The 60,948-nt window shown below is 38.5% G+C and overlaps 1 protein-coding gene across 1 annotated transcript; it reads left to right on the plus strand.

Moving 5' to 3' along the window:
• Positions 1 to 13,850: 13,850 nt before the first annotated feature.
• LPAR3 (lysophosphatidic acid receptor 3) lies at positions 13,851 to 42,397 on the plus strand. Its single transcript, XM_007421385.3, has 3 exons — positions 13,851 to 13,932; positions 28,805 to 29,561; positions 40,149 to 42,397. The coding sequence occupies exons 2-3, from the start codon at positions 28,826 to 28,828 to the stop codon at positions 40,478 to 40,480; spliced, it is 1,068 nt and encodes a 355-aa protein (XP_007421447.1). The 5' UTR covers positions 13,851 to 13,932; positions 28,805 to 28,825; the 3' UTR covers positions 40,481 to 42,397.
• The last annotated feature ends 18,551 nt before the right edge of the window (positions 42,398 to 60,948 follow it).

Consider the following 60,948-nt stretch of genomic DNA (forward strand, 5'->3'; position numbering starts at 1 on the left):
ATCATGGATGTTTTCTTTTACTTCCTTCCCTCTTCCTGTGTTTGTCAAAGCTACCCCAAGGGAGGGAAATGTTTGGGACAGGAGGAATTTGGTGGATTGGAGATGAAGAGACCAGAAACTTTCTGATGGGATGCTCTCATTATGTAATATTAGTGTTGAGCTGCTGCTGCTGCTTCTGCTGCTGCTTCTACTACTACTACTACTACTACTACTACTACTATCACCAATTGAGTATGTGCCATCAAGCTGGTGTTGATTATTAACCACATAGACTGATTTTCTCCATAAAGATTTCTCCCTAACCTGGTCCTTAAGGTCTTCCAATGATGTACCCATCGCCTACCACTATTATTACTACTACTATTTTGCCATGGACTTTGAAAAGACAGTTGTCGACATATGCTATCATTGGCCTACATGTAAGCTGCTGCCACTTTCTGTGCAGCTGCAGTTTATATGGATGCTTGGCAGAACAACAGTTTGTAAATCAGGAAAATAGCCAAGATCTTGTACAGAATTTCCACTGACATTTACTGAAGTTAGCTAACTCTTAAGAATGCTTACAATAATAGTTTTCAACCCCAGGAAATGTAGTATACAGGCAATATGAACCTGTAATGGAGGATTCAGTGCATATTTAAATTATGGAATTTGCTGCCCTCTGATGTGATGATGGACATAAATTTTGATGAGCTAGAGAAATTAATGGAAGACCAGATTAGCAATGTCTACTAATCTGATAGCTATAGGCCACTTCCTGAATCACAAGCAGCCTATCAATATGCTACAGAACAACCGTGGAAGGAGACTATTGATTTCTTGTCCATTCTAATGAGCTTCCTGAAGTGTCTAAGTAGATGAGTGTGAAAGCTACTTTATTTTATCCCCTTTTGCTGTACCCATAAACTAAAGCAGGGTGACCAGTGAATCAAGACCGACTTTTTGGTACAATTTAAAATGCATTGGAATAACAGACAAATTGGTGATAAGTCACCCCCCCCAAAAAGATTTTTTTTCATGATAAAAGTGGTCCATGCTTTTAAAGGACAATACATCTCTAATGAAGAATTGACAAAATTCTTCTAAATTCTGACTAAGATTATTAAATCATGTCAAATGGTATATAAGAAGCCAATCTAAGAATGAGTGGCAAAAGGCATAATGTAACTTCATATATATGTATACATATTCATTTTATATATAATTCCAGCCATTGCTAACTGTGTTCTCAGTGTCAACATACCTAACTTTTAAATATTGAACATAAAGGAAAATATTGTGTTTATTATTTTAATGGAATATTTAGCTATTTTCAGGCTCAACATATCAAGAATGCAGAGAAGAGTCTGGGAAGTTCAGAAAGGAAATTCTGGAGGGGAAATGTTTTAATATCAGCTAAGGAAATTCTGGGCTTTGGAGAGAAACTCAAGAGAAGTACCTTGAGTTAGAAGAAATCAGCACATCTCCATAGTTTCCAGAAAAAAGAAGCATCCCTTTTTGTTAGCATTTCTATAGTTAGTGTGTATCTCTTAGTGACTTAGGTGTGACATCTCATGAATTGTTAGATCTCTATGCTTCTGATGACATCTCCAAATTGCTTTAGTTGCTACTAGTTGTTCTGGGGCCTCCCAATTAAAGCTGAAGCAGTATTAAATGAATAAAGCTTTACTAATGTTTTTGAGCCTGTAATACTAAATGGGACTTTTTAATAATCAAATTATAAATTTGCCTATTCCAAATGCTTTGTTCTTGGCACCAAAATCATCTTACTGGGTTACCTAGTTTCTATGCTTTTCACCTGATACCTCTGCAATTCTTTTTTAATATTATAATTTTATAAAACGTTATTTTACAATAAAGCAAAATATTTTACGGTCAGTTCATGCACACTCCTTGTCATCAGTACATATCAAAGCTAATGCCAACTTTCAAAGCAACTGAAGTTACTTGTGTCTACATTCCAACAGAGCTGTTTGATAAAGTTAATAATAACAGAAAAGTTACTTTAAACTTATTTAAGGAGGAGCAGTGTAGATTCTTAACATTTCTGTCAGTTTTTATGTGTTCTAATAATATCTGTTTTCCTCCATGGTCTGATGGGAGTGTGCTATAAACAAAGATAAAATTATCCTTTTAATTGCTCATTTTAATTATGAGGAGTTGCAAGTGTGTTGTTTTTGCTGCTTTAGATTTTATAGTAGAACAGAATATCTGCTTTATCATCCTCCTTTCCATGAACTTGTGTGCCACCTTCTGTTCTTATAGCTCTCATTGCTGACTTGAAGGAAGAAAAGAGAGAAGGAGAAAGAGAACATCTAATACAGATTCTTTAAAGCAATTTTTAGTTAGATCAAAGCTTCTGAAAACAAGACTTTCTGGTCCACTTAAGGCAATCATTGATTCAAGCCATGTCACCAATGTTGTTTTTTTTTAAGTTCAGAGCTACCACAATTCATTTGATTCATGTTCTAACAGGTTCTAATTCCTCCTTCATAGCATTCACAAAGCATGACTTTGAAATCAACCCTGACTTCATTGTCCTCTATTCCTTGTTCATGACTTGACTAACATAGCCTTTGACCTAACACAGTAGAGCTCTTTGTATGATCTTAATTCTTATAACACAGTTTTTCAGGAAAGCCATCACCCATAAACTCCTTCAGTTTATATCGATTTGCATTTATGACTTGTTATATTTTGTTGAAATTCTTCCATCTTCCCATGTGGTAACAAAAACCATTCAATAACTTCAATTTCCTGTATTGACAGATGAAATATTTTGGCATTTTATCATTTCTTTTCCTTATCTTCCAATTTCCAAGTCAATGAGTATGTGGACATGCTGTGTTCATTTAAGATAGGGGGTATGTGTGTGGATAAGTCAACTTAATGACAGAGCAACATACCATTCCTTCAACCCCAGCCATCCCAATTTTTTATGTCAACATTGAGCATTCTCCCTTAGACTCTAATGCACATTTTATGATATAGAAAGAAAATGCTATGAGTTCTGATAACGTGTTGCAATACTACCATGACTATTCTTAAGTATTTGGAGAGAAGAGTCAGTATTAGTTGAAATAGTAGAAGGACAAAGCAGTCCATGGGTGTGTTACATAGTAGGTAGTTAATACTGTTCTGAAATATAAAGGCATAGGATAGCAAACTACACTGAGTTTTTCAGAGGGACATCAGTGACTCTATGACATTGCTATTGCATTTGTATCCTGCTTATGTTTGATTGAAATAAAGCAGTGCCAGTGTCTGTTAGGAATTAGATTTATCCATATACTTTTTGGGGGGAAAAAATCTTGCATTCCTATAAATGTATGTACATCTGGTTGTAATTAGTTGTTAATATAGGAAATACTATATATTTTCACCATCATGCAAGTATAAAATCTGGCGCTGCATGTTTCTTTATGCTTTTAGCAACCCTTGCTCTCAATTTATTTTTAAACTGGATTCTGCAGCTCAATCTGGAATCTCTGAAATGAGTTTGAGAATTAATGCAGTAAGGAGGAAGTTCAATGGATATTCTTTTTTCATACTAGAGCCTCTAAGAAAACACTTGGCAGCAGTGTGTTGGATAGGATCAAATTGGTACATATCACACTTCTAGTATGAACATGCACTTGTTTACCTGGGAAGAAATGATAAATCAGGCAAACTTCCTCATTGGTTAGAATGTATAGAATTGCAGCTTTAAGCAAGCAGTGGTGCTGTTTTATTCCACTTGTGGATATTTTAGGTTTTAAACTAATAGTTCTGGGGAAAAACAAAATGAAGCCTCCATAAAACCTGAAATTTTGCCTAGTTTGTTAAAACAAGTTAGTCCAACATCTGGTAGCACTGTATTTGGGAATTTCTGTGTTTATAGACGATACCATGGGGATAATTGGAGTGGTTGCATAACAAAGATTAACAGCATGCTAAACATTTACAACAGTAGGTTTGGTTAAAAAAAATGAAAGCTGATGATTGTTAAACTGCCAATGTTAATAAATGGCTTTAACATAGTATAAAAACCACTTATACTATTTTAGATACAGCACTAAACCATGATTGTGTTACATGCAGTAAAAAGTATGTGGTTTGGGCATGTAAACACTCTCTTTTCTTGCATGTAGCAGCTGAGAACTTTTGCTACTAGTTTGGTAGCAATTTTTTTCCATTCACAACTCATGCTAGGATAAATGTATAGTCATACCTGGAAAATGTGTAATTTGCCTGAAACAAAAACAAAAGTTTCATTTCCCAATTGTAAATTAAGGAGGAAATATACATGCTTGATTATTGTTGATGTTCATGCTTGTAAACACAACTATAGCTTAGAACTGAACCTGACACGTGATGCTGATTTGACCAAACAAAATGAGTGTATAAATTTGCAAAACAGATTCTGGCCAGATCAAATGTTAGGATTTCAAACTGTAGACTACTGAAGACAAAGATCTTGTCATCTAACACACAAAATCTAAACTATAAAATGTACTCTATTCTGTCCTTAATATTTATATATCAAGGTCATATTTGGCTGACATTTCAACCTGAATTTGTAGCAAATCCTGAAAAGTAATTAGTATTTAAAGGCAAGTGATGTTAAGCTTCAAATCCTGCAATCCCTAATTAGCAGGTCTTGTAGAACTGAATTCCAAAACATCCTCAGGGTATTGGACTGATTGTAACTGTTTAATCATTCTTTCCCAAGTATAAGTAGATAAATTCTTTTGTAGCAAATTTCTCTGGATGAAAGACTTGGATGCCTCTAGACAGCTATAGGAATGAACTCTTAACTCATAACTTGTAAATGCTTGCAAGGAGAATTGTTAAATAAAAATACACAACTGATATCATGAAGATTGTATTTATACAATGGGAGCACAATCTATGAATTCAAACAAATAGGTACTACTTTAGTGGACAAGGGGAATGCTGTGGAAATAATTTTACCCTGATTTCAGCAAAGCTTTTGACCAGGTTCCATATGGCATTCTTACTGGGGTCAGTATCATTTAATCTTTTTACTAACCAATTGGATAATTGGGTTGATGGGCTGCTTGCCAAATTTTGCAGATAACATAAAAATGAGAAGGTTGTTCAATACCCAGGATGACAGATCAAGAGTCCTTCAATTGGGAGAAGTGTAAAGTATTACATTTATAGAGTAAAAATGTAGGGCACATATAAAAGATGGGAGATTCATGACTTAAAAGCATGGTATCAGGGAAGAATTGGTGTGTGTGTGTGTGTGTGTAAAAATCTCCTTGGAGTTAATCAAGGGCTTCAGGTAAAACTTAGCTGGCATTCTCTTAAGCATAGCCCAGGCTTTGGGCTAAGATATGGTGTGGGCTTATTATCTGTTGGTTTTGTTGTTATAACTGTTTGCTGACTCCCTATTTGGCATTTTTTTCTTTTTAATTATTTTGATTGTTTTATGACATGTATGTTTTTAATCTGTCTGTTGCCCACAGTAATTTTGAGTTGGCAGCCTGCAAATTAGATAAAAAGATAGATAGACAGACAGACAGACAGATCTTCCTTCTCTTCCCTAGGAACCTAAAAATCTTCAGTGGTGTTCAGCCCACCTTAGAACTGGAGTTTCTTCAATAGCTAAAGTTCCCTAAATCCAACCTGGTTTGCCAGCCAACTTTTCTCCCATCTCCAATTCCAACAACAACTTCTTTCTTGCCGCCTCCCTAGTCCACTCCAATTTTCTTCTTCCAGTGTGAGAAATTGTGTGTGAGTAAGTGAGTGAGTGTGTGTGAGAGAGAACCTTATCTCTTTCACTCCCCACTATTTTTCAGACTAGGTTTATCGTTCCAGGCATAGCCTATCTGCCTGGAGATCACTTGACAGCGTGGAAGACATGTTTACCTGTTCCATTCTGTTACAGATCCTGACGGTAAGATCTGTAAAATAGGAACAGTACACCTACAGTTGTTGTGGGTTCTCTGTCTCTGTCAGCCTTACTAGGTAGACCAGACAGGAAACATGACCAGATAAACTAATTCTAGTTTTATTGTAAAGCTGCATTAACAGAATCCTGCAAAGTCTGAAAGTACAAATCTCCAGCTGCTTCCTTTACAGCCCGAGAAACTAGGGAGAGTCCCTTCTGAACCTCTTGCTTAGCCCACAATCCAGCTATGGGCTATGCCCTCTCTTATCTGACCATTCCCTAGGCAGCATCTCTTCACTGCATCTCCCAAGGTCTTTCCCAAATACCATTGCAGTCTCCGAAGGTTTTAAAGAAGAGGCTGGAGAGCCATCTCACGAAGATAGTTTAGTTTTCCTGTATCGCAAAGGGTTGGATTAGATAATCCTTTTAGCACTTTCCAACTCCACAATTTTATGATTCTGTAAGCAGGCTGGCAAAACTAAAACTCCCAGAAGCACAGCTAGCAACTTCAACACTAAGGGTGTTGTTCAGTAACACTTCACTGTAGATACCCAGGCCATCCTCTAGGGCAATGTTTTTCAACCTTGGCAACTTTAAGATGTATGAACTTCAAACTGGTTGGGGAATCCTGGGAGTTTGAAGTTCACACATTTTAAAGTTGCCAAGGTTGAAAAACATTGGTCTAGAAAGACATATGACATACAAAAGAACCTACTCCATTTACAAGGAATTTAATAAGCTGATAACTACAGTTTCCCCATATCTGTAGGAGTATACAGTACTTATGCCTGGTAGCATTCATAGAATAAAATCAGGTCTCATACTCTAAATATGGTGGAATGTAAAAAAAATAATTTGGGGGATATAGTTCTGACTTTCTTCTTAGAGTTAGACCTCTGACATAGAAGCATAATCCAAGAATAGATATGTCCAAGTTTTAAAGAGCTTGAAGCTATACATATGCTGTAAAAGAAAACAAGTTACTGTATTATTCTGATGATGTCATTCCCATGGTTTTGGATAATTAAAGCCATGCTACTTCACATTCATGTTATAAATCTAATGAATAATCTATTATATAAAATTTGGGGGTACAGCTGAAGATACTGTAGCAAGCTGTTCTATATCCTATGTTTTCGTATCTGCTTAAATCTCTTCCTCTTTAGTATTTATCCTTTTTTATTAAAAGCATTTTATTAAATTAAATGCAGAAAGCAAATGATGAATGAGCTGGGTTAACCTAATGACAGAGGGGAAAAAAAAAACTACTTTCAGATCTAAGACATTAACCAAAAGAGATTTAGTAGTTAAATCTCCCGAGATAGGAATTTCAATTTCTTTGTTCCAATGATACATTATTGATCATATATGATATAGCTGATCATTTATCTTACATATTCATAAAGACAATGGAAAACTATAGTATTTTACTTGATTGCTTCCATTGTAGTAATTATCCCCAGAAGGTATCAGTCTTTCAGTCTGTTTCAGCTAATATTGCCAAATTGTTGCACCCTGTAGTATTTTCCACTCAGTTCTCCAATCTTTTATCAAACATGATTTTGTTCATTTAAAACTTCAGCATCTTGTATGTATGGGAAGTGGTTCCTGGGTTTCTGTTGAGAATAAAGTGCTCTATTAAATGTCATGTGATACCAACAGTAGGATTAAAAACTCTAGTGTGGAAGCAATGGTGCTCCTTTGTGAGTTGGGAGGGAAGACCAGCAGCAATGAGAGGTGTGTAGGCTGGATGCTTCCAGATAATTTAAAAGCAAACAAATCATGTTATTTATTTATTGCATTTATATTCTGCCATAATAAAATAACTCTTGGCATATTTATAAATATATAAACAATTCTAACAATTTTTGTAATATATACTGCATGGAAATCAATACAACTTTTCCAATTATTATTAAGTCAGTTTCTACCTTTCCCTGTTTCCAGTGCTTTCATATTTCCATCATTAGACTTCTCAAGTGTGATACTGTACAGAAATTATGAGCACCAGAAGAAGCTTAAGTAAATTTAAAAAAAAGAAAAGAAAATCAAATAGTATTAGGTAATGGTTAAGTTCTGAATTAAGACTGGGGAGACATAGAATCACACTTGGCTGTTAGATGCTCTCCAAGTGACTTTGGACCAGATGCTATTTCTCAGTCCAGTCTATCTCGCAGGGTTATTGTATGGATAAAATTGGACACAGAATACTATATTCTGCCTGGGGCTCCTAGGGGAAAGATAGAATACATTTACTTAACATACTGTATATGTTTTAAAAGCTATGATTAAAAAAAAATCAAATTCAGCAGGAAATTTCACGCCCCATAGAAATGTCTCAGTGCAATCTATCATTCTTTGCTTGTTTGAAGAGTCCATTTAGAAAGTTAATTATCTAAGACCCAGTTCTTGCTGAAAGCAAAGTGGTTTCCATTTGCACTCCTTTTAAGCAACATATGTCAGGATATGCAGCTTAATGGGGGAGAAAGGATGAGTTTAAATGATTGAAATGGGACTGCTTGAAAGCAAATATGGTATATTGAGATATTAATAGAGAAAATAACAGTGAAAGATGGCATTATTTACTTACTGCAAATAAGTTTATTTCCTTGTAGTCTTATTTTCAAATAGGAATTTGAATTCTGAATGAATATGAATACCAGTAAATGGTACGTAGCTTTTAAGCTGTGAACCATCCTCTTTCCTTCGTTTTAATACACACATGAAATGAATATAGTTGAATAAGGCTGACTTAAGACTTGGGAGGTCTGCTTGTTCTTTACAATTATCCTGAAAACCACCAATTAGCTGCTGCAGATCACACACACACAGAATAAAAGAACTAGAATGTCAATAATCTCTTGTCAATATTGCATAAATACCGCCATATTCAAATAATATAATGTACTACTTATGTTATATAAATACAATAAAACAAATTATAAGGGGGGAAAAAGGAATTCTGTGTTAAGAATATTTGTCCTGAGCATCTGAATTGATTTGATTTTCCCCCAAACAACAATTAAACTAACTTGTAACTAGCTTGCTGATTCCTTCCAAATCAAGAATCAGTCAGACCTCTGAATTACATCCCAGCCTATCTTCTGCTTTTTGCAGACTTTAAGAAAAGAATACCTAGATTAATGCTTAAAAGTTAAGCCAAATATTTCACTGTGAGGTCTGTGTTCATACATTCAGCTGATCTAGTAACATACATCTGGTATCTTCCTGTTTTTGAAATTTCACTTATGGTCTTGGAGGCAATTTCATTATATCTGGAATGCTGAACAATTCCTGGCCATTGCCAAGATTTTCTCAGCCTCTCCATTGTAGTTACTGGAAAGACATTTCTTGGCATAAAAGGTAGTAGGCAATTTATTTCTACAACTTTCAGGATTTGGTGGAGAAATCATTCGCAGGATCTGAAGTTTAATGCAGATTCTAGATTTTCACAGGTATAATTGGTATCCATATGAATATGCCCATCTGTTATATAGTGGCTCTTTCAGAGGATAGAGAGACAAATACGTGTTTGTGTTTGTATTTCCACATCACAGATAGATTTCCATTTCTGCAGATTTCTGACTATGTATATAGCAGCTAAAATGAAAGCTTAGCTCAGATCAATCTTACCCTGCTCCGAGCTCATTTAGGTGGAATGTTTCTTTTGATACTCCTGAGGAATAGCTATGTTTTTATAAGTAGAATATAAAGGCATCTGAGGCCACTGCAGCTTTGTTCATGACTAAACCTGGCAGCTGTGTCACATTCTAGTATGGTCCCAGGAAGAAAAGCAAAGTGCTGTTTCTTGGAATAGAAGAATCTCCATCTGATTCTAAATGCCTGGCCTCAAAACATTTTACTGTATTTCCAGCTCTGAGATATAAAGCATCTTCCTGCAACCTGGGAGATTTGTATCAGAGCTGCACATGGAGGGTGCTAAGTTAGACAAGGCTGGTTTAAAGAAAGAGCATAGGAAGAAAAGGAAAACAGGAGGCCTTTTTGTTAACCAATGTTAATTGGGAAGGCCTAGGTTTTCAAACAGTGAGTCAGGCAGTCCTTATCCTCAGTTACTGAGCTGAACTCAAGCCTGGCACAACAGTAGAGTTAAAACAACTCAAAACCTTCCTCCTTCAACTTTGCAGTATGTTCATCAACAGAGAATCACCCAAAATATATTTTCTAACTCATTTACTGATTGGATGATTAGCACTGGGTTCCCCTTGTAAAAACTAGCATTGACCAAAAACCAGCTGGCACTCTTTAGGGTCCTGAAGAGTAGACATTTATCAGTCATACAGATAGCGGTTACTTTTTCAGCAAAGATAGCATTTATGTCACCTTACAGTATACATACTGCTATGGAGCAGCCTTCATGTACTTCCCATTTTGGATAAAAAAACAACTAAAACATGAAGTAGAAAAGCAGTATCCTGGTCAGGGTTAAACTGTTGCCTGTCCAACAAGCAGATGTACAGCTTCCATAAGCAAAAGATACAGTAATTTATAGTAGTTTGACATATTATGAACAGTCCTAAATGAGGGGTATCAAGGCTAGGTTGCTGACTATAAGCCAGTAAACTCAGGCCAAGATCTCAGTTAGATATTGAGCACAAAGTTATGTTTCCGGAATGCAATATTTATTTGGATGGTCCCATTGGCCTCTGTTCCTAATCACAATGATGCCAAAATGACAAAATGTGCATTGTGACATCATGATCGCAAGCTCTGCTCTCTAATACTTGCACCACAATATCACAGATGAGTAATGAAGAACAGATTTTGTATCATAATGTTTGCCCCCCCCCCTCCGCAGATGCCTACAGTTGGTTCTGGTTTAGTTCTACAGTTGCTCCACTTTGGGTCAAGCTGGGTGTGAAGGCAGTAACCATGTTTGCTTAATCATATTCCTAGCTTAGCCTCTTTAAACAAGAGATGAGAGCACTTAGAGCATTTGTATCTAATGTTAATGCAAAAAATGAGCATGGAGGAGAGAGGATCTTTCTCCTGTTAAAACCTGCGGTGTGTTTCTCAGTATTTTTCTTCCAGTCTGGCTGGGGAGAAGATCCTGATTTGATTTTCTGAATTATAGTATGCCTAGGTGTAAGACTTGCCAATGAACTAAAATATTTCTTTTAAAACCCAGGATATGAATCTCTCAGGCCAATTGCTGTACAAGCTTTTTTTTTGTCCAATGGTCTCTAAATTAATTTTAGAAAAGTGATGTCAGAGCCTCTGCTCCTATGCGTTGCTTATTGACAAGAGTAATGTTTTAGCCTTATTGTGCAAGAGCCAGAAATTAATCCTTTACTGTAAACCCTAATGCTTTTTTGCTGTTAGTCTTAACAAAGAAAAGAAAACTGAGAGCTGTTCTGTATTTTATGTAACTTCCTGGTTGCTGATCAAAATAAAATTGATTGTGTGCTATACTGCCAAGTGTCTTATTGTCAGCTTTTTTGTTTATAGTGGTAAAAAGAAAAGGGGAGGTGTCAAAAACTCTGTTCATGCCAAGAAGCTGATTAATAGATGCTAAAAGCTGTTCCATAATGCAGAAAATATCAATATGACTACCCACCAATTGTTCTGAGAATGAACAACATTTCCCTTCACTGATTGAATATCTATAGGAATCATGATTTAATTTATTTCTAGACTAAAATTTTCCTGAAAGGTGGGCGAGAAAAAGCCAAAAGTCAGCAAGATAATAAAAATGATTAGGTGTATTTGCTGATCCTGGGCTTTTCATCATTAGTACCTCACCATGATACAAATGTGCCCTGGCCACACCTGTTTTTCTGCCATGTCCCCATGACAATGCCTTCATCTCATCCCCAGTCCAGGAGTGACCCAGCATCCAATGGCCACCACAAGGTACACAGAATCTGTCACACTCTGCCACCCTTTATGTCAGAGGCAATCGGGTGATCAGCGTGGGCAGGATTAGAGATGAGCGGATCCTGCATTCCCCTTGGCTGCCAAAGAGAGAAAGGAAGGGAAGAGAAATCAGTGAAAGTGCTGCTTCTGAGTCTGTTCCCTTCATAATTCCAATAAGGTTTTTTCAAACTTTATTTGGCTCAAATTTCAGCAGAATAAGGTATAAGAAAGGGGCAAAGGAAAGAGTCTAGAAATGACAAAGTCCTGCAGCCAGACCCATCCAGTTCTTTCTGCAGTATTGTGATTTGATGAATGTTGTTGGCTGGTGGACAATATTCAGAAGAGGGAGGCAGGCAAAGACAACCTTTGGTTGGAGGAATCAACCAATTGCTTTGCTTATCACACACTGCATGTGCAGAATCAGGACAGAATCATTTGGCAACGAGTCAGAACAGGTTCAGTAAAGGCAGCCTACGGATCAACCAAGTGGGCAGCAAATTTCATGCAGTATGGTTTTTTGACAATTTCAAGGATGAGTAGAAAGCAATAACTCAGCAATGGGAAAAGGCCCATTGTCAAGGCACATGCAGATGATAATAAAACGTATTGCCTTAAATTTTAAAACAGGTTTTCATATAACCTCTTACTCAAAATAAAACATATAGAAAGTCATAATTTTAAAAAAACCAGAATTGATTTGAGGAATTAGGAACAAGAATATATCTAGTGCAAAGACTTATTTTTATAACCCATTTTTTAAACTCCAGCCTTCCCCAATCTTGAGTTCTCCAGATGTGTTGGGTCTAGAATCTCAAATTTCCCTGGGAATTTTGTAGTTCTAATATTTTGGGGCGGCACCAGGGTGGAAAAGGATCAGTCTATTTGGAACTGAACGTTAAAGTTTTTTTTTTTTTTTTATAATAGAGTTAGTCTTCTGATGCCCTATTCTGAGTCAGACAAAAATCTAGACTGGGGTGGAAAATTTGTAGCCTTTCAGATGGGGCAGAATTATATCTCCTGGCATTCCTCACCACTGGCCATATTACTGGGGGCTGCTGGGAGTGTGTGATTCAGGAATGTAGAAGATTTCCTGATCCTCAGTGCTAACTAGTCTACATTTTAATTTCCAGTGTACAGCTGCTCTAGGACTGAACTGTTTAGACTTTTTTTTAAAAGAAATTACCTGTGTTTGATTTTACTGACTTGTTTATGATAAATGGTTTTAATGATCTTTACAGAAACCTGTTGAGAGGGAGTACCTCTTTGGGAGAAACAGAAGTAAATAACTCCAGCATTACAGTAATTTGGCTCTAACATCCGATCTTCAGAACTGTAGGAATATTCTGCTTAGCTACAGCCCTGGATTTAACGCGGACGTATTACCTATTATGGTTTATATTTGGAATGAGTGCGGTATTTACCAGATCTGATTTGTTATGCCTTACACGGACTGATTATATGATGTTTAGGGTCTGGAGGTGATAACGAATTCTGTACACTTCTATTGCAATTACTACGCCGCCCGGGAGCGCGGTGTACTGTATTGTGTTCCATGTTATGCCAGGCTTTTGCGTTAACGCGAGGAGGTTAGCGAGCGGGGCAAACTGTGGCAATTAGAGGGGTGCCCGGCTTATTAAGAAGGGAGGGGAGAGGACGAGGCCAGGTATCTCCCAGCAGCTGCTGTCCCTGAACTGGGTAACCGAGAGGACAAGCGAGAAGGACCCCCGACGGCGAGTGACTTTGAAATGCCGCCAGCGTCGCCGCCGGGTCCTGCCTCCCCTCCTTGGCCCGCTTCGCCCGAAGCAGGAATAGCGGCGATCCTGAATCCGAGCCACCGCGCTTTCCTAGCAGAGCGCTCACTCTTCAGGGACGGGAGAAAACCAGCCCTCGTCAAGGGGAGACCACCGCAACGAGGCAGAAGAAGCGCCGCTCGAAGGAGCGGGCAGGGGCTACCGAGGGAGGGCGCCTCGGCTCTGCAAAGGTTAACCTCCCTCCTCCTCCCCGACCGCCCCGCCCCCGGCGCCGGAGGAGCCCGTCCCCGCCCCCGCCGCTGATTTAGCTCGTGGCGCTGCCTTGGCCGCCGGCTTCGGGCTGCCTGTGGTTCGGGTTGGGGACGCATCACTGGCGAGCAGCGGGCAGATGCCAGGCGTCTGAGCGCGGTGAGTGAGTGGCTGGTGCCCTCTGGGTCTGCCTGCCACAAAGACAAACCGGGCCGGCGGGGACAGCGTCCCGGCACAGTGACATGCCTGCGCCGACTTTCCCAACTGTGCCTTTGCTAGTGCGGAGGGTGTGTGTTTTAGGGTTTATTCAGACTTTCCTCTACGAGTCTCTCATTCTGCAGCGAGGCGAAGCCGTTCCCTTGCTGAACTGAAGCTTGGATTATCCGTAGGCTGTATTCGCACGACCCTCTAACTTACGGTATATGGTCTTGATTCCACCCAGGCTTGTGTCTGTGGGAGAAGCAGAAACACAGCCTTCTCTAAACTGGAGAGCAAAGGCAAGAGGAATGGCAGGGCCTCCATCCTCAAAGTCCATGAGCTCCGGATCAGAGGGGATCAAGGTGACCCAAAACAGGGATTGGGAGCAGGCGCAGTTCTCTAGGAACGGTCTCAGCCGACTTCAGAGGTGCAGCCTCTACTCTTTCTCTCTCTGGATGGCATGTCTGGGCAAATAGGCACAAGTTCCCCTTGCACCACCCAGTGAGGGAAGAAAGTGAGTAGATGTTGCTGGAATGGGTAACCCCAAAATAAATTGAAGTAGCAACCTTCTGTCACCCCAACTTCCAGAGAAAAGGAAGCTGGGAGTAGCCAGGACCACTTAGGTTTCTTTCTCCTTCTCCTGTTGCTTGTGTTTTTGCAACATGTTTGCTAAAGGTTTGCTCAGAACTCCATTTTTTGGGTATCCATGTTGGCTGGGTTCACAAAGGACATCAGTCTAAAATATTGGCTTTGGCAGTTTGGTGTTCACCTCTGCATCCCTCAAAAGATTTTTCATGGCCAGCAATCTAGATTGCTTTGCCCAGGTGGAAGATGGAATGAGGTGGCTGGCTCAAGTTTCTCTGTTTTGGATCCAATTCATGCTTGCATCCAGGGGAGAGGAACAGTTTTGGTCTTTCCAGCTCCCTGCTCAGTTCTTAGATCCAGCACAATGAAGAGGAGGAAACTCTATCTGTGGGACTTTCTAGAGTCCAGCCAACTTTGGCTGATTTTGCAAAGCTAAGCAGGGTTGGATGTGATTAATACTTGAATGGGACACCAGGAAATCTCAGGGCTGTAAGCTAGGCTGGAAAGTGAAAAAAAAAAAACCCTTGAAGGTAACGGCAAATCATTGTTGTACTCTTACCAACAAAACTACATTGACATGTTCCCCTTATAGCCTTTTTGCGTGAAACAGAAAAAAAAAATGAACTTATGATTTATGGTTTCAATGATTAGAAAAAATAGATCATAGAAAAAAGTTTTTTTTGGTAAGCACGGAGTAAGAAGTAATTTTATATTCGTCCTTATAATTGCTGCAAAGAAAATCGGAAGCTACTTCTTTCTATTTCTTTTCATTTCTTTTTGCATTTCTTTGTTTTCTTTTTTCTTTTTCTTTTCTTTCTTTCTTTTATATTATTTCTTGTTAGTTTTTATCACTTTTTCAAAATTCTTAATAGAAGTTACACGCACACACACACACACTACATTGACATGTTAATGAAGTCACCAGGATTTGAGCTCTACTGGACGGAATCTAACTTACATTGTTGGAGCGTGTTTTTACTTTCAGCTGCTGCTCATCTGTGTTTCCTTTACTGTAAAATAAAAGTGGAAACCTCAAGCATGATTTTTTAAAAATGGGCTTGCTAATCATAGTCTGTAATTTTCATGTAAGGGTCAATCACCAGAATTCTGATGCCAATATCATATTGGTAATCTGTCTGTAGATGTGACTGACTCACATTCTGCCTCACAAAGGCCAATGTTTGGGTTTGTGGCTCTTGCTTGAGCGTCAATCACTTGCAGGAAAGCTTAATCCTAATTCACATTCTGCGCCCCGTTGAATTGCTAGTTTGCTTATTTTCTGGAATGTGCACGAATCAAAACTATGGTGAAATGAGCTCTTAGCTTCATTTTATTTGCTCAACTGTTTGGAGAATAATCTTGAAGTGTTTCTTTTTCTTCTCTTTGTCTGCTGTTTATTAAAAAAACAGTTCTTTAAAAATTAAATCTGGCTGTGCTGCTTTTTTGGGGTGTGTATTTTTTTGGGTGTGTGTGTTGTCCCAATCTCCTTTTGTTCCTTTGGTACTTTGGCCATGCACAGTATTGGGCACTCTTGAAGTTTCATGTGCAAGCATTGAAAAAAGATGACAAAGTCTGATTATTCAAGGGGGAGAACAGTATTTGAAATAATCTTCCAGTCCTGGCACGTAACATTGTATAACCATGTGAATGGTACTGCCTTGTGTTAAAAGTGAGATATGAGTTTGCAACAGTTATTGGATAGCCAGAAAGCTGATTTATTTAAATCAGGATTCAGCCATAATCTTGTGAGATTTATGCAGTCTGCAAATGAGCTGAAGTTTTTAGTGTATTGTCAGAACATAGATAAGATGGAAAGAGTGGATCTCCCTTGCGACAAGTGGAGGGCCGTTCTTTTAAGAATGAGTTTTCATAGGATGTTTCAGTCAGTTATGAAATACAGTTAAGCAATTGTACTAATTAACATCTGTATTCATTTGGGATTAAGACACAAGTACATGACTTTTTAAAAAGGGTGCTAACCAATTCAGTATACTATGTTCTATTTACAGTTCTGTTTATTGGAAGGTCACGGTTAATAGAAGGCATAGCTTATAAGTCAGAGCCACCGAGTCTTGTAGACAAAGAGCTTTTAGAGGGCAAATTATTGACCAATTGATGCATGAAATAGAGTTGCACCACAGAGATAAAATGCTACTGAAGTGGGTAGCAACAATATGTTTCCAGTTGTTAAGTAGTGTAGCTGGGACTTCAACACAGATACACCCAAGTATTTAATGCTAAGATTTGAATGTGTTCCTTGAGTTGTGCCTAATGTACATGCAAGTGTTTGCTGGAGTCTGTTTGAAAAAGGGAGTAGAACGGTAATTGCTTGCTTGCTCTTTCATCTTAGCAGTCCCCCTAAGGGCTGTCTTGGATGCAACCTAACTATCACAGCCCCAGATGGAGCTGAATATGAATTTTGGAAATATTTTCATATTCACAGTTTACTTAAACTCTGACTATGTACTTTGAAACCTGAAATTAGCTCCCCCCCTCCAATTCCCTTAGCCCACTTCAAGTTGTTTGCTGGAACATGGGGCCAAATGAAAATATCTGAAGTTCTTGAAAGGGTGTATATTATAATCTTTTTGGGTGTGTGTGTGTGTAAAAAAGTATTGCATTAAGATGGATTTTGGAATGGTTGAGAAAAAAAAAAAGGACACAAAATTGTCTTCTTGCCAATCGCTTGCTGTCCTGTAGCCTATACAGATGACCTGGGATAAAAGTGCTTGGTGAATGAACTATCGCACTGGGGAACAGCCAGTGAATGAGAATCTATCAGAATGGTGCTTACAGTCTACCTTCCCTTAAGTTTTCAGAGTCAAGAGATACAGGTATTACATTATGTCATGTCCCCATGTACGAGGTTTTACATGACTTCCGACCCTCTCCTTGGAGAAGGGGGACATTTTTCATTTGTTACACAGAGTAGATCCTTGTGTGTCCCTCCTGCTGCCTGATGGATTCACTTTATTTTTCAGTGTAATTAGAGCATGTGTATTTTGACCCTGAGACACGTCGGAGGATCCAGGGTATAGCAAATGGTGTTCCTACAAGCACCAATCATTTAAATCACACTATTCAGAAGGAGGTGATAGACTAAGTGAATAGCATAAGCTTATTTCACTTAAAAGAATGGCACTTTAAATAAGATGCCTCTCTAATTCTTATTATGCAGTAACACTTTACATAGCAACCTGTTACTTTTGCAATGTTACAAGATGAGACTTCTGAAATATGGACTCTTTTTATTGGCAGCTACAATCCGGTAATCAGATGTGTATGCTTGTAAAAATGGTGCACTGGAAGTAAATTACACTGTAGAAAGGGATATGGGTATGCTATAGCCAAATGATTGGCCTGTTATTTTGCTCCAGTGATTAGATTTTTAAAGTTTCCAGTTGTGACTTTTTTTCCTGGGAAAAACAAAAAAAACTCTAGGTTGAACTAGAATCTTGTATATGAGTAAACAAACAAAGAATGTCCTGTCTTTCCATTCTGTGCCAGATGTTATGTTCCCAAGTGCCCAGGGAGGTAAAATGAACAATATTCTGATTGTGCTACCTATCTCATTCTGTGCATTTAATACAAAACATGAAATGAGAAAAACATACTGTTTATGGCTTGCTGGCTATTGATAGCAACTTGGGCATTTTTAACTTTGCTTTGTATGAGTTTTGGAAGTACACCGGAAACGGCAACAAAAATATACCCTGTAGTAGGATGCAAATCCTAGATTTGCCTACTTTGGACTCTTATTTTATTTTCAGTCCACTGTAATCAAGACATTTTAAGAACCTTGAGGGTGCCTCTTTATAGCTTTCTAAAATCAAAATTTGCTTAGATCTTCTCCTGCTCAAGAGTATAAACAATGTACATTGACGTTGTTGATTCAGCTTTGAATACTGTCCCATGTATATATATAACCAGATTGTTGCAATGTAGATATAGTAAAATGCAATTTGTCTCCTGTTTTATTTTTTTTTAAGTGAGTCAAGATTTGTACCCAGTGAAACACTGTATCAGAGAGGCCAATGTCTTTTGTATATATGAAATCCCATGAGATTTCCAATTAATAGTTTTTAAGGGAACACAGTTGGAAAATAAATATATCTTGCAGCTAGTCATCAAGGTTTCAGACATAATATATGGACCAATGGTCTGATCTAAGCCTTCATCTCTTCTCTTCAATATATGAAGAAAAGTGGGACTATTTTTTTCTAATCTTTGTATCTGTTGGCCGTGTAAAAAGCCAAATAAATAAATAAATAAAAAGAACTTTTGTGAATAAGACTATATGAATGGGTCAGGTATGCTGGTAGGTATTTGAGCCAAATTCATTGGATATACCAGTAGTCCTCATTTAGCAACTGCCTCATTTAGTGACCATTTGCAGTTATGGTGATTTAAAAGTAACTTTAAACCCAACCCTCACATTAATGACCTTTGCAGGCCTATTAAGCAAAGGAAAGCTGAAGTAAGGTCGCAAGTACAGTGGAACCTCGGTTTACGAACTTAATTCGTTCCATGACTCTGGTCGCACCCCGAATTGGTCGCAACCCAAAGCAAATTTCCCCATAAGGTTCAATGTAATTACTGTTAATCCGTTCTGGCGTGGAGGACAGGGAGGCGGCTATTGCTTGGAGGGAGAGTCCCCCTCCCTACGACCACGTGTCAGGGCGGAAAAATGGCCGCGGACCACATGTCAGGGGCGGAAAAATGGCCGCGGACCATGTCACGGGAGGGAAAATGGCCGCGTATCCTGTTCGTACCCCGAGGCGGAGTTCGCAAACCAGGTAAATTTTTGCGGCCAGAGCTGGTCGTAACCCGAAAAGTTCGTTAACAGAGGCATTCGTAACCTGAGGTACCACTGTACAGTTGTGGTTTCCCTTAGCGACTGCTTCACTTAATGACTAAGTTGTTGGTCCCAATTGTGATCACTAAGCGAGGACTACCTATATGTTTTTCCAATACATAATGAGGGTTGTCTGAATATTATAGGAAGATGTACTTTAGGACCAACGCAAGTAATCTCAGTTGCTGGGCACATGGCAGTCACTTATTTCTTTGGGAGGATCCAAGTATTAAATGCTACTTCTCGAGTTGGAATTTCCTTCCTGGATCCTGCCACCTGTCTTTTCGTGAGTGCAGGAAAGACATCTATATTTTACTATAACAATGAGAAAAATTAAAAATGAAGCATATTTTGAAACACCAAGAAATAATTGAATTTATCAATGAGCCACATGGATTTGACAGTGATGAAAGGAGATGGGATATTCCTCTTTGGTAAGCAGTGTCTGTAGAAAAATGAAGTATTATGCAAAAGGCTTTGTAATATCCTAAAAGATGAATTATTTCCACATTATAGACTGAATTGCCAAGTCTTCCTTTAGAGCCCTACTCTGGGAAACTCTAAATGAAAGCTTAGCCATGACCTTTTTAGTTTAGACTCCATGTATAGACTTCCTAAACCATAATTTCAGAAGATCTTAAATTATGAGAGACTCTACAGCCTAAATTTGTGGTAACTAGAGATGTACTGGGTGTCTGTCCTTAACAAGTTTCCGAACATTTAAAGTGATAACTTTAACTGGAAGAATATACTGCAGTGTAAAATGGCCTATAATATCATATAGGATTGCCCAACATTTTTTAATGTGGCTTCTCTCTATATTTGTTTTTCATGGTTAGCTCATCATTGAAAGAAAGTGCTGCCAACTGTTTACTGTTTTGTTGTGGATTTTTTTGGCTAAGATTTTTTGTAGCTCGGTTAAACAGTCATTCGGAACTGGAATTCCTACACATTTGAAAGTCAGGTTAAGTATATCTTCCTTAAACTAAATACAAAAACAATGGATATTTAGCATCTATAGCAATATGGTATAAATTGGGTTAGGATTGGCATGGCAGGTAAGGAGCCATCAGATATTGACAACTACTTGTTCTTTGACCATATTTTTCAGTGAACTGATGATGCTTGAAGAATTCTTCTGTTCCTTGATTAAGCCTTTTAAAAACCTCTTTAAAAAAAGTTGTACCATTCTATTCAATTCCATCCCCACCTTTCCTTCCTTTAAATAGATGTTTTAATATGCCCCACTCAACTCAAGGCTGCTGATATTACTATATTAACTACATTTTAAAAAGTCCTTAATTGTTTCTCAGATAAGTTGACTGAGGCTGGAATTATAAGCATACTTCTTAGGGGATACGAAACACAATTCAGTGTTGGTTTAACTTCAAGTTGACATGTATAGATTGCACTGTAATATGTTGCATAATTGTGTTAATTGTGTTAAAAGAGGTAGTTTTCTACGGCAGGGTTCCTCAACCTTGGCAACTTTAAGACGGGTGGGCTGGGGAATTCTGGGAGTTGAAGCCCACTCGTCTTAAAGTTGCCAAGGTTGAGGAACCATGTTATATATACTTACCTTGAAGTGGGTCCAACTGAACTCAGTTGTATTATATAATGTTTTGTTGCCGTGGCTGATTTATACTAACAAAGGACATTTTTAAAAAAATGCTGATACTGGATTCCATATTTTGATGATCAATTTACCTAACTAATTTTAATCAGCCAAACATTTGACTACTCCGCATGTGTTTCAGCATTTAAAATACTTCTAGGCTGCTTGTCAGACAATGTGGTAGCCAGTCACTTGCATTAAATCAGCACAATCAGTCCAAATGTAACTATTGAGAGCAATAAAGCTTAAACCATTGATCTGAGTAAAGCAGTATCGCCAAAAGATAAAATGCTTTTTAGAACTTAGTGTAAAATACGCACCAGACTGGTAGCATTATTCTATGGACAGTGCCAGAACCAGATGAAAGTCAGATTCTTCATGTAATACTAAGATGTAGTGCGTTGTTATTTATTGAGTAAACATTTGTATGCTGACTCATGTAGAATTTTGGCAGTCTATATACATTCACAAAACAGTAAACCATAAAATATCCATTAAAACATACCACAAACTATAACAAAATAATAGCACCCCCTCCCCCCCACCATGCCCAGCAACCTAAGAATCAAACGCTCTTTGGAACATTTCTGCTTTAATTGTCTTTGTGTAAGAAAAGGTAAGTCGCTTCATAGGGAAAGAGCATATAAGAGGAACATTGTTTTATAGCTCCTCCTCTCCAGATCTCCATGGCGGGGGAGGGGGGGGCTCAGCATAATCAGGAAGTGTAGCCTGTGTAGGTGGGCTCTACTTGAAGAGGGTAGTCCTAAAGTGCCAAATCATGTAGAATTTTATTTGTAAGTAACAACCAGCCCTTTGAATTGTGCTCAGAAGCTTACTGGCTTTATTGTTGTTCTGTGTTATTACTTTGTGAACTACCCGGAGTCAGGTGGGGGAATGAATGAATGAATGAATGAATGAATGAATGCAGTGTCCACAGTGCCAGAGTTTCATGATTTGGTAACTCTCATGTGCCAGAATGCACGCTGCTACATCATTGTATCAATTATCTGAGGGCCCACCTCTCCCCAGTTACATCAGCCTGTCCCATTAGATCTGGCAGGGGAGGCATGCTACGGGTTCCACTGGCCAGGGACTTGCAATTCGTGGGTCCCAGGAGGTGGGCCTTCTCTGCTGTGGCTCCCTCCTTGTGGAACATTCTCCCTCCTGAAGTTAGGCTCGCCCCTTCCCTGCTGTCATTTGGGAAGTCCCTCAAGACCTGGTTATGTCATCAGGCCTAGGGGTCTTTGGGAACTGGAGACATTCTTAGATGGCTCCACTATGATTGATATTCTGCTTTCTCAGGAGTTTGTATATTTTAACATTTTTGATAAGATTTTTATTTTAGTAATTGCTTTTTAACTTCTTATAATGATGGTTTTCTATCTAGTTGCTGTTTTATTTAATTGTTGTATGCTGTCCAGAGTCGCTTTGTGGGAGATGGGTGGCTATATACAGTAAATGTGACAAATAAATTGTGCCTTCTAAGTTCTGTAATCTCTAAAGGCAGCCCAACAGAGAGCATATTACAGTAGTCCAGCCATAGGTAACTGTCCTCACAACCTCCTCCTTCAGGTAAGGCCACAACAGGTGCAGTAGCAGAAATTGGACAAAGGCCCTGCCTAGTCACAGCCACCACTTGCTTATTTTGTCTAGGACAAATCCCAAATTTCACCTAGGGTGCTCTGGGGAAGCCTTACCACTGTCTCAACAAACTTCGGAAAAAAAACATTTGAGCCTGAGCAAGAGTTGCTTAAATTGGCTGGATCCCATAAAGGCTTCTTTCAAGGCCTCTGGTATAACCCCTTTCCTCTGTGAGGTGGCTGACTACCTCCTTGGTCCAGCCATTCACCTCCCCCCGGCCTCTTGTAGAAGCCACGTTGGGCATGGATTTAGCCCACAGGTGACCGAGCTCATTCTACAGATCACCCTATCTATTTCCTCAGAATCAGCAAACCCCACAGAATCCTAGGTAATCTCAGAAGACTACTTACCTCCTTAGATATTGTGAAGTGAACTGAGAAATGGTGAACTGAGAAATGTTATCAGCCACACATATCAGATGTACATTGCCCAAACATCTCATAAGATTTACCTGAGGTAAATCTTTTACTATCTCCCCACTAAAAAGGATTGGGTAACTTAAATATAGCCACATGGGCACACTTTGCTGAGAGCAGAGGAGTAAAACCACTTTCCCACCCTTATTCCCACAGTGTAGCATTGGCATAAGCTGCCACCCATGCTGTGGTCCATCTCACTCTTGCCTTCTTCCACTGGCATTCCAGGCATCTCAGAGAGAGGCTTCTTGGGAGTAATCTGGAAGAGTTGGATAAGGTGCTTGGATGAACTGTCTGCCAAATTACAGGGAACTCCCTGAGCACCTTTTAGAATCTGTCCCTGGGTGGGGGGTGGGAATCATTCCAATAAAGTCAGTGGTGGTGGTAAACCTAATTTGGATCAGGGAGTGATATGACTACAGCATCAGACTAACTACAGTGTCCTCCAATTTCAGATCATGTAGCAATTGTTAGGATATGAAGACCAAATCTAGTATATAATTGCCTGCATGGGTCAGCCCTGATATTACTTGGCACAAGCCCATGTTTACCATGGTGATTGTGAACTCCTGAACCTTCCTAGGACCTTCTGCTAGGGCATGGAGGTTGAAGTCCACCAGCACTCTGGGAGATTCCATCATCAGCCCTTACAATCTGCTCCAGGAGCTCAGGGAGAGATCCTACCATACAACAAGATGGGCAGTACACAAGTTGTCCCTACAGCCCGATACAGACAGACACAGCCTGTCACATCAGCAGTATGGTCACACCAAGGTTTCTTGGAGCATCATGATGACCTCCTTCCGCTCCCTCTCCCCCCTCATCCTCTTAGGATGGAGTGAAATAATCAGTGGATTCAGATAAGGCATTATGTGATTTGTTTACTGGTGACTTGGTGTGATATCTGAATGCAGCTATTATGGTTTGAAAATAATAATTTATGCTTAATACAGGCTGTGAACTTAGCTAATTGTGACTTATTGAAAAAGCAGTTGTTAATAAAGTCATGGTTTAGCATGATATGCAGACCCAGGCACAATTTATTAATGCATCAGAAACACTGAAATCCTAAATGTTAAATGCTTTGTATCTGCTAATTCATTTTTTTCATTTGTTTTTTCATTTCTGAACCAATTTCTTATTTAAATGCCTACCATACATTAATGGATAAATTTACGGTCTTATATTACAATAAAATATAGAGAATCCAGAACTGCTTTATGCCTTCAATACTAATCAGAAACACGTACCTCTTGCCAATTCTACTGCATGAAAGATTTTCTTTTTCTTTTGCTCTTGAGATATTCTTAAGTAAGCTTGCATGTTACTCTGCCAAAAAAGTAGGCCATTATTTTTGCAAAACCGCACTTGGTGACGGAAATCTGGTAGCAAGCCTTTTCTCTGAAAATCAAGTTGCACTGCATAATGTTACACAATGTGCAAAGTTAATGATTCATGGTTATGTGTATAAAGCAACCAGATTAATTTAACGAGGATATAATCAAAGCCTAATCACAGTGTTTGCCTTTACACTTCACATTTACAAAGTTGTTTCTCAATATTCTTCTCTCCTATAACCTCAAACTGCTGCTTTTTTTTTAGTTAACCTTTTGATAGGTGCAATTATATCATGCTAGCTTTTCCCAGGGTGTCAACTTCCATAAGTATTAGATTAAACTCCGAGAATTCCCTGCCAGGCTTATAAATAGGGACAATGTCAGGTTAGAAAAGCTAATCCATGTTTTTTTGAAAGTTTGTTGAAAATGTATATTTGCTAATCTTCAAAGTTGCTTCCCACTTCTGTGCTTCCCACTTCATGATTTCAAGGCTTGGGTGTGCTCCTTAATGATCCTGTCTGAAAATGTGCATTGAGTAACTGAGTGATCATGCACAGAAGGGCAATAGCCATTTTTATCCCTACACAGTCTGGCACAAAGCATACTGCAATTGCGATGGTCACCCATAGAGCTAGTTTCATTTGAAAGGCTTTAAACAAGTTGCTTCCTGGATTCTCGTGGCCATTGCTAGTTTAGACAGTGTTTGGAAGTGCTTTATCTTTCTCTAAATGTTAGTTGTTTATGAGGAGTGGCTTGCCAAATAGACTGGATGGTACAGTGCCCTTCTACCACTGCGGATCTTTGAAGGTATCTGAAACAGTAAGGGAAAGAATTGTCTGTCACAAGCCATGAGTCAAGTGTCGTGATTTTAACCAGTTTACAACTTTGTGTAGTGGATGCCCCAGACCTTTTGAACATCTGCACTTGAGAATTTAAAGGAGAAGAGGGAAAAATCCACACTTTTCAGCAGAAATTCTGTTATGTATTTTGCTAGGCTACTGCATGAGCAATGCAAGTACACTGTGTCTATATGGAACAAGCAGTATGTTCTTATTCTTTGGGGATAACAATGCAAGCTAACTTTTTGTTGTAGGAAGGATCTCGTGAACATTTACTTTCAGAATTATGGTAAGGACTGAAAATAAAACGGGGCAATTGCTGATAGTCTCCAGTGTAATAATAAGTTAAGTTTTTACATTTATTTTTGGTTCCTTCAAGTCAGCCTTGAGTTCTGGAGACTGCCTGGAGAAGTCCCTGCGGTGTTCTTGGCAAGCTTTCAGAAGTGGTTTGCCATTGCCTCCTTCCTAAGGCTGAGAGAGAGTGACTGGCCCAAGATCACCCAAGCTTTGTGCCTAAGGCAGGACTAGAACTCACAGACTCCCTGTTTCTAGCCTGATGCCTTAAGCACTACACCAAACTGGCTCTCTGGTTAAGTTTTAGTTGATGTTAATAGCCACACACCATACACTCTTTCTCAGAAATTACAGCATTTACTAATATAGATTAGTTACTGAACAGCTATCAACCTAACCTGACTCCCTTGAAGTAGAAAGAGAGAAAAAATTCACATTTGCCAAATTGGTAACGAACCCAGAATTATGTGGCTTGATTCAAGAGGCAAGCACACAGATGAATAATGCTCTGGTTCAAATGCAGCAGTACCCCATCACCCATAATTTCTAATACCCAAATATGAAGTGGTGCTGGGCAGGGATGAACAGCGTCCTGGTCTACTTGGGTAATGGAAAAGAGTTGAAATTTACAATTAATGATGGGCGGTGGCAGAGAGCTATATGAATTCCATAATCAAATAATTCCATAATCAAATATTTTCTTTTTTTTCAGATTCCTACATTTGTAAGAGGGATATAACATAGCATATGATGAACTGAAACCCCTCTGTCCATTGACATGAAATTGTGGCTTCAGTGTCCAAAGAACAGCTAATTCATGCAGAATCGGTTGCTGAGATTGCATTTTCACAATTTATAATTCTTGGTCCTTGGTCCTCTCTATATTTGGTGCTTTTTATTTTTCCCATTTTACTTTGGTAGGACTTTGTAACAGAGGTTGCTCAGTCTGGGGAAGAGTGCTTTGTCGCTTAACAATTCCATATTCTATTGTTAGGTCAGTGTTTCTCAACCTTGGCAGCTTTCAGATGCGTGGACTTCAATTCCCAGAATTCCCTAGCCAGCAAGGTTGAGAAACACTGGTTTAGGTAATTGGCTGCAACGATATGCTTAGCTTCAATCTTCAAAGCCTGAGATTTGGTAAAAGGGAACCTGAGTCTTCCTGTGCTTGCCAGTATATTATTGATAGGAACAAGTAGAGGACAGGACTGGACTGGTAGAAAGGAAGGAGTAACACTATTTGTGCCACTATAGCAACCAGGGAGGAAAATGGAGAGTTCTGTGGTTTATAGGTGTGGTTTGATATTATAATCAAGAGATCTTCGCACTAACTGTAGCAGATTTGTTACTGTTTCCCAAAGCTGTAATACATCTTACTCAAGGTGTTAGCTTCAGACTCAGCAATGTGGTGCTATTTTTATTAAATGCAGGTTGTTACATGTTATTTGAACCTAAGACTCATGATATTACATTTCGCTTAACTTTCTTTATGGGTGTATGTTTCTCAAGCAAAATATCTCTTTCTGATCATAATATCTTCATTATAAGCTGAGGAGAGTAGAAAAAGACTGTTTTACTCTGATTAGCACACAGTAGGTGCATTTTAAATTACCACTGCCAGGGATGACCATGTGTGTATGCAATGAAGAATTGAAACATAGAATAGAGCTAATTATTCCCCGTGCACGCTGTATAGATTTTTTTTTTTTTTAACGAAGGTGCACATTAAACATGATTCCTTACAATTTGCTTTTGAGGTTTTTGGAAGATTCCGTCCATCAAAGTTTTTTTAACCATTTTTTAAAGTACATTTTGTATTTACAAAGATTTCTTGTAATATTCTGCAAGTGTTTTCCTTAGAAAACAAATATGAACATTTCTTTTTGGCACTATTCCCAGTCCCTCTTCATTATTTTATCAGTGGCTGTGTTCTGAAAAACCATGGATGTGCTTTAGCTGGGCGAAAAAAATTGCTTTTTGTATTTTCAGTTGAACATCAAGAGTCATTTAGCTTCTGTATTTCTTCAGTGATTGGTCAAAGTGATTGGGCTTTGAATAAAAGGAAAAGTTTCCTATCACACTTTAGCTTCTAAAACGTTGTGGAGGCACTATCATTTCCACTTAAATATTCTGTTTTGATTTCCTACTATCCTGGATGTTTCTCTCCCACAAAATATGAGCTATGAATAAAGAAGAGTTTTGTCTTATCAGACCAAAGGTTTACAGTATATCCCTACAGATGGGGGCCTTTTGTCTTTCTCCTGCTGCCTATATAAACTGAAAATTCAGCTTTGCTTCCTAAGTTTGTAATAGCCGCCTTTCAGTTATAGGATTTAATATTTCTTCATGTGCAATAAGAAAGGCCATGCTTTTCTGTACTGTTGTTTTCTGATTTGAAGACTTCCTTCTACTGAGATTCTGGGAAACTAAGAAAATGAGGCTGCAGTCATGGTGGACGTTTGGACAATTACTAGGACAGACTCAGATGCCTTTGGTGGCATCCCTTTGTTTTAAGTCTGCTTCAGTAAAACACACTTTAAAAAAAGCAAGCCAGAATGGTCTGGTTCCTAGAAACACCAAGCCATAAACCATGACTGCAGTTGCACATTGCCCATAACTGAAACCAAGCCGTTATATTATAACTTGGCACAATATGTGAAGCCACTCATCTTCGTCTGCTTCATCTTAGGACCACAACTAATCTGTTTCGTGATCTCTTTGAGATAGATACAAAGGCTTTGCGATAATTGCATTTAAAAGGTTTCAGTTAAGCACCGTGGGTGCTTAAATTCATTGATGGTACATGCTGGTGACCTTACTAAGGAATATTTATGTATATTCTGCATTCTGCAAGTTTATCATAACTATTTCATCGTTATGGCTTATAAATTATGACTTGATTTGAAGTTTGGCACATTATGTTTAACATTTTATGATGTTCTGCATTGAAAGAGAGAGTGTTTAATATTTTAACCAATGGCGTTCACAATCCTGCATTTATTTAAAATGTTTTATTCCTATATGAAAAGTACAGAAAGTGGCTGAAAACATCCCAGTTCTGTAGCTAGCTTGTGTTGCATGTACACAAACAGGGTTAGATTTTGTGCCACATACAGTAGTTGTAAATTTTGATTTAATGGTATTAATGTGAAAATCATTTTTGAGTGAAAATGTACTAGTCAAGGCAGTTGTAAAAGCATTATGAAGCAAAACTTCACTCTAACTACCTTTTTTTTATCTTTTCCCCCCTCTAGAATGCACTTCTCCAGTCCAGGATGAATGAATGCCACTATGATAAACGCATGGACTTCTTTTATAATAGGAGTAACGCCGACACGGCAGATGAGTGGTCGGGGACAACACTTGTAATTGTTTTATGCTTTGGCACTTTTTTTTGTTTCTTTATTTTTCTTTCAAATTCATTGGTCATAGCTGCTGTAGTAAAAAATAAGAAATTTCACTATCCCTTTTATTACTTGCTAGCCAATCTCGCTGCTGCAGATTTTTTTGCAGGCATTGCTTATGTATTTTTGATGTTCAACACTGGCCCGGTATCAAGAACATTAACTGTAAATAGGTGGTTTTTGCGCCAGGGACTTTTGGACACAAGTTTGACAGCTTCTCTGGCCAATTTATTGGTAATCGCTGTTGAGCGGCACATGTCTATTGTGAAGATGCGGGTTCACAGTAATCTCACAAAGAAGAGGGTCACATTTTTTATTTTGTTGATCTGGGCCATAGCGATTTTCATGGGTGCAGTGCCCACATTAGGCTGGAACTGCCTCTGTGACATTTCAACCTGCTCTTCTCTAGCTCCTATTTATAGCAGGAGTTATTTGATATTTTGGACAGTCTCCAATCTGGGAGTTTTCCTCATCATGGTTGTTGTGTACATAAGAATCTACATGTATGTCCAGAGAAAAACAAATGTTTTGTCTCCACACACTAGTGGATCCATCAGCCGCAGGAAAACTCCGATGAAGCTTATGAAGACAGTCATGGCAGTGTTAGGTAAGATATGGTCACCTGTGCTTCTATCATTATTTAGTTTTAAGAAGCGTTTTCTCTGCACCTGGATATCTATTTCTATTTGTTGTTCCATCCTTCAAGTAATTAGGACCCGGCCTGTGTTCTCCTGATGTATGACACAATCCTGGCCCCAGTCTTCAGAAAAATATACTCAGCTTATTTACATGTAATTGATTTGTGATGTTATGGGAGGGCTATGCAGCTATTGACCCAACACTAAGACTTGAGTTCCTCCTCTTTAGGCTGCCTGTGAATGGCAAGTTTTAATGTACAGACTGTTTTATTAGTGAAAAACATTCCAATTGTGGATAGAAAACCTATTCACCTCAGAGTCAACTAAATTCCCAGGTTGGTGTTTTAGTGCAAAAATGGAAGTGCAGCCATATTAACTGTCTCCCCTCAAATGATTATATGAGATGGTAGCTTTGGCATTCATTTTTTGTGAGGACTCTGATACTTACGATAATAGCTTAATTGGGTCTGTTCCTGTCCATCCCAGTACTGAGGAAGCTGCTTAAGGATCAGTGATAGCAATCCATTACTATTGGCATGTGGGAACTGGCAGCAAAACAAGCAAGTACTGTACACACAATGTCTTGTTAAGATGCTGTATTGGAACTATTTTCCTAAAAGATAGAATCCGCCAAAGAACAAGTATCAAAAGGCAACAAATGAATCCTTGTTATAAGTAGTAGGAGCATTGAAATGAAAAATGGGGAACAGTTTGGTTTGAGTTTGATAGTTATCACATATGCTCAGTTGCCTGTCTAAATTAGAGGAGAATTGGTGTATTCTGTCCTTTAGGCCACAAATAAGTCATCTTTAATTAACAACATTTTGTAGAACACCTTTGTTGCTTGAATGGCTAATATGGCTTGGTAAAAATTGGGGTAGCTTTGGTGATCTACAAAACTAGTTCAAATACTGGCATGGTCTGAAGCTCAAATTATAGAGGATTTAGCATATTTGTCCCCTTTAAAACCTGTTGTGTTCTGAGATATTTATTTTTACTTCATCTTTTTGACAATCTGGGGCCCATCAGAAGTGATGGACTACAGTTCTCATCATTCTCAATTATGGGTATGCTGGCTATAATTCAGCGTATTTGGAGGATATCAGATTAGGAAAGGCTAATAAAAAGTGTTACCTTATATTGCTTGTATCATATTTCCTAATTGTTAGCAACTTAATTGGGATTCCTTACGTAAGATACTTTTATAAGGATAACTTCTTTCCCCAAATTCATTGTCATTTGACAGGAAAGTTGTAATGTTACAAAGCAACATCTTGGACTCAAGCTGTTAAGCAGGTGTTCAGAAAAGGAAGATGAAATGGCCTTGACAAGCTTGGGGGTGTCTGCTTGCACATTTCTCTATTTCTGGTCATAAACTGAATGCCTTCTTTCATAATTATGAATATGCCATGTTAATCTGCTTAGAATTGTCTTCTTAACAGAACATAACAAAAGAAAGCCTTGCTCTGTTTTGCTGGGGGCACCTCCCATCCAAATTATAACATTGTGAGATAGCGGTAACTTGCAGAAGGCAAGCTTAACATACTTATCTGTGCTATGCCCAAGGACATAGTCTGATAGATGAATTCAGTCTGGCAGATGACTTGCTTTTCATCTAACAAGAATTTAGAGGGATGGAAAAATCTATCTATATAACCTAAATAGTGGCATAGTTAATAATATACCTCAATAGTAGCCCAATTCAAGATAGAGCTCTGCACCTAGAGTGCAGTCTTCTATTGTAAAAACAAAAGAAAACAAAACAACACTGGTTTCACTTATCCAAACTTTTTGGCACCTCAATCTGGTTTTATTTAGCAGATACAAAACTATAGTCCAGGAGCATGCTTTGCAGGTATACATTTCTGAAATTAGAATATAGCATTGGGTAGGGGGCTTGAAGTCAGTGCTAAGCCAAGTAAATCAATGTTTTCACTGCTACACAGACATTTTGTATGTTTATAAGCCTTACTAGTTGTGGGGAGGTAATGTGATCTGTTACCCTAAGCAATAACTTTGTGTATGCTCTATGATGTGAAACTTCTTCTAGACTTCTTTTCTTCTCTAGGTGGTTTTACATTTCTTCTCCTTATTTTCATTTCCTGTTAGGGTAGGGCATGCTAGGAGACATACTATGGGTTGCCACAATCAAGACAGTCTCTCTAAAAGAGGTGCTAGGTCAGATCAGTCAAATGTAAAGCTTCCACAGGGTGAAGATTAAATTAGGCCATAGTTGACAAAGGCTTGTGTAGAACTTCCTCAGTAGTAACTGGTTGAAATCCAAAGTATCAGTATTACATTTCCCTTGCTATGTGTAAGGCCAAAACAAATACCCATATTGCTGTATTTGTAAAAGAAAAGCTCTTATATAAGGACAGTCTCACTGCAATTTAATGCCCTCCAGAAATTTGACTGCAAATCTCTTCTCACACAGCCACCACATGGTTGGCAGATTACGATTTCTGAACAAAGTTTTTCAGAATAGGTGATATTTAATGGCACATTTAATTTATTCCTATTTAATCCAGCTTTCTACTGAAATGGATACTCATGGTCACTAGCAAAATTTTAAAAAATGAACTCATGCAAAAAGTTAAAACATAACATCAGTTAACAGTAATACGTAAAAGCATGGCATAAGAGATGCATCTTTAGATTTTTGAGATATTAAGAGTGGGGGCCAAATGCAGATCCCCAGTAATTCATTCCATGGCTTGGGAGTGATACAGGGGAAAGCTCTCTTCCATGTGGCAGACAGACAAACCTCTGAAAGTGAGAGTATCTTCTGTAGATAACACCAGGACAGGTTTGTATCGAGAGAGGTGGTCCCTGATAGGGTTAAGACCCAAGCCACTGAGGGCTTTAAATGTCAAATTTTGTCTGCTAAGCAACTGACAACCAGAGCGGATTTTTCAGTACAAGCAGAATGTGATCCCTGTACCCTGCAGCAATTAATAGTTTTGCGTTTATCACTATAGCAATTGCAACTTCCAGGAACTTTTCACAAGTGATCCTGTATAGAATACATTGCATGGCAGTAATCAAGACAGGGTGTAACCAGCGCATAGATTATGGCGTGTACCTCATTATGCTCATGTTACACCTTTGCTCCACGAGCTGCGCTGGCTCCCAATTTGCTTCCGGGTGCAATTCAAGGTGCTGGTTATTACCTTTAAAGCCCTTTTTGGCATGGGGTGGAGTATTTGAGGAATTACCTTGCTCCCATTGTTTTTCCTGACCCATTAGATCATGCAGGAGGGGCATGTTCTACATCCTGTTGATCAGGAACTGCCATCTAGTGGGACCCAGGAAATGTGCCTTTTCCGTAGCTGCGCCTGCTCTCTGAAGCATCATGTCGCCCGAGATGAGGATGGCCTTGACCCTGTTCACCTTTTGGAAAGCCTTGAAGACCTGGCTACTTTCCTTGGCTTGGGGGTCAGGAAAGTAATTCAGCCCACATTGTTGATGCATATTTTTTTCAGCAGCCACTTTGATTTTTTAGTTTGTCATGATATGTATTTTTATATTGTGTTTTTAACCAGTATTAGCCACCCAAAATCATACTAGTGAGATGGGTACCCATATAAATCAATTAAAGTAAAATAATTAAAAATAATTAATTGTTGCCAAATCTAAGGAGCTCAGAAAGAACCTCAGCTGCATAGTAGCCAACGTTATGCAAACACACTGTTTACTAGCAGCACTTCAGTCTTGTTCTCCCTAGTCCAGTCCATTATTAAACTTAGTGTCCAAGGGTACCAGCTGTTCCCTTGAAGTTGGATGGCAAGGAGCAATATATCTTGGTGTCATCTGCATACTCTAAAGCTCCAGATGTCCTCCCCCAGCAGTTTCAGTGGCATTTCATGTGGATTTGAGCTTCTCCTTTTAGTACACAAGTGAAATTAAAGTCTTGACAACTAGATTTGAATAGAGGAGATGGTTCTGTCACTTACCTGGGTGCCTGGGAAAAGTTGTAATTATTGGAAGGGCTCTGTCACACATGTTTGTGTTTATAAAATTGTACTTCATCCCCCAATTCCCTGACCTAAATGTTAGATCCATTTAAACCTGACAAATGTAGTGTTTAGTTGCTTTCCTATGTAGGGGAATGGTGACCATCCACTATGCAGAAGAGAGCAAAGAGATACCTTTCGTAGATACCATTTTGGTGTCAAGACTCACTTTGCCATTAATGACTTCAGTTTCTAGAGTTCTGATTGACTTTTACTGTGACACATAGCATCCCAATGCCTTTCTCATGGAACTCAAGCCTGTCCGCCAGCACCTCTGGGCCAGTTCTTAAAATTATAGTCTGATTTCTAAAGTGTAGCAGATATTTAGGAAAAACCTTCAATAGGGAGGCCTTGAATTCTGAATAGGATTACACCCTATCTCTTGGTCGGAACTTTTGCATTCTTCAAACCTGTATGCCAGCAGAAATTCAGCAGGTAACTTTTTCCTGTCAGGAATATTCATACAGAAGCTCAGTTGATGAGCTTCTGCAGATTGAAGGAATACTTCTAGGAAAAGATTTATAACCCTAATTCTGAAATTTTGATTTCAAATAATTTGATCAAATAAAAATAAAAAATTGATCAAATAAGATCAATTGGCATTCATGATTCAGCTTTTAAAATACATGATCAGAAGTGCAAGTGAAATGAGCATCTGATAAACAACTCTTGTACAGCTAATAAGAATTACAGATACCTCTAGATAAAAGATCTAATGCATATATTTGCACTGTTTCAAGTATGTTTCATTGCCTTTGGGTGGGAAAAAGGGGGGTTTCTAGTATGAACTGCTTGTAAAATAAAGCATCTAGCCAATCTAAGCTGATGGAAACATTTTCAGTAATCAGATAAAGGCTATGTTTGAATTATAACTGATTAATTTGTTCAGGAGAACAGAAGTATTTTCTTTAAGGTCACACGTCATCCCAATTGCTTTTCAGAAGTTTCTAATTCTTTCTCTATTATGTTTAGAGATAACAATCTGCCTAAGTTTCTTAAATGACTGTTTCCACTCCCTGGATCTACGTATTTTAGTGGTTGAAAAATTACAATGCCCCTTCCATTTATTCTAAGTTGTCCAATGTCTTATTTTTATTCCCCAAAACTAGTTTTCCATTTCTTAGGTATTAATTCATGGCAATGTGCCAATGGGAAAATTTCTGTATAGCTGGTTGTTGTGATTCCTGAGTTTGAACTCTTAACTGGAACCTGATGGTAAGGGTCAGAGAGTCCCTACTGAAGATTCTTATGCCATCTTCTCTTTGGACAACCCTTTTAGAAAGGGAATGGGGAAATTGAACAAATACTATCTCAAACTAGCTAGCCTGGCCACCATAATCACTTGAAACAAAAGGCACAGATTCTTTAGAATAAAAGACCTTGGTAGACTAGCAGGATTGTATTGTAACTGCCTTAGCTAAGATTCAATTTGCGTGAACCAATGTTTGAAGTGACAGTAGTTTAAGAGGGCTTATAGTTCTGTCCCTGTTCTCCAAGCTCTTGATGCTTAACTTTGGATTGCTTTCCTGGTTTCTGATCCCTTGCTATTAATTCTCACTTCATCTGCATTATAGACAGTGCCTGCTACCTGACCTTCACATTCACAGACTAAAAGCTGTTATCTGTTATGTGTAAAAATTCACCCCCAGTTTCCATTTAAGTTTTTTAAGAAGATGAACAGTTTTATATTTTGGCCAGTTTATTCACTTCTTTATGTTCCTTTAGAATAGAAGAATAGAAACCAGAAGCATGTAAGTTTGTTCAGTTTTTTGAACACCATATAAGTGCACAAACAGAAATTACTATGCTGTCTTACCTCTTTGCATAATGACAGGAACTTTCTGGAAAGAACATTAACTGTAGTAGTAAGGAGTAGAGAAATATAATCATGGATAGCAATTATTTTCAATGATTTTAGTTCCATGGATATAGCGTATATAATGTCAGTGTCAGCCTTTCAAGTGTTGGACAGATACGCTCTAAATAGTGAGACTTCTGTGAAGCTGAATCTTGAGATATGTTGGACAAATGAAAGTTTTTCTTCATGTAGTACACAGCAGAACTGTTGATTGGCAAGATGTGGTATTTCCACCAACTCAGGTGGCTTTAAAACAGGGTTCCTCAACCTCAGCAACTTTAAGATGGGTGGACTTCAACTCCCAGAATTCCCCAGCCAGCCATGCTATATGGAGAAAAAGACTACCAGTGGCAAGTAGACATGATGGCAGTGGGTCTTTGAATACCACTTTCTGAATAACAGCAGCAGGAAATTCCACATTTTCAACTCACTTCTTTTAGTATTCTTCACCTTTTTTCCCTTCTTGCTCTTTATATTAATTCCCACAAAAAAAGTAATTGTGTAGGGTGCAAAACTCACAAACTATATCTTTTGGATTTTTAAAAAAAATTAAAAAGTGCAAAAAGTTGATATTCTTTAGGAATATCTCAAACTTATTGAGAGTTATCTTCATAGTTTCCCATTTCTTGTTTGTTGTCTTGATGTGCTGAAAATCAGATAACAGCAGATGATCTAGGACAGGGTTCCTCAACCTTGGCAACTTTAAGACAGGTGGACTTCAACTCCCAGAATTCCCCAGCCAGCCTAAGAAGTCCACCCATCTTAAAGTTGCCAAGGTTGAGGAACCCTGATCTAGGACATGAAGCACTTTAATGTATGATCATTGCTGTCATCCAGATTTATGCACTCAATCATTGTTTAGTAACTGCAACAGATTCTGCAGTTAATTTATTTTGATATTTGTTCTCTGCTTTCCTCTGAAAAGAAGCTTTAAGTAGTTAACTGCAACTAGAAAGAGTCATAAGTGGCTAACGAGAATGATTAAGGAGCCTGTATAAAAACACTGGAATTGCGGTCAAAATATGTAACAAGTGTATGTAATATGTATTATATAATATATAATATGTACCAAGATAATATGCAAAAAGTAAAGCAAGTTATTACTGTCCTGAAGTCATGATGCATCAAGCAATAAATGTAAAAACATTTGAAGGATACAATGTAATGTCCTGTTGAATATTATATCTTAGTTTATCCAAAAGGATTTTTTCACATTTTAGATCAGTGTTTCCCAACTTTGGATGACAACTCCTAATAACCTTCAGTCAGTGTGCTTGTGGGTGATGATGGGACTGTAGTTCAAAATATCTAGAAGTTGCTAGGTTGGAGAGGTTGCTCTAGAAGCTTCTCAATTTGCAGACCACTTTTACAAAAACATCTTGGCTAAAAATGCAAAACAACTTTATGAAAAGAAAGAATATGGCATTCCAGGCAAGCCAGCACAAGACTTTTGGTTTGCTAATTTGAAGTGTGCTTGGCGGTTGTTGTGACGTGCCTATATTTGAGAAGAAATGCTATTATTTCCCTTAAGTCTCTCTTCATGTAAACATATATTGCTTACATTGACAGTATATAAATGTTTTGAGTGGTTGTTTAAGAATGTACTTTCCAGAATGTGGAATGCAGGAACTAATAATTGGAGCTAGAGGATTCAACAATGAAGTTTTAAAGAAAGACTTTCAGAGAAATTGGACTTAGGTTGTAAACGCTTTGAATAGACTTGTGAATGCAGCTAATATTGTAGCAATCTTACAAAATACCTTCCAAGTCTCAAACTTGTCCAGGTTCTGAGAAAGTAACAAAAATTCTGATTTGAAGAAAACAAGACCTGCAGACCAAATGTACTTGCACTCTTAAATCAGCATCATATATGGAAGAAATGGGTACCAGTTGGAGAAATCTTATGCCTTGATGGGTTGCATCTGTATGAAAGCTTCATTACACTTTATTTACCTGTGCTGTTCAATGTTGTTCTAAATATACTAATATTTATGTAGCTGCAAAACTTAAAGTCTAGCTATCTGCATACCACAGTTATGGCTGCAACTTCAGAAAAAAATAAAACAATTAAAAATGAGTGTGATTATTTTTAAAAGCCGAATCTTCCCTGACTTGGTAACATTCATAGATATGGTGGGATTACAACTTCTATGATGGTGATATCAATAGGGATTATGGAAGTTGTAGTCCAACACATTGAGAACACCAGATTGGGGGAGTTGCTTAAGGTCATCTATCCTGACAGTACCTTCTGCAATTATTACTTACAGGAACTTCCTTCAACATCTGAAAACGTTCCAAATTAAACCCTCTGTATTGATGTTTTGGATGTTAAATTATTTGGGGCTGTAGGCTAAACTAGGACGTTGCAAAACATTCTGCAAGAAAAAAATGACAAACTATTTCTTACTGTTCCTAAGAAAAATGCAAGCACATAACTCGAGTCACCAGGAGTCAAGCTTGACTTGCAGGCTTTAGCGTTCTTTAGCTAATATTCATGGTCATGCAGTACAAAATGGAAGCATGTAAGATACTCATGCAGTCTTGATCATATCATCAAGCTTTATTACTCACATTTTGCAGTTAGAAAAGTGAAGGGCTTCCTTAAAGCTGCACAGCAAGTTGGGCACAAAAGGAATTGAACTCAACTTTCTTCCCTAGGTGCTAAGAGTTACTGAATTGAATATTAGTTGGATGGTACACTAGTAAATTGAACTCTGGACAAGTAGTTGAATCATTTATATCTGCCTGGACAAAGGATATCCAGACCACCAGAAAAGTGCTTCCTTGTTGCCACAAGAACACTTACTAAAATATTTATCTGTAAACTTTAGGAGAGAGGGGAAAGACTTTTGAAATATAAACTGTGACTTTAAGAAATAGCCTTTCCTCTGTATGACTTCTGTAGCCTGCCTTTTGTGGAGAGCTGTAATTTTTCTATTTTTATAAGCTAGGCTGCAATTATGGCTTCAGCTAAGCGCACACTCTCTCTCTCTCTTGTTTGCACTGAAAGACTGACAAACTTGTAGTGTTGGTACTAGATATGAGAGCATAATACAGTTGAACTGCTTTATAATTATTTAATGTGTTGGGCTTTTTACAGGGTAGTTTTAATTTTAATAGACATTCTGTTAATTGTGAATAATGAGATGTAAATAAAATAAAACGCCATACTGCCTAAGCTGTTCTGACTTGTTCATCTGTGCTTTAGTAATCATTCTCTTGTGAAGCCCCTTCAACCAATCTTTTAATATTTGAATGGGTGATGCAGTTATTACAGGTGAATAAGACTTGCTGCATTCATTTTGACACCCCTGTCATATTTATTTTCTTTACTGTTATAAGACGGTAGTGAGAAGAAGAGAGTCAACGGAAGCTACTTCCTCTGTTTTTAGTTTTGGACAGTAACGGAAGTGGCAGTTCCCAAAACGTCTAAGCAGGAAGTAAGCCATTAACCATGGTTTTCAGTGAGATACGAGAGATCTGGAAGGAAGCTGCCTGAATTAAACAAGCTAGCCAAACTAATTGCAGAGCTGTGCTATATTACTTGAATGGATTTAATGGTGATTTTGTGCTTTGCATGTGCATCTGTTATAGGCTGTTTATTCTTTTTCTACATTGCACCTGAGCAATATGAAATTTCAGGAGTTCCAGCATTCATTTAGATTTAGTATCTTTAGAAGATGATAAAAGCTGGGCATAAGATAGGGACTTTCTTTTTAAACTGGGAGGCTAGACTAACATCCTGTCAGAGGGAAAGTGGTGGAGTAGGAGGGAGGAGATAGAAAGATTATTCATTTCTGTCCATTACTTCTGCTTCCTTGGGCTATCTTAATTCCCATTGAAATACACCACCGGAATGTTACCAGCCATCAACAGCCTTCTTCCAATTCCTAAGGAGTGTTGCCTCAAGGAAAAAACACTGATGAACTTATACAGTACTCTTAAATTTTACTCAAGAATTGGATTGAAAAGGATGCTGTGGAATCATCTGACCAACTCCTAATCTATCATAGCCCCTCTTTTTCATACCAGATGAAATGTGTAGGACTTAAAAATAGGATTTAAAAACCTATTATGTAAGTTGAGGAGAGTTAATTTTTCTAGCTGTTGCAGTCTGAAAATTCCACCTATTCTATCCCAGACTGGATTTTTTTAAAAAATATCCTTCACTGGTGTTCTTATAACTAAAATGTATGATACAGGGTATCAAAGCAATGGAAGTTTAAGCCTTTGTAGTTCATGTGGATGCTCCCACCCAATGCTTTGTGAAAACAAAGGTCAGCCACTTGATTCATAGTCAATCCATAAAACATCTTTTGTAGCATTCCATGCTATCTTGAAGGGTTTAAAAACATTTTAGGCAATAATAACAGAATTTTGGAGGAGGATGTTCAAAAGCAAGTTGGGCCCTCTTCTGATTATCTGACTTAAGGCTTCCAATGAGCATTAGTGGGTATGGTATATTTTATCTCAGAAGCAGATATTATACTGCTTAATTAAACACCTTTAAGTGTAAAATTGGATGGGAAGGTAAAATAGTGGAATCTTGCCCCTAGAATTGTGTGAGTGTAGTACTGTTTTAAGCCTATATGCCTTTTAAGCTGAGTAGTGTTTTTTGTTTAGAAAATATCAATTTGTTCTTGAATAATCCTTTTAAATCTTTCCTCTGTTCTCCCTGGTAGGTGCTTTTGTTGTGTGCTGGACTCCTGGACTTGTCGTCCTACTCCTTGATGGTTTGAATTGCACTCGTTGTGAGGTTCAGAACGTGAAAAGGTGGTTCCTTCTCCTGGCTCTGCTGAACTCTGTCATGAATCCAATAATTTACTCTTATAAAGACGACGAGATGTCAAATACTATGAGGCGCATGATTTGTTGCTCATTTGAGGATAGAGGCCAGGAGCGCCGGTCTTCTAGGATCCCCTCTGCAGTGCTCAACAGGAGCACAGATTCCTCTAGCCAATACTTTGAAAATGGCATTAGTCAAGTAACTATCAGTGGCAAAGAAAATACATGAAATCTTCTTTTTCTCCAAATGTGGACTGCAGCGGGGGGAGGCCGCAATCCGACTGATCTCTGAACCACCTGAGATCATTGAACCCTGAAACCACAGAAGAATATGTTCTCTGTACCAAACCCAGATCCCAGGGTTACCTGACATCTTTGTAAATAATTACTGGATGGGAAAAAATGTACTTGAAGGGATGAAAAAGAATAGAAGGAGTGGTTTTAACTCTGCAGTGTTCCTTTTAAGTCTGGAAACAGTACAAGCAGCATTATGGAGTCTCCTTCCTCAGAGGTCTAGGCAGTGGTAAGATGTCATTGTGCCAGGGCTGTACCTCACAGTCAATTGTGGTGAGGTGGCAGGGTCAGCTTCTCAGGAACAGGGTGAGATCCTCATCCTCAGGTGAAGTTTTATTTTTTCATCTTTTGAGGGCTGCCATTGCTAGCTGTATTTTTGTGCCTGGCACAAGCTACCTCAGTTGCCAGACATTGGACCCAGCTGGCCCAATGCTCAGCACCTCTTTCTGACAAACATCTGTTCAGAACTGGGCATTAAGCAAGTATTCCAAAGCATTGACTGTTTTTCTACCACCACAGCAAAGCAGTTGGTTTGGTTCTCTGGAGCTTTCTTTCCTCCAAGTAAGGTATTTTAGTGGCCCAGCAAGTAGGAGAAGACACTCTACACCCTCAGGTGGCAAGATGAGTTGTGCCACCATTGCAGAGTTGCAGTGGTTCCCATTTAATAAAAATCCACACAGGTAACCAGGATATCAGGAACAATATAAATAAGCTTCACAATGTTCTAGTTCTTTACATGAACGACCTTCCCTTTTGTGATTATTGTTTCTGTAATATAGAACATTTGGTCATATTTGTTGCTCCTCCTCTGCCTGAAGTGGTACAGCCCAGATACAGATTTCTTCCTTTGGAGGGAGCCAGGGCAGAATTAGCATCTGTAATTCAGCATGCCTGGCTTTCAAATTGTTTGCTTTGTAGCAGCCTATATCTGCTCTGAACTCAGTGGGACTTGCTTCTGAGTAAACATAGTTGGCTGTTTAGTTTTCTAAGTGGAACATTGTATGTGTTCCTCAATTAAGCATTTTAATAAAGATCTTTCAGGCTGTAAATGTGAGCTGTAAAACCAATATTTGTCCTTTATCTGCTATTTATCTCTCCCCCTACAAAAAAAATCAGTGTACGATAATAGTTTCTAAGCATGGCACTTTCTGTTCCAGAGGGGAAATATTTAGAAGCATTCTAAAAAATTAGGAGCATGCTATAGACCTCCTAATGACAAGTTATTCCATGCACATGTAGCTCCCCTGTCATGTTAATAGGTCTAGAATGGCTGGGCATCCAAATCATTAGCATCTGTTTTAATTGAATGAGTGGACTGATTATGGTATTTTATTAAAAATGTAAAGGTTTTCGCCTTACAATCATTTATAGCCCCATTCCAGTGTATTGCTAGCAGAAGAACATTAGACATTTTGTTAGCAAGTAATTTCTTGAAAGCATGTGAGTTTAGACAGCAGTATGGTCAAGATTATGTGTTATAATCAGAAGGAAAAAAAAAGAGAAAAAGGTAACAATATTTATGCAGCTGTGATTGATGGATGTAATCTTTTCAGGTTAGTACAAGATCCTGGAAAGATTCCTGCAAAAGGAATTATACACTTTTATTACAATATTTTCATTTTTAAAAATCGTAATATGTAGAGATTACTTTTCATATGTTACTTTTTAAATGGTTTATTGCCTGTGGAATGTGTGCAAGACAGGATTGCAGTTATCCAGGGTTTAAATAAATGCTTTGTATCTGAGTTTGAGCACCTCAAGTACTGGGATTTTTTTTAGAAGGAATACTGAGGGTCTAATATGCACTTTTGTCTCCTTTGTATCAAATCAAATTATTTACAGTCCCAGAGCAATAAAACACAAGTGCAAAACTTAAAATACAGAAAACCAATTAATAATGAGAAGAGGATATCAACTGGCTTCTACAAGCCATAGCTATTGCTCAAAGCTTTATTATTTGGGATCTGTTAAAAGTTACTGAAGATTCATCTACGTGTCCTGTTTGCCCTGCTTGAAGATGTATTACTAACCATGCGAAGACATGACTGCACGTCATCCCTAACTCTCCCCTGACTCACTCACCTTGGGGTGATGTTTTAAGTTGGAAGAAATAACTCTGCTGCCTGTGCTTCCGTGGGAACACACTAAGAAGGACCCCTTCCCTTCCTTCTCTCTGCCATTTTGACTGCCACCCACAGCAAGAGGGGGGTGAAGCAGGGAACTGGACCTCTTCTCTCCCCTCACACTTCTGTTGCCATGGGGAAGCAGGAAAACCTGGGGGAGGATGGGTCCTTTTGTGTCAGTTCTCTAATCCAGCATGTGTAGTTGGAGAACTGACAGCACAGGACCCATGGGGCTGCTGCCTCCTATAACTAGCACCAAAGGATACATTTTCCACCTCTTCTGCCCAGGGCTTTCAATGTGGACAGAACCTGTATTCTGCTTTGTGGGTGAAGCAAAACAAGAGTTCCAAATACTTCTCTGAGTTAGCACACTTTTTGCCAACTCCTGAACAGGATAGCAGCACTTAGGACTGCTGTGGGAAGAGCTCTGAATGTAAAATCTTTTGAATGCTAAGTTGTAGCGCTGCAGACCATGACACAGTCATTTTCTAAAAGACTCTGGTAATTTCTTTCGTAGTAATAAAAGAATTGGAAGAGACTGGCCTTCATCTAGTCCAGACATGAGCACAGGCATTGCTAAACGAACACTTCCAGTAGCTTTAGTCAGTTAACATGACCATTGGTAGAGATACTGGGACTAGCAACACCAAAGATTCCTCATCCTTGATCCACTTCAACTCTTTAATTTATGCAAAAATTGCAATGCGGAACAAAATTGCAACATTTCTGAAAGGTACTACCTCCACCAAAGAAGGGAGCCCCTCAGCTTCCAAGGGAGTCTGTTGCACAGTACTGCCCTCTGGAGAACATAACTTTGCTAATAAATAAAAACTCTCCGGATAGTTGAATAAATAGAGGCACTTGAAATGGGAAGGTAAATATGAGCCGATAGGGATCTACAAGTGGTTCTGCTTCTTCCTGTACAACCTTGAAAAACCTGCTTCCTCTTCCCACAAGTAGAATTGTGATTCAAATAGTAACTTATTGCTTTACCTGTTGTAGTTATCCCTCTGACTTTTTGCTTCATACTTCATTCTCTTCATTTATTCTCAAAACTGCAGCCAAAGATATTCATCTCTCCCATCACTCCAACCTTGTGGCACTCGCCCTCAACCATTCAGCGGCTTCCTATCCTTTTTGGAATCTAGCCCAGATTCCTTGCCTTAATTCTACAACTATTCCCCGCTTGCTTCTCCCTGCTTCCCTTAGCTCCTCTTTCTCACGACATGGTGTTTCATATCTGCCACCCTTACTCAACCACAAATTTCTTACTGCTTTAAATGATGCCTCCAATTGTCTGTGTGGAACTTTCTGTCTGAATGTTTGCATGGTGTTGATTATCTTGTTGTTTAAAACATTCTCCAAATATGCCTTTTCCATGTGATCTTTGCCTTATCTTTGTAAACCTCATTCCAACTGTAATGGAAATTTAAATACGTGTCAGTGTATTCGTTCAAATTCTTCTGTCCCATTTGTTTCTTCTTTCTGTTGTTTCCTAATGATACTGTATGTTTCCGTGTATAAGCTCCACAGGGATACATGTTTTTGTATTTGTTGCCGATATTAATAAAAACCAAAGCTGTATTGTTGAAAAGGGATATAGGGGAAGCACATTCTAGAGACACAGAAGAATAGATCTACACATGTCAATTTGGAATAGCATGCCCGACAGTACTGTAGGGTGTTTTCTGCAATCCATCATATTACCCCTGGGAGACTCATACACAGATCCACCGTTTCTGTTTAAGCACTGTAGTTCTGAAATAAGTACACTTGTTCAGATCGAGGGCTTATTAATCTGATGTAATGCTTCTAAAATGTTGCCTTTATTAATGAATCTACGAGCAGAAGTTTGCATTGAAGTCATACACTTACTGAAATGGTCCATGCATTTTTTATGTTTGTTGGCCTCCTCGTAGTATCTTGATAAAAATCTCTTGATAAAAGCAAGCTCTTATTTCTTAAGGTGAAAGCTCTGTAAGTATAGTAGACCTAAGAACATCACTCCTATGCCCCCAGAGGCTGTAGGTGATTACGATTACTATGCTAGTAGTACTTGCTGTTGGAGAATTTGTAAGGTGAGAGGATGGGAACGGCAACTCAAATTTACTTAACACGCTGCAACTCTTACAACCATTGATCTGAAAGTAGCTGCATACCCCAAGTTAGATTCTTTTACGAATATTCTTGATAAGGTACTGGTAATCTGTTTCACATGTAACCTGCATCTCCATAACCAACCTATCTTCTCCTCCCTTCCCCCTCAACCTTTCCCTATATCAGTCTAGCCATTCTATGCATCTGATGAGGTGAGCTACAGTTCACCAAAGCTTATAACTCTTAATAAAACATGTTAGAAAAATACTACTAGGCATTTTTTGAACACCAAGAGAGACTATTCAGGGCCTCACTTGTGTACTGTAACAATCTATCCACACTAATCAGAAAGCAGTAAAATGGCTTGTACTGGCAAACAGGATTTAATTAAATTTTACTTCAATTAATCTATCTGGAGTTCATGTAGCTGTTGATTATGTTCCAGTTCAGATTTTCTCCACAAATTGTCCACAAAAATACCTATAAAAATAATTGTATGAAGGCTCTTCCGGTTGCTACTGTTAGGCACATCCTTCTCTCCTAAATTTGTACCTGTTGAAAAGCTTGACTTGTTTGTCAGAGGCTCAGGGGTATCTGCAAGGTATGGTTAAAAAAAAGGGCCAGATGGTGGCTGTGTCAGTGCAGTTGAAGCTGCGCCTGCAGAGGCTTAAATTCTAAAATTAAACATTTAGGACTTCAATTACATCTGCACCTGCTAGTTTACTTAAAATTGTCTCTTAGAATTGCTTTGTTTGTGTCTCTTGGGTTCAAACCCATTCTTATCTGGTCTCTACTAGAATTTACTACTTTTGACTGACCCAGTCTGTAGGTTCTGTCTCAACTATTGCCTTCACTTTTTCCATATAAATTCGTTCTTTTTGAACTTCATTCTTTTATTCAACTAGAATCTTCAGAGAAGCATGGACTACGAGTGGTATGCATGGATTTATTTTTATAGAGTATTCTGGCAAATACTCAAGGTCCTGAAAAACAAGTTTTTTCTCTATTTGCAAGGTATTGATTTTGGAGGTTGGTAGCTTCATGAAAAATGGTGATTAAAATTGAATATTGCATGCATTAAAGAAAGTTAAAACAATTAAAACAGCACTCACAAGAAAATCAAGGCTTGATACAGATAGGATTGGGAGAAGTAATTCCCCAATAATTAAACAACACATTTTTGATAGCTTTATGTGAAGATTGCATTCCTACGCATAGACGTAAGTCTCAGCTTAGGGCTGAACATGTATAAGATCTTTTCTTTTTTGTGATTTTCCCTATTCTCAAGTTTATTATAACAAATATGTGGGAGATTTTTCATTAGGATACCTCCTTTTTAAAGTGCTGGTTAGTAGCAGCTGCTTATTTATTTATTTATTTACTTACTTAATTTGTATGCTGCCCATTTCCCCAGAAGGTGGCAAGACAATAAAAATATAAATACCCCGGATTAAATCACAAATCAATAAAAGCAATATACAAATCAAGAAGATGGGGGAAGCAGTATCAATTATCCCACAAGCTAGTTCCAGCAATGTGAACCCCCATCAGGCCCCCAGGCCATTCAGAATAGCCATATTTTTACACCTTTTCAGAAGGCCAGGAGAGTGGGGGCAGCCCACACCTCTGCTAGCAAGCTGTTCCACAGGGTGGGGCCATGGCAGAAAAGGCCCTCTTCCTAGATCCCACCAGTCAAAATTCCTTGACTGGTGGGGTCTGCAACATGCACTTTCTGCTGGACTGAGTGGGACAAGCTGATATAATGGGGGCAAGACGGCTCCTCGGATAACCTGATCCTGTGCCACGAAGGGCTTTAAAGGTGATAACCAGCAACTTGAATTGAACCCGGAAGCAAACCGGCAAACAATGCAGCTCACATAACAGAGGTGTTATATAGCCCCCCCCGGGGGTGTTCAAGATAGTCTGCGCCTCTGCATTTTGTGCCAGCTGTAGCTTCCAAATACTCTTCAAGGGTAGCCCCATGTACAGTATATTGCAGTAATTCAAACGGGAGGTGACCAGGGCATGAGTGACCGTGTGGAGGGCCTCCTGATCCAGAAAGGGGACTTAACAGCTCTGGAGATTAAAAATATGATACCTGGATATAGAATGTTTCAACCCTTTTATCCTATGTTTCTATATTCCCCACTTAGCTGCTGTTAGCTTTATGTATCTTGTTTGTAAAACATAAAAAAAAAGTCAGAAAAAAATACAGATTAACTATAAATTCCCCTGGGTGCACAGGAACTTACTCTGGAGAAGACATAAATGACATTGAATTGGAAAACTCATCATCTAAGCCTGAGACTTTTCCATAGGATGCCATTCCCCACCCTGATGCTGCAAAAGCATTGTGAAGTTTGGTGTATATAAACATTTCACTCTTGCTGTTCTCAGAATGTTGAGAACAGGCAGGGAACACACTGTGGGTCAACCAGAGCTCCCTCCAGCCAACCAACAGGAGAGTCCAAACGTTGTCATTCAGTTGTGTTACATTCCTATGAATAAACACCCATTGAAAGCAGTGACTATGACAAGATCTGGTAATTTGTTTCCCCTGTGCTTTCCTCAACAGCTGCAACCATGAATGCAGGCTGCGGTCTAGAGCCTTTGAGTGAGTTGAGTAATAGCTTCATTACACTCAGAGGCTAGGTGAGGCAAGATTTTTGAGCACGCTGCCTGTACAAGCAGGGAATATCAAGCTAAGCAGCCTCGGCATCCCAGTGGGGGGTGTCAAGAAGGTCAAGATGGCAGCTGTGATTGCAGGAACAAAACCATGCTCTTTTTCATGCACATCATATGCAAGTGAAAAAGGGGCAGAGCTTCGATTGGATGGTTGGAACTGCCATCTTGACTTTTTTTGACTCCCCTCCACTGATGTCTGTCCTAGCCAAGTTTTTTCTACAAGGTTTTGAAACTGATTAAAATAATTACAATTGTTCAGCTGATGGTGTGTTCTAGAGAATATGAGAGGCAGCGATGAGGTAAGAACACCCACAAACCTACGGACTTTTAGCGTGGCAAATCGCAAAATGGAAGTATTATCTGTCCTGAATATACGCAAGTTGGAGGAAAATGAGCTCTGCTATCAAGGAGAACAACATCTGGAAATAGAACAGTGCCAATGCCAGATTGGTGGAAAAACCTGATGAGGAAGGTCCCCATTGCTCCTTTCTTTAAAAGAAATGAATATGCATTTTTAAGGAATGGTAACTAATTTTAAGCAGTATTTTTAAGGTGGTTTATACAGGAAAAAAGTTTGAAAATGTTTCAAGTGGTTGATCAAGAAGTCACGCCTCCCCTTTGGAATTATAATAAAAAATGATGTATTCAGTAAAAACTAGAACCAAATATTTAACACAGGGTGGGTTTTTTGGTTTTCTTTGACAAGGGTCTTCATAGCCTAGTGATAGCCAGGGAGAGACACTAAATTGGATGGGCTAAAAATGTTTGGTTCTTTTTTGACATGCAGGGGTTAGCTGGGTTTAATAGTGAAAAGTGATGCACTAAATTACCATTATCAGGGAGAAAGCTAAATTGTGTAGGTGAATATCTGCGTAATGTTCCATGCCCAGAGGATTGCAGATTGGGGAGTACACATGGACTGCTGACCTCAGGTCATAGATTCCTATTTCCCTCAGTATTTCCAATCAGTGTACAAAGCTTGGGCTCCCTCTGTCTTACTGCTTCCATCTTAAACTGCTGACTATACTCAATCCTTTTGTCTCCTGTCTTAATCAGAACCTGCTCCTCCTGTTCTTAAGTCTCATGAACACTTTCTGTTTTGTTCGCTGTAGCTATGCTAATCTTTAAAAATCCTATTAAGAGTCTTTAGTTTTTAATATACCACACTGATCAATTTAGCACTAAGAAATAGGGTTTCCTGGGAAAGAAAAATGCTGCTCTCGTGAATGTTTGTTTTGTTTTCTGTGGATTGTTAATATTCTGCCTCAAAGAAAAGCTGTACATTTTCCAGAATAATTCATTTCTTATAGTTATGCCATGTGTTCTTATTGTAATGCATTACCTCATATCAGCATATGAGGAGACTGGGGAACAAAAAATGAACATCTTATTGGTCTGATTCTTTAAAATTGTCTTCCTGAAATCAGTCTCCCTCCCTCCCTCCCTCCCTCCCTCCTTCTCTCTCTCTCACTCACATCTATCTATCTACCTACCTACCTACCTACCTACCTACCTACCTACCTACCTACCTACCAACCATCAGATTTGTATGACCACCCATCTAAGAACACAACTCTGGGCAACTCACAACAATAAAACCAAGAAACAATAAAAAGCATAACAACAAAAACTTGGCACCTCAGCCATCCTTCTTGGATGCCTCCAACAAAACCATCCACGGGTTCCCATCTCTTTAGGGAAGAGCCAGCTCTTTATGGCCTTCCAAAAGGCTAAAAGGCTGGGGGCCTGCCAGATCCCTGGGGGAAGATCCCATGGGCTGCTATAGAAAAGGCATGCTTCCTAGGTCTCACTAGATGGCAACATTTAAGGGAAGGGGCCTGGAGCATGCCCACTCTTTCTGACATGGTAGGATAGGAAGATATCCTTAGGGAGAGGTGGTCCTGCAAATAACCTGGCCCCTGCCATGTAGGGCTTTGAAGGTGATGTCCAGCTCCTTGAATTGCATCCAGAAAGAAACTGGGGGCTACTGCAGCTCGCACAACAGTGGTATAACATGGGCAAACTGAGGGGCACCCAACACTGTGTGCCCTCTAGACCTGCTGCATTCTGAACCAGTTGTAACTTCCAGATATCTTCAAGGGTAGATCCATGTAAAGCACATTACAATAGTCCAACAGGGAAGTAACCAAGACCAAATTTAGGTCTTTCCCAAACCTACAGAAAATGTAATCTTTGAAACAGATCCCATAACTTAGTGGTGGAGCACACACTCCTTGCATGCATCACTGATTCAGATGCTTAGTACATCCAGTTTAAAGGATTACTCAGCAGACCAATCTATTCTATATTGATAAGCAGAATTCATAATTATACTGTCACTTATGTCAAGAGTTACTCCGAAGTATAAATGTTTTACCTCTCCTTTGTGGATCTGTGTTGCATTATAGAATGCACACATTGTCTCTAAAAGTAAAATTCTTCATAAGCAATAAATTAGAACCCATCCATTTAAATGTGTTTATTTAATTTTCACTCACCTAGGTTTAATTGCCTAAATTGGTTCAGTTGGCTTGGTGCACCAGTTATCATTCAATGAACATAGTGGTTTCTCATTGCTGATTTATAAAATCAAACTTTGCCAGCCTTAGGTCTTATATTTCAGAAATATTTCAATATCTCTATGATTAGATAGTTTAGTAGTTCCTCTGAATCTCCTTTTGCCACAGTATAGCCAACGATTCTCAACTGTTGAGCAAAAAAGGAATGGTGGAATATTTGAGACAGATCAAAGGAAGCATATTTTCACACAAAACAAAACTCAGCTGTAGAATTCAGTGCTGTCATCAGGGTGATATCATCAGGGAGGGCTTCAGGGCAGAACTCCAGGTTTCTGTACAGCAGAATGAACAAGAGGGATCCTCCAAAAGCAACAAAACTGACCACATTTTAAGTGATACACAAAGATAGTCTTTTGAAGTAGCATTTGAAGTACGTGAAGAAATACACATGGCCTTTAAACAGCCTTCATAAGACCATTACGTCTTGAGTGGGACCGCTGTAAGGCCATTAGGTCCAATGAACAAAGTGTGAACCACTGGTAGAATTTGCTAATTGTAAGATGCAGCAATGCCATGAACTAGAACAAATTTAGAGAGAAATTAGAAAAATTCAAGGAAGTTTACAGTATCAATACTAGTCACGATGGTTCTCTATTGCCTCCAGTATCAGTATCAGAAGCATTGTAATTCAGTGCCAGTTTCTGGAGTCTCTGTGGGCTTCACATTGACAAATATATTAGCCAGTATTCCAGTCCAACAGGGCCTTGGACCTGCATGAACAATGAATGTAGTCTGAATATACACTTGCATGAAAAGGAGGCAATAATAGACCTGAGTTGGAAATAATTGTTTTATTCAGTCTGCAGAGATGGGGTGGGAGATCATCTCTTTACAATAAATCCCTACAAATATAAAACCACTGCAATTCTGTATTTGCTGTTTTAGTTTTCAACATGCCTTCTTTTAATTGGGAAAACATGAAAAATGGTCTGCAGCTGCCCCTTCATCTGAACTACTGTAGTAGAGTCCACTCTCCCACCACATTCAGTTAGAAATGTAGACCAAGTTGCCAATAATTATTGGAAACAAAATTCCCTCAGAAGGCATAAGCCTACTTAAGTAGAAGCCAACATTTTGTGGCTTTAAATTAAACATATGGATTTTTTTTTTCAGCTGTGCAATTATCAAACAAGGGAATTCGTTCTATACTTCTACAGGTATAGATTGTGGTAGAATATACCACCCTTAAGGATACAGGAAGTGGCATACTCATTTTCTGCTAATATCCCAAGTATTCTTCCTTGGATTTCATTCCCATAGAAATATATCACTCATCTTTCTGAAACAATAATAGGATGTGCTTTAGGCAAGCTATTCTATTCTATTCTATTCTATTCTATTCTATTCTATTCTATTCTATTCTATTCTATTCTATTCTATTCTATTCTATTCTATTCTATTCTATTCTATTCTATTCCATTCCATTCCATTCCATTCCATTCCATTCCATTCCATTCCATTCCATTCCATTGTCTTGATTTATTCTCCATCTGTACTGAAGTATATATTTTTCAGTATATATTTATATATTTACAACTCTATCTAGTCTCCTTTTTGTGTGCATCTTTGACCCTCTTTATTTTCTTTTTAGGAGCACATTTGCAATATGCCATTCCAAGAACAAATCCACCCTGAAGGATGCACAGCTTCACAGGGTGTGCACATATCATTGATCTGATATACCCTTCCCATTTCTTGATATACTTCATCTCTGTGCATGGATGATTTCCCTGTCTTCATTAAGTGAAAATAAATGACCAAAAGTAAATATTTACTTATGAGTGATCTAATGTTTTGAAAGCAACAGGCTTGTTCATGCTTGAAAGTATTTGATGGTTAACTAGGTATAATTTTGCAACCTACTCCATTATTTTTGCTAGTATAGTGCTGCACATCCAGAGATACATTCATTGTTATGAATCCAGTGCTACGTACAATGAAGCATTAGAATTTCTGCTGGTTAAGACGTAAGTAACATGAAACAAAGAGAAGATCTCCAAAGAGGCAAACCAATCAACCTGCTGGACAAGTTTTACTCATGTGCCGTTAAATAATTTAATAATCCATATTGCTTCATTGATGATAAAGAACAGTATACGTCATTTTCAAGAAGACTTAATGTTTTCAAGACTTAAATAATTAGAAACAAGGATATTTCCAAATTGGAGGATTTTAATTCATGGAATGAATGTTGGATATAGTGCTTTTTGTGCATGTATGTAACAGGCACACTAGTAAGCAGAATCATTAGGGTGTAATTATTTACCTAAGCATGTGATTTAAAACTGCATGTTGAATTTTTAAAGTACTCAACACTGACTCTCCAATATGTACATATTAATTGGATTTTTAAAAAAATACCAGTGGATGTACAGATTAAGAAATGTAAAGATGAAGAAAAATAAGCACAATGAAGTGCTAATCATAAAGGCAGTACTGAAGATATGCTAAAATTAAGTGGCAGGACAAAACAGTTCATATATACATGTAAGATCCATGTTTCAGTTACAAGTCCTAAAGCAATCTGTTATATCTACTAAAGAGATGCTTCGGTTTGGTTCTTTCCTCCTCTCCCCCAACCCCAAATCAAACTTTTCCCTAAAGAAACAGATGTATAAAGAAAATGGAAATTACAAAAGCAGATTTTGAATATAATGTTATAACGTTTATTAGATTTATATGCTATTTTTTTTGTTTGAAACGAACACCCAGTTTTCTAATAAAAACAACACACGTAGGTGCAAAATTTTAAAAAGTTGTTCTTAAAAAACAGAACAGATAACTTCATTATTGCTCTTTAAAGACCTACTGAAAAAGACAACATTTTGACTACTTTTCTAAAGGGATACAGAGTGGGGCCTAATGGAAACCCCAAGAGAGTATACTGTATAGCTGGGGAACAACACCAAAAGTGGGTGCTTGTTAAAAGTGGGCTTAGTCTGCAGTCATGTTGTCTGACTAAGAGGTTGCAGGCGCAGAGACTCTTTATGCCTGTGATCTCTTACTCAGGCTATTTCTGAACCTTAGCCTAGCATTCGCTCTGAAAGAGTGTTAAGACCATGCCTAAAACATAGCCTGGCTGATAGATCAGAGGTGCAGAGGGAGGCCACAGAGTGAAGTGGGAGGGAAAGATTGAGAACGAGTCATCTCCATCCTAGCCTAATGCTAAAAGGAAATGGCAACGCTGGGAGTGAGTGGCTGTGGCCATCAGCACCCAGACGTTGCTGCAGCTGGCAAAATGCAGCCCTCACCATAGTAATAAAAGCAGTTAAAACGATGGCCATAAGAAAGCCTTGCTGGCAGAAGCAAGGAAAAACATGTGATGTACCCCTGGATATCAAAGCCAGCAATACATGACTGGCAGAATCCAGCTCTCTTTTCTGATTTTAATTGTCTAGTGCACCACAGGGTGAGTCCTGTTTTTTAAAGCCCAATCTAATGCACTTTTACTAAAAGTCTAAACTCATGTATATAATGAGCCCATGTAAGACCAGACAAGAACTTCAGAGAGCACCAGTAAGGCATTATTTAGGCAGTTGCTTCTGCAGAAACTCAGCGTCCCCAGCATCCCAAGTCAAAATGGCCATGGAAGGCAGGGCCAAGTGACTAAGGAGAAAGGAGCATGCCTTCAGCAGCTTAAAGTGACCAAGAAGGGTTGAGCAGACCTTAGCCCTTGACTACATCATCAACTACTGTCCTTAATTGATGAAGCAAGTAGATAGTATCCATAGCATAAATTTTGTTGGGAGAAAAGGGAAAACACTATTTTAAAACTGCTTCTGGGGAGGGCTGGGGATGAAACAAAGGCTATGTCGTGGGGAGATGTCCTACAAAACCAGTTAGTAGGCGTGTTCATCCTGTGATTAGGGAACCATGAGGATTTAGATAGACTAAACCACTTCTTATGCATGTTCTACATACTAGGCCTAATTTCTGTTCTGATATTTTGGCCTATCTAGGAGGCTGTGGGGAGGAAATCTTTTGTTTTGTTTGCAAGATAATTAAAAAACACAGTGCTGAAAATAAAAATGCAGTACAGTGTTGTTTTGAGGGCATGAGGGAATGACAGGGATGTCAAGTGGGAGTGGTGGTCAAGGGACATATCTTTCCTTTCTAATAGGTGGTCACAGAATGTTCCTTTTTTTGTAGAACATTCTTATCTCAATATTTCTATGATTTAACTTCCTTCCTTCCTTCCTTCCTTCCTTCCTTCCTTCCTTCCTTCCTTCCTTCCTTCCTTCCGTCCTTCCTTCCTTCCTTCCTTCCTTCCTTCCTTCCTTCCTTCCTTCCTTCCCTCTTATTTGCCTTGTAGAAAACTCTGGAACAATTTAGATTATTTCTACAGCAGGGTTCCTCAATCTTGGCAACTTTAAGACAGGTGGACTTCAACCCCTGTCTTAAAGTTGCCAAGGTTGAGGAACCCTGCTCTACAGGACCAAAAATCAAGATATCTTTTAGAATGTGTTTTATTTCTTTGCTTAATTGATATGCAACATTTTTAGCAGCAAACAGCAGTGCCAGTGGCACAGTTACTCCTGTGCCTCAGAAGCTCAGGAGGATGGGAGTCCCAGAAGGATATTTTTTTCAATGATATCCCTCTGGAATATGCTCTCTCTGAAATTTGTATGCTTTCATACTCATAATGTTTTGGAGAGCTGTAAAAACCTGGCTCTTTACAGAACCTATGCAACTTAAGATCTTGTTAGGCAGAACCAATTTGAATTTTTTTTTAGTTGATTTGATTTTAGAAGATATTTTCAAGAGGAAATACAGAAAAATCCTAATTCTATTTTTTCAATTGGCTGATTGTTAATTTTATATAAATTATTGGGTTTTTTAAATTACTGTGTTAAATACTGTACTTATTGCTCTTGCTTGTCATCTGCCTGGTGTCTAAGGGAGGAGGGGGAAAAAAAAAAAGGAAACGTGTGCCTTCAAGTCAGTTTTGGCTCCTGAAGAGTGCCTGGAGAAATCCATGCAGTTTTCTTGGCAACATTTTCAGAGGTGACTAGCCAGTTCCTTCTTCCTAGGGGTGAGAGAGAGTGACTGGTCCAAGGCAGGACTAGAATTCAGTCTCCTGCCTGGTGCCTTAACCACTACACCAAACTGGGAGAGGCAGCTTTAATTAAATACACAAATACAGGGTCCCTGCCCTGTGGAATAACTTGCCCCCAAGATCTGGATAACCCTGACTGTATTGGCCTTTCATGAGGCTCCTAAGACCTGGCTGTTCCCTCAGACATTAGGCCAGAGTGTTGAATGACCCCATTCTAGGAAGTGTGGTAGTATACTGGTTAGTGTCTTCAAGTGCCAATTTATTCTGCTGTTTTGATATGTTTTTTTTAATGATTGTTTTTGATTTGTTAGTATTCTGTCCAGAGTTCCCATGAACTGGGTTGACTGACCGTACAAGCTAGCTAAATAAAAAAAATGAATAACAATTAAAGTATTTAAAACAGTAATGAAGTGCACTCCTCTAGCAAAGTAGCATATGTGGTGATAGGTGCCTGACCAAAAATGCCTGCCAGTGAAAGGATAATTGAGGAGCAACAAACCAGACCTTTCTTAGGAGGGAGTTCAAAAGCTTTGATGGTGGGAGGACTAAGAGTAGAGCATCTGCCAGAGATCTTGGAGCTCAAGAGAGCCTTGTAAGTGAGCCTTTGGTCTTTCAGATTGTCCTGTTCCATGTCATAAGAGGGCTTTATAAATCATAACTAGCATTTGAATTAGTGCTAAAATCAGACTGGTTGCTAACTGAACTGTTTTAATAAGTGGATCTAAATTTATGATATTTGGTCCCGGACAATTCTGAAGTATTTGGATTTCTCTTGTTTATTTATTCATTTTATTTATTTCTATTGACCTTGAATATTATTCCAGATCAGTACAGTGGGAATGTTTTAACTTGTATATATATATAAAAAATCCAAGTGAAGTAATTAGACACTAGTTGCAAGTGTTCTCTTATGGAAAGCAGGATCAGTGATGGAAGAGTAAATGTAATTAAATTTCCACTTTTTTTTTAGTTTCTACCTATAGCAAGTTTAAGAAAAGAGAGGTAAATAGCATAAGAGAGTAAACAGAAGACTCAGTTAACCACTATAAATGCTCATACAAATGTTCATTTAAAATCATGGTACAATAATCAACAGCACAAACTCATTACCTCCTTAAAATCATAAATAACTAATGGACATTTCTCTCTGTTTCCTGATGTGGATGATATTTCAAAAGACTCTGGCTGAAGGCTCTTTAAGTTAGCAAAGCTGAGTGTGGTCCACTCAGTTTATAGGAGAACAAACACAAGAACATCTTGGAAACTCTCAGAATCTGAACTGTTTACATGGTGTGCACGTTACCTCTTAGCTACTGCTTGAGATGCCAGAATGGGTTCAGCCATCCAGTATACAAGGTATTAAACTGCCTGGTGATAGTCTTGTTGTTGCTTGTTTTTCAGATGTACAATTTTACTCTGTTATCCTTGTATGATGCAATTCCTGGCATATGGATACTCTGTGAAGATTTGTTACTACCTTTGATCTTGACAAATAAACTTAGGCTGAACATGTTTATCCAAATCTTATGTGTTTGCAATGCATAATCATGAATTTGGGCTGTTGTTACTGTTTTTTTTTTTTTTTTTTAATCTAGGAGACCTCACTGTAAGTAATTGGAGAAATGTAAGAGTACTGACATTCAGAAACTCCCCACATAGACTGTGCTGTGAGACGATGGAGGTAGGGTCTTCCTAGTGAATTCTGCCTAATTCTGAGGCTGAGAGGTACTGAGACTTTCAGCAAATAAAAGGAGGAACTACGAGATTGCACTTAATTGTGCCTATCTTCTGAAATAATAGTAGGCACTAATGAATCGAGGCAGTGAAGAACAGGAAGGCCTGGCGCAATATGGTTCATGGGGTCACGAAGAGTCGGACACGACTTAACGACTAAACAACAACAACTAATGAATCAGATTCTGGAAGCAGGTTAAATTGCTCTCCATAAGGCTTGAAATACAGAATCTTTAAAAAGTTGAATTCCCATTTCAATATATGATATTCCTATGAAAGTTCACTGAACCATATATCCCCTCAAGGTATACTGAATTAGCTCTATATATGATAGCTGCTGCAAGGATATTATATTGTGTAAATACAATACTGCTATCTTGATATCATATCATACCAAATTTTAATTGAATAATATTGTGGCTTTCTTCCAATATCTAGAATGCACTAGGTTGAGGAAAACTGCCCCATATAAATGAAAATGGCAACTATAAAATCAAATTACTACAGTAAAGAACTTCAGTACTTGGTCCTCAGTTCTGTTCCTGTCACAGCCACTAGATGTCTCTGTTGGCTTGAATAAAACAGAAAACCAGCCTCATCTTAGCCATCTTATCTGCCTGGTTTTACAGTACTTATATCTGAATAGCATAAAATTTGAAAAGTGGTAACAAGCTCCTTTTCTTATTCTTAATCTGCCCAATAGCTAGAATTTCCTGGGCAGATCAACTGTGGATTAGTGCCTCTGATCCCTTGCAGTAACTTTCGTCGGTTTCTCAGTTCAAGTGTTGCTCACATTCTTATTTCTCCAGTCTTAAATTTGGTTCATCCAATGTCTTCATTAGACTGAGATTTTTTAAAAACAAAAGGTTGCAAAAAACAGCACACACATCTATTGCGTGCATTTCCTCATAATGTATCAAGGCAGAATCAAATTAAAAGTTTTTTTTTCTATTCCAGCATTTGTGTGTCGCAAAGGTATCAAAACGGGTATCTGGGAAGACATGCAGTAGGGTAATATCCCCATTTCCTTCTATGGTTTCCTTCAACTGCTGTTAAAAAACCCACCACCTCTCATGCTAGAACTATCATACAATATAATACCCACAAATATTAGAAGCTGAAATATATGTTTATTAATCTAAGACTCCTGCAGATTGGAGATAAGCTTTTCCCCTTTTCCTGGTATAAAGGGATGGCCTCCAGTGCTGAAGAAGGGGGAAAAGATAGGGATGGGGTGGGGAAAACTTGACACTCAGTTGAGCAATTACTTGTGGGTTGCATTTGATTTTCTCTTTGCCTGAAATAAAAAATCCCACACCACCAACTCTTATCATTCCCATCTGTCAGTGATTGTTCTGAGCAATGCATGTCACAGCACTTTAGTTATCAATAACCATGTAAATGGAGCCTTTTGGGAGCCTGGGTGCATTAGTCCCCTTAGCTCAAGAAGGGGCTTCTAAGAATGATTGCTAGAAAGGCATTAGCTCTAAGAATTATTTTCTGACAGCTGATCCCTATACCATGGGACACTGGAGATTCTGCATGTTTTCACCAGTTCCATATGACAAAGTTAAAAAAGGTTATTATTCACAATCCTCACTCATATACAATTGTTATTAAAAAAAATCGATGGATGAAAATCACTTTTGTGATTACTTTAATTGTGGAAAAACTAATATGAGAATCAGACTTGAAATGCCTTAATCATGCTTTTGATTGGACTAACTACTGAGAATTGGAAAGAAGACAGAAACTCAGAATAGTGAATCTTTCCTCCAATAGCACCAACATGACTCAGATTCAGGCCACTGTCCTATAAAATTTAGTTGCAGGAATTTTTAAAATTCTTAAAAGTTGTATTACTTGTTTTACTTGTCTCAACTGCAAAGCCCCATTCAAGAAGTGGGGAAGAAGTCAAAGAATCAGTGTACTTCGCAACAACCAATGAGGTGTATCCTTGAATACGTAAGTTATACAAGGATAAATGAGGAAGTCTATAGAGCAGGACACAAGAAATATTTCTTGACTTCAGGCCATTTCCACACAGCCACTGGCTGCACTTGTTACATCTTTGGCACCAGATTTCTGAATTCTGAATTCCCCAATGCTGTGCTCTGTTCAGCCGTGGAAGTAGTCAGTACTCCCTCCTGCTGGGCCAGGGTGGGCACAGAAAACTAGCCAGACAGTGCCATCCTTGTTCTTCTCTCACTGCATTTGCTTTTGGCAAAAATAATGCTGGCTTATCTATTTGTTGGATTATCCTACTTTTCCTTCAAATTCTCAATTGGCTTAAATCTCCCTTCATTTTATGCTCTAACAGTCCTGTGAGAGAGGTTGGACTGGAAGAGAGTGACCAGCCCAAAATCACCTAGTGAGTTTCCATGACTGAATCTGGGTCTCACTTCTTTAGTCTCACACTTGAACTGCTATGCCACACAGGCTTTCAAAGTATATTTGGGTATCCTTGATAGATATTAGTTTGGGGCTACTCGACTGCAAATCCTCAGAAGCTGTTGATGACTATTGCATTATATTATCCTCTTCTGTTTCAGCATCTAGTTGTTTTATAGTTCATGGAAGAATGATTTATGGATGCACAGTAATACAAGAGGAAGATATATCCAGATAACCCTCAGATGATGCAGGCAGATCATGAAGATGAAAAATATGGTGAGACTGAAATTTCTTCACTTCTGAAACAGGATATTTGCTTGACATTTGTTGCCTGGATAAGCAATCTGGGAAGAATGGCATAATTATTCCTTGGCATCTGTTGTAGAATAATCACATAGAGATCAGTGGTATCCAATGAGAATTTCCACTGCAAGTTTCTTGTACATTTCTATGCTAACCGTGCTTTGAATGAGTGGTGTTTAATATATATTCTGTCCCAGTCAGCTCCTGGCTGCGCTGGTTTAAATTTCATATCTCTGAGATTAAGCAACAATATCAATTTAGTGTGACAGATCTACACAAATATATGTCATTTGGGCAAAATGGATCAGAACCGTTGAAAAAAAAATCTAGACTGATGCTTCCTTCTCCCTCATCCCCCAATCCATAGTCCCAAAATATCATTAGCTATCTTCCTTGCATGTTTCATTTTCTAAGTAAAAAAATATTAAAGGACATATTGTTACTAGTATGATAATGATTATTTAGCTTTAATCCAGTAGGAACATATATTAATGAAAACAGGAAAGTAATGTTTGTCAGTTCTTCTTCCTTTGCTGACAAATCCCCAGTTTCCTTGACAGCCTTGTGACCGCAGACCCAAGAAGCACAATGTCTTTGGAAGGGTGGCATTTATTATCATACATCTAATGAATGAAGCAGCAAAAATGTGACTCTAATATTAATCCTTGAACCTCTTTTGCAGTCAGTGAATGGTTACTGATGGACATCTTTGCTGGTGGATGCATGAAAAGAGATTTTGGAAAAATGTTAATAGTCATATCTCACCTGATTATAAAGGACCCCAAATTTACACCTTGCTGCACTAATTCCCTCCCTGCAAGGACAAAGCTATTTTATGCAATTGCCTTAAACTGAGAATTTTACTGTTGTCTTTCATTTATACCACTCCTGTGTTTTCCATCTTTTTCTTAACAAAAACAAAGACAAAAAGACTTTGACTGATAGCACTGGGTTCATATAGAAGATAGGGAACAGATTTGAGAGAAATTTAATGTATCAATTTCATTGCAGTGATCTAGTTATAGTCTTGCTATATATTACCTGATTGTTAACTCAGAATGAGATGAGGTTACATGTGAGTGCGCACATAGATTCCACAATGAACTCCCTCACTGAAAATTTTGGCTATCTGAGATTATTATAGCAACTGCTCTGTAGAAACAATAGTAACTTCCTTATACTTTATCAGAAATCAGAATGCAGATTTAGTTGATTCACACTCTGTGAACTGCATAAAGAATGCTTAAAGCATTTGGTTGCTATGCAAATTAGCAGTAATTTCATGGTAGCAGGAATGAGACAGGACAGGAAGGCCTGGCGCAATATGGTTCATGGGGTCACGAAGAGTCGGACACGACTTAACGACTAAACAACAACAACAAAGGAATGAGACAGAGTAGCCTGTTTATTAAAGGAACAAAGAACTAATTTT

Source organism: Python bivittatus, unplaced genomic scaffold (assembly GCF_059951505.1).
Source record: "Python bivittatus isolate LINGU-HERP-01145 unplaced genomic scaffold, Pbiv_v1 ctg000700_np1212, whole genome shotgun sequence".
Lineage (NCBI taxonomy): Eukaryota > Metazoa > Chordata > Lepidosauria > Squamata > Pythonidae > Python > Python bivittatus.

Bases quoted from the DNA above. Each gene is read 5' to 3' on its own strand.
- LPAR3 (XM_007421385.3), top strand. From the start codon at position 28,826: ATGAATGAATGCCACTATGATAAACGCATGGACTTCTTTTATAATAGG. The intron at 29,562-40,148 runs GTAAGATATGGT...TCTCCCTGGTAG, and splicing joins GACAGTCATGGCAGTGTTAG to GTGCTTTTGTTGTGTGCTGG.